This window comes from Hetaerina americana, unplaced genomic scaffold (assembly GCF_022747635.1).
Source record: "Hetaerina americana unplaced genomic scaffold, ioHetAmer1.1.p SCAF_6, whole genome shotgun sequence".
Classification (NCBI taxonomy): Eukaryota; Metazoa; Arthropoda; class Insecta; order Odonata; family Calopterygidae; genus Hetaerina; species Hetaerina americana.
In genome coordinates this window covers 90,559,633-90,631,721 of record NW_027287205.1, presented here as the reverse complement: position 1 = coordinate 90,631,721, position 72,089 = coordinate 90,559,633, and the positions used below count along the sequence as shown (strand labels likewise).

At 42.5% G+C, this 72,089-nt stretch overlaps 1 protein-coding gene across 1 annotated transcript; it reads left to right on the top strand.

Annotated features, from left to right (window-relative positions):
- The first annotated feature begins 25,148 nt into the window (after positions 1 to 25,148).
- Positions 25,149 to 71,482, top strand: LOC139695137 (dehydrogenase/reductase SDR family member 11-like). The gene is made up of 6 exons (XM_071593783.1): positions 25,149 to 25,354; positions 48,830 to 48,998; positions 52,732 to 52,861; positions 58,605 to 58,734; positions 64,771 to 64,935; positions 71,275 to 71,482. Exons 1-6 carry the CDS (start codon positions 25,223 to 25,225, stop codon positions 71,314 to 71,316), a joined length of 768 nt encoding a protein of 255 aa, XP_071449884.1. The 5' UTR covers positions 25,149 to 25,222; the 3' UTR covers positions 71,317 to 71,482.
- The last annotated feature ends 607 nt before the right edge of the window (positions 71,483 to 72,089 follow it).

Below are 72,089 nucleotides of genomic sequence, written 5' to 3'. Positions count from 1 at the left end.
CCAACCCCCCTCACCGCCATCCCCTCGCCTAAGCAACCGTCGTCTCCCGCTCAGCCCCCAGCCAGCTCGCTGACCTCCGCCTCCTCAATGTGCCTGCAGCGGCAGCTCAGTGGAGGGACCGCAGACACCCTAGGGGGCATTGCCGAGGAGGGCCCCAGCTATGAGAACACCAAGATTTGTCTCGGTGAGTGACCAACTGCTTTGCCACTCCACACGCATTTGCCAAGGGAACCAAACAGAAGCTATATTGTTTCCTGCCCAACAATACTCTGAAGCACTTGCACATTGCGATGTCCTGAGATAGAATGCAAAGCCCCAATTTGCCGGGCAAGCCCTCAGTTTGGGAATGAGTCGGAATTCACTTCATTTTTCTCTGAGAACTGAGGAAAAATTGGGCACATTTTTTTATTTAACAAGTCCAAGAGTATGATTAAGAGAATACTATTTCATTCAAGTTCGAGTCCATTTTGTGTTTGTCATAGGCCCTTGGGAATGCGCAGTATCAAAGGATGGTTTGCAGAAAAGCACTTCCGTTAGATTCCTGATGCTCTGGAGGGAATCAGGGAGAGAGTTTTGCAGTGGGAATCCACAAATGGTCTCAGTGCCATGCCCCTCATAATTCAAATGGTAAACTCATCTCCTGCCTGCATTCCAGCAAAATATTCCATTTGGTTTGGTGATTATCCCGATGCATATTGGTGTTGCATGTAGCCTTTGTTATCCTATGTGAAAACACCACTGCATTCATTGCAATCACTTAGAGTGTTGCTGACATTCATTAGCAGGAAGTGATATGCCCCAACCTTAACCTCTACCATGGAGGCTCTGACTCAAACTATTCCATTCTAAATTGCTGCTTATTCTCAAGTCTTGGTGCAGCTAGGACTCAAATGGAAAATGAGACCTACAAGAACCGCTTATTTTGTGCCTCTGAATGTGTTGAAAATTATTTGTTGTTGTAATCAATATCTTAGAATATAATATTATCACATTTGTTGGTGTGTGTTTGTGCATATTTATGAATGTATGTATGTAAGCATTTTTTGTATGAGGAATTCACAGAGCTAGATTTCATCTGTTGATATGTTAATTTAGGGGTGACTTCAGGATTGCTAATTTTTGGGAAAATGGCCGTGGGAATAATGAAAAATTTCAATGTAGAACTGTTTCCTTTCAATCAATTCAGTATAAAATAATTGAGCTCTGACAGTGGGATATGAGCCTAAATTTAGCCAAAGAATTAATCCTTGTTCTGTCCATGCTCTGGTAGACTGCGCATCAACAATTGAAAAACTCCTTTTGGAATGTTAATTTTTTTTGCTTTTATTGGCTTATTGTGCATTGTACCCATGGCTAAATCATAGTTGCCAGTGACGTTTATCCTGGCCCATAAAACGCACTTTCTTTACTCCAAAATGTGTCCTTAATGATTTGATTCCAATGGGCCAGTGGGCATATAACAGGGTATAACTTATGACCTATGAGACGTAAGTGAATTTGCTGGAAAAAACACATATTATTATTAATGCATCTCGCATCAGACGTAGGAAAATGGTTGGTCTCAATGCAAAATTCGATAATACGAGGGTCATCCGGAAAGTAGTACCCGTTCGTGAAATAAAGACACAAAAGTAAATATTAACAAACATAAAAAATTTTATTTGAAAGAGGATACTTTAAACTACTTCTCAACATAATCTCCAAGCAAATTAAGGCATTTGTCATAACGTGTGACAAGTTTCTGTATTCCTGCTGCATAGTCCTTCGCCGCCAGCTCATTGAGATACGCGAGGGACCCATCTTGCACAAATTTTTGCATAATGCAGATGGTGTTTAACAATTTCATGAACAATTGTTCGAGAAACATTGGGAAAATGCTCACAGATGTCATCAATTGTGACGCGCCGATCGTTCCTCACGAATTCGTCAACTGAGCTCACCAGTTGGTCTGTAATGACAGACGGTCTCCCCGAACGCTCATCGTCGTGTGTGTTCCCCCTCCCCATGTTGAAGTTGCGACACCACCGCCGAACAGACGACTCGTCCATTACATTGTCTCCATACACCTCCTTTAATTGGCGATGAATATCACATGGGCGAACGTTTCTTGCATTGAGGAATTTAATCACTGCCCTCACTTCACAACTGGCGGCGTTCTCAATTTTTTTAAACATTGTAAACAATCACAGAAACAACACAGGCAATGCTAGCGTCACGCAACTTGGCTCAGAGAAGGCAGACAAGCCACTGAAGCTATCTGACCTCGTCCAGCGGCTACTCGCGTCGTCAGCACTTCATGCGGCACGAACGGGTACTACTTTCCGGATGACCCTCGTATATCACAACGTCAACACATAGTTAAAGATTCACGATTCTAACTCACAACCACTTTATTAGTCGGGACGCAGATATCTTAGTTACGTTCGTGGTAAAAAATTAATTGTTATTCACTTTATACATTCCACGATATTAGCACGTTTATGTGCGATTTTTTTGACGATTCTTTGACCGAAGGATTACATCTTCAGTTGAATAATGCATCACTAAACACTCTGAAAATATTAAATACGTAATATTGACGCAACACACCAGCAATGGGAAGCACGAGTGCCATGAATTTCATTGAATTATTTTGACTCAGCAATGTTCGTATCGTACGGTACAACGTGACACCCTAAACTACGATAAACTGATCTTTAATTCCCCATACATTCTATCTACATTAATTCCGTAAAACATGCCAAACTTTTTCCTACCCATTCTTTGCTTGCCCCATGTCCTCCCCTTTATCACAGTGTTCAACATCCTATCGCCAATCGAAATGCCCTGAATCAATCTTTTTTGCTTCCTTTTGACTTCTCCCAAAAATCTTCTCTCCTACCCCGCCATGCCTAGCACTCTGTTTGTTTTCGTTACAGTCCAATTCACCTTTTCTATCCTTCTCCACGTTTACATTTCAAAAGCCTCCAATCCATGCCTATCATCCTGCCGTATATAACCACGTGCCACATCAAAGTTTTACGAGTCTTTTCTTAACATCCTCACACAACGTCCCTGTCATCAATTCCCTTCACCTTGTGAAATCGTTTTGGTGTAACGCAATTTTCCTCCTTATGTCCCTACTACTTTGACTATTTTGGCCTGAAACGCTCCCGAGATACGTAAACTGTTCCACCTGCTCTAGTTTTTACCCTCCAAAGTTAAAGTTTAACTTAGTCTTTCTCTTTCTGTATTTGTGCATTAACTTTTTTATATTTACATTTATTCTCATCCCATATATACCGCACTGAATTTTTCAATTCACTCAGCAATGTTCGCAACCCCTTGGCAGACTGACAAGCTAAAGCTTGGTCACCAGCAAACCTAACTGATTTTATGAATTCCCCGCCGACCTTCAATTATATTTCCAGTTCTTCCTGTGCCTCTTTTATTATTTGCTCTGCATATATGTTGAAGAGCGCAGGTGATAATGGACACCCCTGTCTTTCTCCACTTCCTATGACTGCTCAGTCGGCTGACATTTTTATCCATCACTCGCACCCAAGTAGTCAAAGACCCATACAGGTTTAGGATAAGTCGCCTATCCCTCCAAATTACTCCTATTTTCATATTCATTTATTCTACTCAATTTACTATATAGAATGCTCTCTGGAAATCTACTAAATAAACAAATATATCCTGATTATATACAATGCCGCTCGCTAATAGTGACCTGATGGTTACTATGGCATCTCGCATACCTCTCCCCTTTATGTACCCAAGCACATCTTCTCCAAAGTAATCATTTGCTCTCTCCTCCATCCTGTTATGATGATTATAATTATAATTTGGCTGCATGCAAAAACAAACTTATTCTTCTGCGTTACTCACATGTTTATCCCTTTTTTGCGATGGGAACGAACACTTGATTTTGTGAGATCTTCCGATCAAATACTCCCTCATAAATGCTACGAAGTAATCAATAAAAACTCTTCCTTCCAGGTTTTTTAAAGCCTCAAAGTATTCCACGGGAATGTTAACTACATTCACAGTCTTATTTGATTTCAATCCCCTTTCTATCTCCCCATCAAATATGACTGTATCAAAGCTAACGTCATCTACCTCTTTCTACGTCTAGCTTGCTGGCCTAAGCATAATTTTCTTGTCATTCTTCTATTCCATGTTCCCGTAGTTTTGTTTGCAGCTTTCGATGTTTAGTTTTTGATATGAGCTCACTTTCCTTCTATTGTACCAGCTTACTCATTAATTTGTCTACAGTTTGCTGGTATCCATTTCTTAATCGTTTCGGTTAATACTTCTACATTCCATGTCCTCAAACGTCTTCCCTGTTTTATCCTCTTGAATCTCATATTATGCTTCAATGGTAATAAATTATGATTTCCGCTCCTCGAAATTTGAATGAAATTATCACTGATTTCCAATCTGAATCCAACCATAATCGATTGAGTTTCTTAAAACCTGTGAATTTTTAATGCATACCTACGCCCATTGTAGTGTATAAACCGATGATATTCTTTACAATTAAACCCCGTCTCCTGCAGACCTCTATTGTTTTACTCTCTTGGTCATTCCTTATTCCCTAAACAGTATTCTCCCTCCCCTTTACCATCTCTCCCTTCACCTACTATCGTGTTTTAATCTCTCAAAGCTACAGAATATTTTCTTCTAAGAAGACTCGTAATTATTCCCTCTAATCGCTCGTGCACTCTGTCTCTCTCTTCCTTCCTATGATAATTTGGTGGCATGTATACCATAATGATGACCAATTCTTTGGTTTAGCCTCAATTTATACAAATAATATTATGTTATTTGCTCGGTGTAAGTTCACTGCTATGCTTCCTGCCTTTTTGCTCAATACCCTCGCTGTCAATCTTCCCCTCCGCTAAATATTACTCCACAACAAATTCCCGCTAACCATTTATTTCATACCGAAAAGCCCTAACATATCTACATTTCCTCTCAATCTCCCGCTTTATGTTTTCTCATTTTCCTGTCCTCAACATCTCTCTAACATTCCATGTCTCAATTTTATCTGGTTGAGTACTCGACATCTTTGCCGCTGATGTCGATTTCGCCTTGCAACGATTCCGTGAAATGACGACCGCAGTAGTCTCACCACTTCCGCTCCCGGGCATGGCACACGGCCCAGCAGGCCGAGTCCCGTAGTTGCCAAGACTTATACCATCTATGTCCATCATTTTAATGGACATATAACTGATGGGCTTTGTGATCTATCTTATTTCCGTTGTTTCCCGAATAATCTGATAGAGATAATCACTTTAGGGTGACTGAATTCCTCAGTAGTTGCTGGGTATTTTCTGGTCTTTTAGATATGTTTTCTGCTAATACGTATCGCTATCAAATGCTTTTTCACTGAATTGGCGCTGCAAATCATACACGTAAAGAATTCGAAGTTTTTATACCACAGTTGAGTAGAAACCAAGAAGTAAATATATTTCGCAGATACAATGCCTGGTGAGGTATCCTAAGCCCAATGAGAAACATAATTAATGGTTTCTGGTGTAACTTTATGGAACCGATTCATTATAAATAAATGAAAGGACTAACTTTGTAGTTCCACACGAAAACGATTTATTCACACGACCCAGGTTTCGAAGTAAAACCTGATGATGAAGTTTTACTTCGAAACCTGGGTCGTGTGAATAAATCGTTTTCGTGTGGAACTACAAAGTTAGTCCTTTCATTTATTTATAACCAATCAGAAACTATAATAATATTGCATAAAATGCTAAGCCGGCTTCGCTCGTAAATATATAGTATTCTGTGTTCTTTTTCAGGCTTAAATTTAAAAGTTGAGAGAACATCAGTTTACCTGGCGTTCTTTAACTACATTTTTTTTTAATTTGGGATATGTATTGACCTATTTTTTTGCATCCTCCATACCTTAACTCTGAAGATTTGAAGTAGTATAGCCGACAAGGCTTCTTCTGAGATTCATTTTTGACCAGATACCCACCCAAGAAATTACAAAAAAACTCCTTAGGGATTTGTTATGTATCATTGAACAGTAAAATTTGGAGTGTATAGATCCTTTCAATGAGTCAGATATAAGGCATAAGACGAGTATAAGGCATACATTATTTACTCAAAGTTTGTTGTAAGAAGAGTTTTTCCAGTCAAAGAGAAGTCTCAGCAGAAATGTTTGTGGAACAGGAACTCTAGATATTAATTTCCAAAATTTTATAATTTTTTTAATCAGATTCAGTTTTTTATTATCAATAATCAAAACGAGCATTTATTTTTTTCTTGGGGTATTCCCTGACATAATAGAACAAATGAATTCGTAAAGGCATCAGCGGGCATGATATTCCGAAGATCATTTGTGACTGAACTTTCTGGCAAAGCGGGGGACTGCTCCCTTGTTATCGGCTGAGAAACCGGTAAAACGTGACGCGGACGCATGTAGACGACGAAAATTCAAGTTATCACCCGATAAGTTATGGGAATGAAAACCCTTGATGACACCCAGAGAACCACTGCGTTCTACAGGCTAGGGTAAGGACGAGTGGGAATGTTTGCCACTGCGTGGGAAAGCAATAGGAAATACTGAATTGGGATAGAGGAGGGAAAGAGAGAGAGAGAGTGGGAGGACAGCAGGGAGTAGGTAGGTATAGTCCCACTTCACTCTCCATGCGCGACGCTGCCGGTCCCCGCCTCTGCCGCCCCTCCCCGCCACCCCTGACACCGCCGTGCGCCAACCCTGCCTCCCCGACTCTTCACGTACGAAGTTCCTTCCCGTGCCGCCGCAAGAACAGCGCCAAACGCTCTCATAAAATATAGACGCCATGTTTAAGAATGTATGGCGGCGGCGTCGGCGGCAGGGGTAGTCTTTACCATGCGGTTATAATGTTGACATAATAGCGTCGGGAAATGGCAGGTGGGGGTAGGAGGAGGATGAAGGAGGCGAATAAAAAGGAAGAGAAAAATATAAGGAAAAAGGGAGAAATAGGTCTAATAATTTGCATAGAATTATATTTTATATTCCTGTGAATGCATACCAAATCTACAATTGCACAAAAATAACCTCTTGAATAAGAAAGAAAGGTTATAGGACCCCAAATCATGATATCATGCTGATAGGAAGAATGGAATGCCAATTTTTAGTGTTTGCGTTTGGCTGAAAAAGTCATGGCAGAGAGTTCGATTATCGCAATGCCTTTTACGAAATTTGGATTTTTCCATGTGTTGAATGGAAGTGAAGATGATAGTGTGTATGAGGAAAGTGAAAATAACTGCTGAAATGATTTAGCAGCAGTGATGACAAATTTATGGGATTCTATGATGAGTACACATTGATACGATTGCTAATTTTTTAATGTAACAATCAGTTTTCTTTACCAATTGTTACAATTGTAATACACTCTGATTCTTTTCTGTCTGATCCAATTATTATTCATTATTTCTAACGTGAAAAATCGCAGTGCATCTAATGCCGCTTACTCCTATTACGCTAACTGTAATGGCCGGGGAAATGAGGTATTTTCTTAAAGTTTATTGTGGAACCTAAAATGCTTTCAGGTAAAAGTTATTTTTGCATATTTTGCTCCCTGCAAAGTATCATATCAATTACTGGGAAATTATTAGTGTATATGCAGGTATGAAATGATTAAATGTGAACAGTACTAGCTTAAAGCATTTTGATCTCCTTCATATTTTTCCACTCAGATGTTTTCATCATTTAATGAAAAATTGACAGATATGCCATCTTGTGATATGAATAATGTGTGTTCATGAATATAAATTTTTTCTTGGAATGAGAAACTTTGTATCTTAAGGTTTGTAGAAATGAGAAATGCGTTGAGGAATTGAGTCTCATCTTTGGAAAATGTAGGGAGAGGGTGAAAACGGATGTGGCAAAGGGCACTGGAGCAAACCCTTCAGCCTCTCCCATGTTTGATGGACATATTTATTGGCGTATTTGGCCCTCGAGTCATCAGGACGGCATTGCACATGTGTTGCAGTGACCCATGTCTAATAGCTCATCCAACTATCTGGATGCATAATGTAGCATCCTCAATGGAGAAAGTGTACGACCACCAGAAACTAATCTATAAACTGACTTCTAATGTGATAGCTGATTTCTCTTCAACCATTAGAATTACAAGTCTACTGTCACCGTGCTTGCATTCACAAAGAGAAAATTTTAGCAAAATGTGGAGTATGGCTGCGTAGGTTTTTGCGGTGGTGGTTTGAAAGATTTTGCATTCTCGGGTTTCACCACATCGCTGTTTGATGCTGACAACAGTTTTGCCGAAGTTGCATTCGGCGTCTTCAGGTCGAAGATGAGGGACTCGGATTTTTGCCACCCTTATTTAGGTTGTCCCGTCTAGTGGCTGCTCGCTGATTGGTCCGTTTCCGGAGAACTCTCTTCCACGCGTTGTGGAAGTGGTAGCCTTCATCTCTGCTAATGTTCTCTCGGTTTTTGGCGATCTCAATTGCTTCTCTAACTAATCGTGGGTAATATCTACTCTCCTTTGCTATGACGTTTGCTTCTTGGAATAAGATGTCGTGACCAGGTTCACTCCATTTGTGTTCGGAGATGGCCAACAGGTCAAACTGCTTATTTGTTGCTGCCTTCATCCGAACTTTCATTGATCGGCATGTTTCCCTGATGTAGGCTTTCCCACATGAACTAGATACTTGGTAGGCCTCTTCGTAAACGTCTTTCGGGATATTGTCCTTTGGTCTAGGAAGAGCATCTGCTATTTTCTTGGTGCAGTTAAATCTTGTCACCACGTCATGCTTTTTCAGGACTCTGGCTATCTTCTCGGATGTTCCCGATTCGTAGGGGATAGTAGCGTATGCCTTTGGGTCCGGTTCCATCTGCTTGATGGACTTGTCCCAATCCCGTCTTTGCCTTTCTTCCCTGGCGGTCATATTAAGGATCATATCGTTCCAGGCAGCAACAAATAAGCAGTTTGACCTGTTGGCCATCTCCGAACACAAATGGAGTGAACCTGGTCACGACATCTTATTCCAAGAAGCAAACGTCATAGCAAAGGAGAGTAGATCTTACCCACGACTCATTAGAGAAGCAATTGAGATCGCCAAAAACCGGAGAACATCAACAGAGATGAAGGCTACCACCTCCACAACACGTGGAAGAGAGTTCTCCGGAAACGGACCAATCAGCGAGCAGCCACTAGACGGGACCACCCATATAAGGGTGGCCAAAATCCGAGTCCCTCATCTTCGACCTGAAGATGCCAAATGCAACTTTGGCGATTCTGTCGTCAGCATCAAACAGCGATGTGGTGAAACCGAAGAATGCAGAATCCTTCAAATGAGGGGTATATTGCAAAATGCTCGAGTTGATGGGGTAGGATAAATGTTTTGCTTTCATTTGCATGAATTAAACTGATTTGTGCTCCTTAGCCTGAGATAATGTTAGACAGGCTACCATCTGCTTCACATGATGCTATGAGCGTGATGAATGAATTCAGATAGGGCTAATAAAATAGGAGTGTATTCCATGAAGCCCTCTGGCATTGTTGCAGTGTTGCATTGCCATCGTTAGTTCTGTAATGAGATTCAACTTCTCGCTGAGGTGGTGAAATCATTGTGCAATGACAAGAGAGGGTTCAATGTTGGGCAGATGCAGATCCTTGCTATGATGAGAGGGAGTTGCTGACATGCAAACTCCTGAGAATGATTCCGTTTGGAATGTGATTTCAGTCATCGCACCCTCCGCCTCATTCACTCCTCTGATTTCAGGCTCTGCTCCCCCACCCGTGAACCATTCGGTCAGCATGGCTAGTCTCATGGTCGACATTGACTCCCAGCCGTACTCCGCTGGCTCTCAACAATCGCTCCAGGTCCCCGCCAACGCCCACCCACCGTTCAGTGTGCCAAATCCCAGGTGAGGCCCCCTCTCACACGACTCGAGCCGAGAGAGCAATCCAAATGATGAGTGCATTCCGAGTAATGGTGCATCTTGTGCTGCCAGCAGTAACGTATGCTGCCATTTCTACCAAGTGTCATTGCGTTTCTGTGCTCAGCGGAAAATGATTGACTGTGGCTGCAGCAATTTCCGCGCAAGTTCTTCCAGCACTTAAATTCTGAAAGGTTCTTGATTTTTGGGTCCTAGTGATGCATTGGCCCACTCTTAATGTGATGATGTCTCATGGCTGTATATCTATTCTGATGAGAAACCAAAGTAGTAATTTCCTGGTTTAGAAATGTATTCTGTGATGTGTTTGAAATGTATTCACATCAGAAGTGGACCAATGCAACACTCAGAATCCCAGAAACTTCCTGAAGTGTTTGTAGCTCCAAGGGCAATTCTCATGGAATCAACCGAGCCAAACTAATTAAGTGCATTAAAGTAAGCCCTGATTGTTTTAAAATTCACCCAAAAACAACCATTGATTGCCCTTTGCATCTAATTTTCAAAATTTGGAAATAACTAAAAAAACAATTACAAGCCCTAGGTGGAGGAAAACCCGCCTAAGTGGGAATCGAACCCGTGACCTCTGGGTTGGCAGGCATCAATGAATTATAACAGATTGATTCTAGCTGATGTTTGGCTCTCTCAACTTTCAGATATCTTACTAAATATATTGTGTATTCATGTGTATTATTTCTGCTTGCATTTTAGAAATCCATTTATGGGGTTTCAGCTATCCCAAGGCCAAAATATGTGGACTAATGCCACTAATCCCACCAAAATTTATTCATCAGTCAGTGGTGGTTAATTTTGCAAGGCTTAAAAATCCTTGGGCATTTATGCTCTTTAATTTGGAGCTTAACAATACCAGATCAAATTGTAAGTTACAGTGGAACCTCGTTTAACGAGCACCTCAGGGAGCAAGTAATTCACATAGCGAGTAAAAATATTGTGTCCAAGAATAACTTGATTAGTGAGCAACATGTCTCTCATTTTGACTTGTTATTTGTGACTTTTATAGGACAGTTTATTAATATTGTATGAATAGTTTTAAAAATGTTCCCAAAGAAAAAGCCATAAGAAGATTGTCAAAAGAAACTATGAAAAACTTCGGAAATGGTAAGTGAAATTATTCAAAAACCAGAACAAGGTGTCAGCGCAGCTGATCTATGACATACAATCAGCCAATGTCAACGTTTTGTACTATCCTCAAGAAATAAAGGGGATAAATGCTTTAATAGGAGTGACTAGAATACTTAAGTAACGGTTAAGTATTCTGGACAATGTTGAAAGGTTGCTTCTCATACAGATCTCTCTCACCAAAAGAGAAAAACTTCATGGCAATTTCAGTAACAGGAACATTATTTGTGAGAAGATGAAAGTGATTTTTGTTGACCTCATTAAGAAGATTCCAGGGTTATAAATGGCCAAAAGAGCAGGATTTAAGGGGTGGTTTGAGGCCAAGGGGCCATGGGTGGTTTGAGAAGTTTGCGAAAAGAACCAGCGTTCACGGCATGGTGAGTCTTGGTGAAGCAGCGAGCCCAGACTCAAAGGCAGCGGAGGACTTCGTTGGTGACTTCAGGAAGCTTTTAGATTCTGAGGGTTACCTGCTGCGACAGGCCTTTAATTGTGACGAGTCTTCTGGAGAAAGATGTCGAAGCAAACCTATATAAAAGAAGAGGAGAACGCATTGTCCGGCCTCTAGGCAATGAAAGACCATCCCATTTTATGTTATTTTGTGCCAATGCTAGTGGCGATTTGAAAATTAAACCCATGCTTATTTACCGGTCAAAAATTCCTCGAGCTTCAAGAAGTGCAAAGTCCAAAAGAGCAGGCTAAATGTGACGTGGAGGTCCAACAACAAGGCATGGTTGACTTTTTTACTGACCAGATCAATGAAGTTTTTTGTCCGGTGAAAAAGTATTTGCTTGAGATTAATCTACCCCCCCATATCTTGCTTGTTATGATCGATTCTCCAGCTCATCCTCCCGGCCTACAAGATGACCTCCTGGAGGAATTCTCAAGATCCAGTTTCATCCCCAACTTTATAACTCTGAACAATGGACCAGCAGATTATTTCTAACCGTAAAAAGCTCTACACGGGAGCACTTTTGGAACATTGTTATGCGGTGACTGGAAGGGCAAATCTCAATCCGAGAGACTTTTGCAAATATCATTTCAACATCATTGACTGCCTTGAGATGATCGGAAAGGCGTGGGAAGGGATAACCAAGAGAACTTTCACTTATGCTTGAAGGAAGCTTTGGCCGGAGAGCATTGGCGAAATTCACTTGAAGGGATTTGAGACAGCAGATGTAGGGACTGTAGTGAACGAGATTTTGTCTTTGGCCAAGTTCCTGGGACTGCAAGGAGATGGCATTGATATCAATGATGTTGTGGAGGAGCAGAGCGGGGAGTTGGCTGAGCCAGCCAAGAGCTTATGGAGCTGCATTGTGTTTCACAGGGACAAGTCGTGGAGGAGAGTTTGTCTTAGGAGGAGGAGGTAACAGCAAAGCAGCAATCATCTGGCGTAATAAGAGAAATGCTGAAAGTAGGGGAAACTCTGCCATTGTACATTAAGATACACGACCCTAATATTGCTGTTGTTACGTGCGCCACGAATTGTCATCATGATGTGTATTTTCCTGTGTTGCATTTTTGCAACATTTTGAAGAGTGGACAAAAGCAAATGAATCTCAGCAGTCTTCTGTTAAAAAAGAATTAGGTATGTATCAAAATAGTAAACCAATTATTTTAATTTTTTTCCCCTGTAAATCTAATTTGTGTTCCAGGTTGGTTCGTTCCATGATGGAGGAAGAGATGAAGGCAAATTCTTAATTGCATCATATGGAGAGAAGCATCGCTCTATTAAAGACTGGCTGCGTGCGCTAAAAATTTACGTTGTGATAATGCTGTGTTGCATTTTCAAATAAATTTTTAGAGTCAGTAAAAACAAATGTCTTTCAACAAATTCATGTAAAAATAAATTATGAACGTATCATAAATAATGGATTTATTATTTCAAATCTTTTTTGTTTTCTATGAATGGAATTCGCATACCCGGTGGTTTCATTTCGCGATAGAAGAACAGGTGAACATGGACCGCAATCTTAAATGATGTCTGTATTATTTTCTTTGAATAAACCTTGCACAAAATTTATTTTTTTCTGCATGGAATGCATTATTGTGTTTTCAATCACTTTACATGGGAAAAAATGATTCACAAAATGAGTGTTTCGTTTTACAAGAAAAGTCCAGTAGGGATCATGCATTACGGGGTTCCACTGCGTCATATTTTTGAAAGCTGATTTTAGAGCGGAAATGGATCTAAAAGTACCAGCAAAATTTACATTGCACGTGTTTGACCGCAAATTGAATTGTTCTCTGGCCTTTCTGAAATGTTGGCCAAAATCCTTTATGTTAGTTACATACAAGAAAATCATCAAAAGTTGGTGACACAATCCACTGTGAAAATGAATGGCTTAAGAGTTATGAATGAGCTAATCTTGTCATAGCAGTTGTAAAATTTTCTCATCTTGTTGCATGCCCCATTTTGCCGGTCGTTCATTGGTGAGCTCTGCTGAAGGTGTAGACAAACAAATCCACTGTGGTGGAATATGTGGAGGATTGTGTGAATTGAACACAGGCCTCTGTAAAGGTACTTTGGTCGTTCAATAAGTCCTTAGGAAAAATAGAAAAACAGATTAGTTTGTGTAGACTGTTTATTAGGTATGATCTGGTTGATTGAGATTTTGGCCAAAATGGAGACCCTGACCCAGTGGAAGACGGGAAAGAACTTTATCAACTAGATTGTTTTTATTTTTCAAAGTAATCTACTTTTAGCCCCATACAATTTTCCCAGCATTTCTCTAACTTTTTCAACCATCCAAAAAGTAGTATCCTGTGAGGTCCTCAGAATAAACATCAGTGTTGGCGATGACCTCGTCGTTCAACGTGAATTGTTTACTACTGAGCCTTTTTTCAAGCTTGGAAATTAAAAAAGATTATGAGGGTGAAATCTGGTGAAGAGGGTTGATGTAATAATTTGTAATTTTAATTCCATTATTTTTGTCATTGAAACTGCAGGTGTGCACCCTTGGTTTGTCTCAATGGAAGAGATTTTTTCTCTGCCAAATGAGGACTTTATTCTTGATTTTTCGACTCAATCGGTAGCAGTGATGGCCCATAGTACTCTTCATTAATCATTTGCCCTATTTGCAAGTAATCAATGTAGGTTATTCTGCCTGCTTCCCAAAAAACGGTGGCCATCGCTTTGCGACCGATTTCACCATCCTATCCTTCTTCAAAGCCAGATCCCCTTTAGAAACCCTTTGTTTTTATTGTTCCTTTGTCTTTGGAGTGTGCTTAGTAGTGCACCCATGCTTGATCCACAGTTGCGTATTGACTCAGAAGCTCATCAAGATTGTGTTGGAAAGGCGGCCAGCCAGCTTCCAAATCAACCACGCCATTGCGTTTATTCTCCACTGAGAGCAAACATGGCACCCATCTTCCTGAGATTATTCTCGCAAAGTTGAAAGCACTTTACCTCGTGATATGCCTTTGGCATGAACTAATTTGCAAACTTTGATTTGTTAATCACTCCAAACCATATTGTGGATTTTGTCAATCATTTTGGAGGAAGTCCCTTCCACTGGATGTCCCGTAAGATGTTCGTCATTTTTGGATGTGCGACCACACTTAAACTCATTACCGAATTGTAAACAGTTGAAAAGACAGGAGCAGATGTGACATGAACTTCATCCATCTTTGTTCTCGCTTGGTGTTAAGACTTCTAAATAGAAGTGTTTGATCTCTGTATGAAACTAATATTTTTCCTTTTTTCTAAAGAAACAAAACTCTTGGATTTTCCAAGGAATCATTGAACAGCCCATGTATTCCTTATGTGAAAAGGCAATTTGTAAATATAAGCCTTTTGTTCATTTTAAATGAGATGATAGCAATTAGAACAAAACATTCACATTATATGAGATGTGTTCAAAAAGTAAGGTGACTACATTGTTATGAAAAAATGTTTATATATTCTTCAATATTCAAGTTTTCCCCTTCAAAGTAATCCCCCCAGATATAATGCACTTGTGCCAATGCTTTTTTCAATCCTCAAAGTAATTCTGATGAGCACTTTTTGGTATAGCATCGAGCTCTTCCTGCGATGCTGTCTTTATGTCCTAAATCGTTTCAAATCTCCATCCTGTCACAGGTCTCTTCAGTTTCGGGAACAGGAAAAAGTCGCTGGGGGCCAAACCTGATAAATATGGTGGCTTCTTCAAACTTTGCATGCTTTTTTCAGTCTTGGCTCTCCTGGGTTCTTCCCTTGAGACAACTGGGTCTTGGTTTCGACTTCATAACCATATACCCATAATTCATCACAGTTATGATCCTTTGAAGCAGATCAGGGTCATCATTGACATCATTCAACAGCTTGCTTATGCGATGGTTCTTCTGGTCAAAATTAAGCTGTTTCAAAACAAACTTTGCTGACACGCATCTCATGCCTAGACCATTCGGAAAAATTATATGGCACAAGCCAACCAGTATGCAAACATCCTCAGCAACTTCTCTGATAGTAATTTGACAATTTTTTAAAACAATTTTCTTCACTGCTTCAATGTTTTCATCTGTTGTTCACGTGCTGGGGTGATATCCAGAGCGATATTGGTCATTGGCATCTTCTTTGCCGTCTTGGAAGAGCTTGTACCACATTTAAACATATTTTACTGAAAGCAGTCTCACCATATGCCATTGTCAACATTTCAAGTGTTTTGGAACACTTAATTCCATATTTTACACAAAATTCGATGCAAATTTTATTTATTTATTTATTTATTTATTTATTCAGTATTAGTCCGAAAACAGCGCATTTTGGCCTTTACATCGAACTGTTAACAACGATAACAATGGTCACATTTACAAACACCCAAGCCCTAGATGGAGGGAAACTCACCCAGGCGGGAATCGAACCCGCGACCCTTGGAATGGCAGACGAGGACGTTACCCCGCCGCCACCGGGGTCGGCAAATTCTTTCATCCATTGTTTATTGTTGCAGAAAATCGCCGATCACACCAAACCATGTCTAAAATTTGTACCTGTCAATTACAAACTTAATATGTTATATTATTGAAACTGTAAAGAAATGTTTGGGACATGTGTGCCAACTCAACAAAATCAAAAATCGAATGTATTTTGCCCGCAAAATTTGAAAAGTCACCTTACTTTTTGAGCACACCTCGTAGAACCCAGAATGTTACTTTTTGATTGAAAACCCTTCAATTGACTCTTAACATAATGAGAGAATCTTTTTGAGGAAAATTTGAATGCTTCTCTATGAGAAGGAGTGTCAGTGGTGAGTTACTCCTATATGGGTTCCCATCGTTCATTATCGTAGCTGCTGGTCATTATTGCAGTGTATGGTCGGTCGATTACCATTCTGTCAGTGTTATCATCTCCACAATGTGTCCACTCATACACATTGTTTCCCAGCAATGCCTGCCATTATTTTCCTCATGTGGTGGGCCATCCTCACAGTCATCAGGCTCTCTAGGAATCTTGTATGACCAAGGTTGCCCATGGGCATGAATCAAAAAGCGGACATTACCTTATTGACCATTTTGGTGCTCTCCACAGCAACTTGCGGTCACCCAGCCAGCAGCAGCAGAGGCACCAAAGCACCCCCCCTAAGCATGTGACAATGCTGGTGGTGGACCTCAGCCAGCAGCGAACGGACCCGGGAGGAGGCGGGAGCTCCAGGAGCCCTCTGGACAATCGGATAGTGGTGGCTTCACCCCTGTGCAAGGGGGCGGAGGAGGGGGCCCCCCCGGACCACCGGGTGGACTTTGGAGGGGCCACGAGGGGGTCAGGGGGTGATGGGGGTGAGTCATCATCGCCCAACTGCAGCATGGGCAACGGCAGTGACGAAGCCGAGGAGGAAGATGACCCCCAGTCATCGTCGGCCATCCCCCCTTATGAAAACCTCAACATGGAGTACATTGCGAGGTTGACGTCGGAGGGCTATGCACAGGATGAGGTCATCCGGGCACTAGGCATCACACGCAACAATGTCGGGATGGCGTGGGACATCCTCCATGAGTTTGCCACAAAGCGGACTGCGTGAGGCTGTGTTTCGGAATCTCACGTGGCTTTTCTATCGGGGCAAGTGTGTTCTTGTTGTAATCTCAAGCCTCAGTGGAGTCGAACTGGGGCGCCATTGTTATTGCATTAAAAAAATCGTCATTCCATGAGGGGACGTTGTCAATGAGAATAGTTCTTGGTGGTCTCATCGTCCGTTTCATCTCGTCTCTGGCGAATGTCCATCGTTCCGAAGGGCGGTGGACCCTGGGGGATTGGCCCTGAGCCAGCTGGAGAGTGTTGGTGCATTTCTGAAATGAAGAGAAGAGTGCCGAGAGGGTGGTTGGAGGCACCCAGTCCGGTACTCACCCGAGGGCATCTCTCCTCGGAATTGTGGTTGAGGAGTTGTGATACTAGAGGAGAATATTTTATTGTAACACCATGATTGTGTGTCTGGAGGAGGTTCAAAATACTCTTGCGTATGGTTTGATTGGTGGGTGCAATCAGTTTGCCATTTGACTTGAAGTTAACAACTCTAAAACTAACATTTGAAGTGATTGGTACTCCTTACTGAATAACTTAACTTTAAATTTTTCTATATTTGTATCCGCTAAATAACGAACCTGCCTTTCGAAAGGGAATTTTCCAAAGTCCTAAAAATGAGGGTAAATTGTTTGTAAATCAAAGTGTGATTGCATCTCTCACAGTCAAACCATCGAGTGAATTTCAATGTCACCACAATGCCAGTGCACAAAAGTAGCCAATGTGCAAGTCACCGTTATGGGCCATTTTTTTAAATCCAATGCACATAATATTCAAATTTAAATGGAGATAAGTTGGTGACTCATCATAACTTCCGCCTTCTAAACCTTTTTCAAGAATATCCACAGCCCATGTGAACACTATTTTTGCTTTTTTCCCCAATTGCTAGTCAAGCAAAGCAGTCGAGCGGAAAAGTAAGTTTTGTGGAGCGATGTGAAATGATTTTATTTTCACCACAAGTCACAAAGACTGCTGATGAGCATCAGTGTTGGCACAACACGCAATGAAAAGGTGCAAGCACTCTTTGTGATGCTCTACTTGAACGTGGCATCTTCATTTGCTCATAAGGGTACAGTATTACTTTGTCAACTAGGTAAACTTCACTCTCTGTGTGCGAGTGGTGGCATTTGTACGTACTGCATCAATCAGATGGCGGAGGAGTTGGCATTTTCGTCTGGGGTTTACGTCTTAAATCTTTGCTGTGAGTGTGTATAAATTGTTGAGACAAGAGTGTGGAAGTTTCATGAGATAAGAGAAAGAATTTTTATTCCAAAAATGTGATGGTTTGCGAATGAAATAGTGCGCCCAGAGATTGACTCCAATGTGTGAATGTTGAGTAATTATTGGAGCGCGGTTCTTTAATACGACATATCCAAATACCTGTTAACCTTATCATTAGCCGTGGACTGTGTAGGAGGGAGAGGGTTTTTTGTCAAAATAAATTTGAACTTGAAAAATGCAGCAATTCTGTTCCACTGCATTGTTGTCGGTGGATCAAAATAGAAATGGTCCCCTATCTTATAGGCTTCAAAATATCATTATAATAAGGGCACATGTGCACTGACTGACAATCAGCCTTGATTTTTTTAATCAGTGATTCATTCCCCTCTAATAAAAACTTTATTTTCTTCCTGAAAATATGACGAGTTCCATCACACCTCCATGTCGTACATTTATTTTATACGGTCACCAACAAATAAAATTGAGCAATATTTTGAAGGACCTGTAGGAGTTGATTTCCCTGTCGCAGTTTCTAAGTATTTAGTTCCACTCACAACCTCTCCGGCATACTGAGTCAATCGATTTGTTTAAACTTCTATCTCTTTCTTTCAAGCTGCTCCTCTCGTAGCTTCATTTTGCTGAGCTAACTAATCTTTTCAACTACTACAATAAGATTCAAGAATTTTATATGGACATGATCACTAGCAAAGGGACATAATCTCTTCAAAGTCATATTTTAAACCAATCAGCCAGTTTTGTACCTGCCCATGTTTTGAATAGGGTAACCAAAAATTTCTATGAATTTAAACTTGATTTATGTATATGTTACTGTGTTGAGTAGCAACATCTCTTTTTGTGCATTTTTCTGCAGTAAGAGGCAGTCAATTGACGAATTTTGGTGTGTCTTGCAGTATGGAATTCTCAGTCTATTGTAGCATACTAAGCACCAGGAGTAATTTTGTTGTCACAGTTCACCGATCAGGTTGAGTGGTGAGTGCTTGTACCAGGTGCGTGTAATATGTGAAGCAAGAGTGTGTTCAAGTGGAATTGATGCCAGCCACCGCTGACTTGTGCTGTAATTTTGACCCTGTGTACCTGCGTATACCAGTAATTTAAGTGTCCAAAGTGAACATTACCCCCTATCCCACTCCCCCCCCCCCCCCAAATTGCATGTGTGGTGTAAATACATGTGTTGGTGTGTGCTAGCAAGAGGGTGAACGTGGAAACAAATTCCTAAAAAAAGAGCTATATTTTGAAGACAAGTGCTTTTAAAGTCCTCGGTATGGTTTTCTCCCATATAGATTGGCAGCTTTATCAGATGGAAAAATTTACTTTTTCCTCGCCAAAATGCTTAAACTAAGAACAAATTCTAAAATATTTTGTTGCTCAAGTTTCCTTGTCAGATTTTTAAAAAAATCTCTAATTTGGAAGTTTGGTGCAACAATTGTATGTTGGTATTTTCCAGCATTTCTCCCTTTATATGAACATTACGGCTTTCATAAAGTCATTGAATTAACTCCTTAAGCAATATCAGCACCAAGTTTTATAGCAAGAATTTGAGCATTCACAGTATGTAAATTTTTAAGTGATGAAGTTTTAAAGTGTATTGAAGAAGTATGATTTCCATGCGACATCATTTGTTTCCCTAATTGGCATGTTAAGAACGCAGAAAAGTTGTGTACTGGTTCCAGCTAAAATTTTGAAAGGTCTGACATCTGAGTCGATATAATTTCATACCAATAGCTGTGGTGTAACACACATGGAATGAACTCCTATTTACAATATGAAAGAAGTGTGCTTCCTAATCCCATTCTAAATGAACTTTTCACATCAAGTTTCAGTGCATAAAAAGAATGTGATAAATGCAGAAATGCTGTGCTTCTTGTGGGTCAGTATTATAACCAAAGAAGATGACATTCGTTCTAGGAAAATACTAAAATCCCTGAATTGTTGGAGTTTTAAGGGATTTTCTGCTTATCCTTGCTATTTTCCTGACATGCAGTCCATTGTTTGAATGTTCAGGACAATTGCACATGGTGAATTGCATGGATGGATTCTTGTCATGAAAATTAATCGCAGGAAAGGGTAAAGATTATGCATTATCAAATGAAATAAAACATTTATGAACACAATCCTGGCTCTGTGGAGCCTTTAATTATTTTGAACCTAAATTTCAGCTTTGTATGAAAGAAATCCAATGTAAAATAAAATATTACGTAACAAAAAGAGGTGGTGTTCGGCCAAATATGAGTGTGATATTCATTCCTTATTCAGTGCCATTGGGAGTTGAAGACCTTATTTCCTTCTGCAGTACACGGAATTCTTCAGTCTTCTGGGCACTTAGTGGAAAACCTGTCAAATTCTGAGGGGAATATGTTGGTAATCAGCATGTATGCAGTAAATCTGTGTACAGGTTGCTTGCAGCGTGGTCCAGAAGTGTTCCCAAGGATGTGCGGCCGGGAGTCTGGGGTCTTAGATTGTGAAACATGGAGAGGAGGAAGTCTGGTGGTATGTTTCCATTTGTTAATTTTGCTTTAATCTTGGCCGTGCACTAGAGGGAAATATGAATCTTTGATTCGTATACAGGGGGTACCCAAGAATAACTGGAATTATTTTTTTAAAGCTGTGTTAAATTTTTTTACAAAACAGTCTTTATTACCTTCAATGTACTCTCCATCATACTTTTGTCCAGTCTGTGATTCTTTTCCTGGGAACAGTTTTCAAACTCATCTGTTTTGATGGCCGACGCCACTGCTGCCTCGTTTTCTTTTCTTTAATGCTTCCATCTCATCAAAACCTTGTCCTTTCATGTCCCCCTTCATTCCAGGAAACGAGGAGAAATGGCACCGAGCAAGGTCAGTGAGCAAGGGACTTGGGTGTGAGTCATGTTGAAATGGCGGCGTGAGCCAGTGCAGTGCCATGGTGGAATAGCGTCCTTTCTCTCCCACAAACCGTGCCATTTTTGTTGCACACTGGCATGCAATCTTTTTAAAGCCTCCAAGTAGAAAGTCTGACCTGACGGTGCACATTCGGGATGCATCACCCCTCTCACATAAAAATGAGCATCGTCATGAGGTTTTTATTTCACCGAACGAGCTTTCTTTGGGCAAGGTGATGACGGAGTTTTCCACTGGCTTGATTGTTGTTGACAGGCATCCTGAACAAGGTTCGTCATCAAGCGGCTCTTCACCTTCTTTGAAACAAGAAAACCAGTGGTGGTACATTTGAGTTTTTCCCATGGCACAATCCTTGTAAGCTGTTTTTGACGTGACAACAGTTTATGCAGTGTTTTGCCCCGAGCGGCAAGGAAAATTTCACAATGGTGCACTTTTGACTTAAATTCACCGTGATTAAAATGAGGAGCAAGTGAAACTGCTTTTACAAAACAAATTATTGTGACTGAATGCAACATTCCCTGATGACAACAATACTTGTATAGGACTCGGAACGATTTCCGCTTTGCTCACCTGGCGGAGAAAATACGTACTTCTTTAAGCTCCGCCAACTGCACCACTATTCCAGTTATTTTTGGGCATGAATTTTGGGTTCCAGCCTCATCGGGTGATTTTGACCGCATGTGCTGACCCTGCAAACTGGTGGTAAAACATCTCGAATGGCAAGAGTCGGCTATTAATTCCCACCTGCTGTAACGTTGTCATGTCTCTGGAAGACCAGCCTTCCCTTTCATGATCAGATTGCTGTTCAATTGAATTGTACATATTTATACTAGGAGCTCGGTTGAAACTTATGTACTCTTGAGGCAAAGAGTTCAAAACATCAGCTGACATTTGTCTGGAAGCTTACAGGACATTAGCTGGAAGACCTTTTGAGATCTGTGTCAGTTCCCTAGTAAGGGAAAGGCAGCCATATGTCAGGATTATAGAAATAGATTAAGTTTGAGTGGTTAATTTATTTATTAATTGATTAATTATTTAATAATATATATATATATATATATATATTTATTTATTTATTTATTTATATGTAATTATACATATAATTACTGTATTTATTGCTTTATTAATGTGAGCTTGTGTGGTACTTCATCTAACATTAATTTAAAAAAATAAACACAGTAATCAACCCGAAGGTCGGTTTGGTAGGTGATGGTAGAGTTCACCCAATGCTAAGCCCAACGGCGTGTGAATATCCACACATCAGGGTAGGGGGGCCAGTTCCTTTCCCTGTGCTGGTTATGGTTTTCCAGGAGGATCTGGTACCCAAAAAATCACAGAGCTTGGGTGGAGCTGCAGGTGCCCAGAGTGGCTTGTCCAGGAATCGAACCCAGGACCCTCCGGTCAGTAGTCCAACGCTCAACCCCTTGGACTACCATGGCCCACCTAATATTAATTAATCATCTTTATTCAGGCAAGATTGAAACTTGGTAGTCCCTTCCTCCACCCAACCCACCCTGGTTGACATGGATCAATGATTAACAAGAGGGTGGGGAGCAAGGCATATTAGCACCTAGGGGATGATCAGTTTGGGAGGGGCACAGGTGATGTCATTGTATTATTGAAATCACTAATGAAGGGGAATATTAGCCACAAACTGTACATGTCTCAGACTGCTCAGGTATGAGTGGGGGAAGGAGAGTCTAGATGGGGAGTGTTAGGAAGAAGAGAGGGCAGGGCTGTTCATCATCACCAGTGCTGTTCAACATTAAGTGGAGGAAATGATGGACGAGGCCTGGGAAGAACTGGAGAGAGCAATGAAAGTTGTAGGGGAATTCATAAAATCAATTAGGGGTAACTGATGACCAAGCTTTAATGAAGGATTCTAGGTTTAGCTTTTCGCACCAAGCTTTAGTTTATCAGTCAGCCAAGGGGCTGCTAACATTGCTGAAAGAATTGGTAATTCAGTGCGATAGATATGGGATGAGAATCAATATGAATAAAACAATGGTTATGCCATTTTCCAGGGAAATGAAACTTAAATATGTGAAAATCTTAAAATGGGAGATCATAAATTAGAGCGAGTGTAATAGTTCACCTGTCTCAGAAATAGTTCAGACCAAATGGTGGCAAGTAGTTAGGTAGGGATGAAAGAAGGAGAATTTTGTTAGGTAAAGAAACTTTCACAACAAAGAGAGAATTGGTAACATGGATGTTAAGAAAAGACTCTTTAAAACAAACTTTGCTATGGAGCTTAGATATGTACAGCATGGACACATGGTCACTGAAGTAGGATGATAGGCATAGATTGGAGGATTTTAAACTGTAGGTGAGGAGAAGGATGGAAAAGGTTGAGTGGGAAAGGAAAACAAATGAGGAAGTGCTGGGCATTGTGGGCGAGGAGGGAGGAATATTTGGGAGAAATCATGAGAAATGATTAATGTAGAGCGTTTTGATTGGTGATGGTATGTTGAAGGTTTTGATATATAGAGGATGACTTTGGGGGAGCGAGGAATGGGAAGGAAAAAGATAGGGATGTTGGATGTAATGAAGGGAGGAAGGCAGTGAGCAGAATTGGGGAAGGGTTTATTGTATTGTTCAGTTTCAGGTTGTGTCTTGTTATACAAGGCTAAGGCATGTGTGATTATCAGTCTGTATGCATCCAAAATTTAGATTGATTGGATTACTACCAAAATTAAAGAATCCATAAAATGATTGATGTGGACACTATTTTCGCATGGATCTGAAATATGATTGCTGAAGCAAAAGCTAAAATGCAATGCTGATTGGTGGCATTTTTATGTCATTTATGTGTATATATGCTTATGCTTCCTATTTTTTTCCTTTAGAAGTCATTATGGTAATGGAATATCACGATGCTTCGGTTGCACCTGGAGAAAGTATTTTAATATTCCCAAAGAGTTCTTGAAAATACCATCACAAGGGAGGCAGCATGAGACGCAACAATAAAAATTTGATTCTTCCCTGAAACTTGTTATGATTGCAAGTGACTGCCAACTTTCTGGGAGAAGCTAGATGGGCAGAGAGGTAATTGGAAATAAGCAAGACGCAAGGAGGAAGGAGAGAGAACAGGGAGGCTGACCATGGAATGAAGGGAGGTGGTCAAGGATCGTGTGCAGTTGAAGAATGGTGCGTATATGCTGACGTGAGAGGGGGGTGCGTTGAAAGGGTATTTGGTGCCAAGTTAGGCGGGGCTAAGGAGCGTGCGACAGTTCTTGGTCAGTCTGGATCCATCAAAAACCCTTCTTCACCGGTAAATACTCCCAATGAATAAAACGAATTTCGATCGGCTGTGAGTTTGTAGTCGACCAACTCCGGCGAAGCCACAGCTACCGCCAGGCCAGGATGTTAGTTGCTTAAGCTACGAGTCAGTGAGCAAGTCCTAATGATTAGGGCACAAGGAAGACTGCTTAGGGAAAAAGTGACGCAGCACTTGTTACTTGCCAACAATAAGTGCGCGAAATGGATAGTTTTACGTCGCATTAAACATTTTATAGAGTGCTTGTCATTTGAGAAACAGGCGCACCTGGTCTTCGTAAGGAGTACCGTCTGCCTACTTGTAATTATCGATTAAAACCCAGTTAATCGGTTCTCTTCAAATCGGCACGGCTTCCTGCACGTATCACCGCGATTGAGGAAACATCGCACGGATAATTATAATGTTTTGTTTAATCCCTGCTTCACTTGGATGATTGAAATTGCTGATACAGCATCAAAATGCACACGTCTTGCATCAATATTTCGAGAAATAATCTCAAACGATCTCTGTCGTTCGCAAAAGATATCCTCGACGGTCATTGACTCCCGCGAGAGGAGATTGTGGAGAGGGGCGGCCTCTCTTTGGAGGGAGCAACTGGTCTCGATCGTCCGGCGGGGCAATTGGGGCCGACCGCGGTCGCTGCTTCCGATCACCTGCTGCCATCTGAGGTCCAGTAAGTGGCACTACCTCCGGAGGCTAATACAAGGCCGACTCGGTCCGCTCGAGCTCATTCGAGTGACGATCGTCCTGAATTGAAGACAAAGCTGTCCCAAGCCGAAATAGAGGGGGACGACATGGATCGCTGGAACGGAAGGGTTGCCCTGGTGACAGGTGCCAGCATGGGCATTGGCGCCGGTTTCTGCGAGGAACTGGTGAAGCACGGGATGAAGGTTGTCGCGTGCGCCAGGACCAAGTCCAAGTTGGAGGTAAGGCGATGGAGGGGCCTCTTCAATCACCCCTTCGCCATTCACACCTCCCGCTCCCCCTTAGTATGCCATGGTTCATGAGCTGGCGCCGTTATTTTGTGCCTCATAGGTTGGATGAAGGCCACACTACCGACTAGCTGTGTTTGTTGACCTTTTATGATGCTGTAGGCATTAATCCTAAAAGGCTCACGAAAGCATCGCCTACACGTATGAATGCAGGCATCACCTCTCCCCCCTTCGCATGAGTGCATTCGTTCCCCTCGGCGATTGCCCCCATGCACTTTTGAACTATGAAATGTCAAGACCTAGCAGAAGGAATTAAACACCAGCGACTTGAATAATTAAATCTCAAACGTATACCGCAGTGATGCCCCTTCTCGCCATTGTGATCAATTAAACCCGTGTTTCTCTTTCGTTCCTCTATCCTGTTTCGCGGTGGTTCATTCTTACTTTCCAAGTGACGTGATCTAAATTAAAAGTTGCATTCCAAATAATACGCACCATGTATTGATTCCAGTCCGAGATGCCAATCAACTTCATTGGATGTTGAAGAATAATTTAAGAACTTGTTGTGATTAATTTTAAATAGTTCACTCGCAGATAGATGCCTCTCCGAGGGTTTGGAATGGGGATTTTGTCAGTTGATCGTCTTCCAGTGAAAGAGGCAATCGACGATGAATCTGCATCAATTGTTTGTGCGGTCGCATTCGCCGGCGACGGTCGAAGGGCATGTTGCGTCTTCGATGATGGTATCTGTTTTGATGAAGATATTTGTGCTCCTGCCATCTGGCGGAAGGATTTGCGTGCGAGCGTGAATGCGCAACCACGCCCGTCGTTAGGAATTTTAATACCGAGTTTTTTCATCATCGGGCGGTCATGAGGTTTCTTATGCATTAAGACTCGTTTTCCGTTTTTTTCATGTACCCTCCCTGGGCTAGTTTTCTTTCACCTCCTCCTTGGCAGGGTATGGACTGGTTATCTTTCACCTCCTCCTTGGCAGGGTATGGACTGGTTATCTTTCACCTCCTCGGCCTATGACCAATCCCCATCGGTGCCGTTCTAATGGCATCCTTGGCCACCGCTGGACATGGCAAACGCCACATTACACGTTATATACCGACCACTGACACTCGTTACCTCATAAATTAAAACAGACCTTCCGTGGACATCTTCAGACGAGGAGCTTTTCCATTCGTTCATTTTTGATTGAAAAAGATGAATACGTTGGTGTCAGATTCCGCACCCGATCGGCAGTGACAGTAGGAGCAGATCCGTGCACACGGTCTTCGTACAAGGTCCGTCTCTAAAGTAGTATGACTTATTTTTTCCCGGATTGACCGATGGACGGGCGGTGGTTTCGCTGCCTGGGTTCGAGGGAGGGCAGTCTCGGGAAAGGTTGGAGGCCGGAGGCAGTTGGCTCCCAGCCTTTGCGGAGTGCGGATCGTTCGTTTGCGAAACCTTTATAAGGTGACCTCGTTACGCTCCGACACGAACCAGCTATTAAAACAGCGCTACTTCATCAGATTTGACGTGCAATTGGGCAAAATCCGGGAAAGAGACAACTAGAATGCTCAAGGAAGCTTAAGGTAATAAAAGAATGGGTAGATGGGGTGTATTTGAGTGGCACAAGTTGTTTCGGGAGAGTAGAGAAGATTTTGAAGACGCCGAACGTTCAGGACGCCCTTCGACCTCAAAAAGAGCAGAAAATCTTGCAAGAGTGAAGGCATATTAGAACAGGGATCGCGGATTGTGTTCGCATGATTTCTGATAAACTTGGCATGCCTAAAAGTGATGTGCATCGACATTTGACCAAAAACATGGGCATGAGAAAGGCGTGTGGGAAGTTGGTGCCGCGAGTGTTCTCGGGCAAAGAACAAGAGGAAACTCGCACGCGGATCTGGCGAAAGAGCTTCTCGACCATATTAGGAGTGAGGATCCAAATATTTTACACAATACCCCACCTGACTTCTTCCTCCTCCCTCGCCTCTAATCCATGCTGAAAGGACGTCACCACGGCTCGGTGGGAGTGTTACTACGGGCCGTGATGAGGGATCTATAACAGTATCCCGGGCGCCGCTTCAGCAGAATTCGTACGAGGCGTGGCTAAACCCGCTGGTGTGTGGAAGCACAAGGGTGCTAAGTGGAAGACATTTCAGTGAATGTATTAATTCTGGCAATAATTTTATTTAACTGACACACTTCTGCTACTTTTGGGAAATGCCGTGTATTACGAGGTACATTGTACTACCATGGATACGATGGAAGAGCAACACCATTGGACACTATTTCACATGATGTCTATCGAACGAATTGTGGACGCCGGACGCTGTAATGAGAGCAACTATTCGGTTTCTTAAATGACCGTGCCTCGTCTAACTGAAGACACTAGTGGAGAGGGCGAAACGTCAAAGCCAGAAACGGGATTCGGACCTCCGGGCTGATCGCGGAGTGCCTCACCTGATCGCCAGATCGGAAGGTGGGGGGGGCTGCGTTTGCCCCGGGCGTTGTCCCGATGCTGACCTGGGGTTCTGTATGTGAGGAGGGCACTTGGAGTGAGCACGCCGTCCGTCGGATGGGACGTTGAAATTGTGAGCCTCCCCTTTGGCGCTCTCCCTTATTGACGGCAGATTAATTCCGACGCAAGGCTTCTCTCCGCCCTATTCCCTGCGCATTCTACCCCTGCCAATTAACCCCACCCATCCCTAACGGGGCAAATGACCCCTTAAGCCGTCGGTCGTCTCACCCCTAATGACCGCTACCCAAAACGAAAGTCTGCCAATCAGCAGTGTATAGAGGTTTCTTTCGCGAGGACCATGCATGGCGAAAAATTTCACAGAATCAAAAGGGTGATATTATTTTGAAATGCCGGTGAAGTATTTGGAGCCAAAGCGTAAATCCTATTTCAAAACAATGGTACTTCCACTTAATGCAAGCAACTGCTGACTGAGTGACACGACAACATTAATAGATTTTGTGCAACATTTTTGACTAAATTTTCCAAGTAACCTCAGATTAATATTTTGCGAAATATAATTATATTATTACTTATTCCGTACTTTATTTTCAAGGTAATCCTAAAAGGAATCAATTATCTGCATGCGCTAAAAAATCAAATTGGAACAATATGCTGCATTGGCATTTGAGAAACAGAAATATTTTCGGTTAATTCAACAATTATGCTTTCTATTTGACTTCTATAGATAAACTTAAATATTGCTTGTTGAGTAGTTTTAAGTTCTCCGCTGTTTATCCGTGTATTGAAGCGAATACCTGACGTAGTGTTTGAGTATGCTTCGAATCCGTGTTGACGTTCGATTGCATTGGATTCCCCAGGAACGTGTGGATGTCCGAGTGTCAATCGCTAAGTTGGCCGGGGGAATCACGGTGGCCGAGTTTTCGCCCGATTAGTCATTCATCCAAGCACCTCTTTTTATTATTATATTGTTTTCCGAGGGATTCACACATCCGTTCGGGCACTCGTATGCCATGTCATGAGGAATGCATTGGTCACTCTCCTTCGTGCATCTATCGGTCGGCCACGGTGCGACAACATGGATGGAGGGCGCCCGTCTGAAGAGCGCTGGTTCATCTCGAGTTCCCGTCGTGCAGAATCACCATGGACCGACGATAGGGGAATCGGGATGGTGAGGGAGCTAACGTACCAAGCTACTTACCGTGAGGGCCCGGGTTCGAATCCCGGAGGCGGTAGATTTTTTTCAGTGGTATCCCGAACCCCACATGAGGATCTTTGTGGAGGGCACTTTGAGGGAATATGCCGTCCGTCGGATGGGATGTTAAACTGTGTGTGACCCCCGTTCGACAAGAGCAGGCTAATGCCAACGCCGGGTTTCTCTCCACCCTTCATCCTTTCCCGTCCATCCCTAACGCCGCAAATGACCTTAGGTAGCCTCCCCTAAAACTACTTCTACTACCGACGGAATGAAGGCCGCGTTGTGCACCGGGGGGTCGCGTGGGGCCGATTGCTTTCGCGCGGAGCGGAGTCTCCCGGCTCCGATTGAATCCTCGCCGGCCGTGAGTGCGGAGGTCTCTCCGGGTTTCGACTCTCATCCTCTCGACTCGTCTCCGTTTCCCGGGAAGGAAACAGCCCGGAGAGTGTCCGTTTTCGCAAAGTCCGAGATTTTTGGTTTTTGAAACCGGGTGTATTCCACCAATTTCCTTCTCGCCTTTGGCACTCCTTTCGCCTCCGTGGCGCTCTGTTTCCGCATTGCTCAATGTATCTCGCCCGACACTCCAAATGCGCATTCCTTCTTTCGTCTCTTTTATTACCACACTCGCGCCCTCCCTCACTCTCTGGCCGCTTTAAATTTACCTTCTATCAAACTAAGATACACGTTTCCTTGGCGATTTGACTCTCATCCATTCTCTCCCTCGACATTGGCCAAACCAGAGCGGAAGTCCACGCCTTTGCTCCCCTCTCACTATCCGTTACTATCGTCACCGTTGCAATCAGGCTCCATTCTTCCATTCCACCTCACCCTCTTTCATTCTCCCTTTTTCTCAATTTTTACATTCCTTAGTGGGCTCATTTGGTGACGTGCGACCAGGAACATGAATTGCCTCAAGTAATTCTGCGTCAGTAATTGCCAAATCCACGTTTTTAATTGCAGTGAAAACTAACTAAAGCCAGAAATAATTTGCGTACATGTAATGTATAGTAATTACTCTGAAAGCAATCAATAACACTGGGGATAAACTGCAGAGAGCTTGAATTTGCGTTTTCGGATTGAGGTGCTCTCTCCAGGGGCGTTTCTTGTCTCCACGTTGAATCTGTGCATTCCTTACCCTGTAATGCTAAATATTAGAGCAGGATTTACCCAGTTAAGAGTGGTATATATGTTTATGATAAATACATTTTATCTTTTCAAATTCCGATGACCCATAGAGCTGTGCTGGCGGGAGTAATAATAATTGCTCCTGGTAGGGCCAACCGTGTCAGATAGGTCGAAGGTTAGGAGCCAGACGAAAAGTTGTCCATGCAGCGTCTGTTCCTCAATGAGGCGGCCATTGAGTGCTGATGTCACGTTAAATACAGTATTGAGGAATGCAAGGGGAAATCCACTCCAATTATCATTCCTAAGAGCAAAATGATGGACAGTATAGAGGATATGAGTCCTGGCGGGACGGGACTCGGCCCAGTCAGCCGTGTGTCGTGCCCGGCATTGTTCCGCACTCTTTATCTCACGATACCCTTGCAAAACGAAAGAGAGAGTGGAGGCACAAAAGAAGACCGAGGAATAGGAACTTGGAACTTTAGGACAGGAAAATTGGAAAATATAAAGGGAGAGATAGAGAGAAAATATATTTTTTTGTATAGAATATCTGCGTAGTAAAGATCTTAGGCCAAAAAGTTAAGCATAGAAAGAGAACATGACGTAGAAGGAAATAGTTTAGGTCCAGGCATACTCGATGATAAGGTAGAAAGGGCATATAGGGAGATGATATCAAATAAGAGAGTGGGAGTAGACAACAAATATTCCTGTGGAACTACCAAAAGGTTAAGGAAAATATGGGAGAAAGAGCCAATATGGACTGATTCGTAGCATCTACAGTATGAGGAAAGAATCTTGCCGGATGAATTTGTGAGATCAGTGTTAGTCCCTATTCCGAAAAAGGTAAAGGCTCTATCATGTGAGGGCTACAGAACAATAAGTTTGATATCCCACGCAGCTAAAGTTGTTCTCAGGATCATATACATGAAGATGGAGAGCATGGCAAATGATTAATTAGCGGATGATGGGTTTGGGTTTATAAAGGGGAGAGGTACGCACGATGCCATTGCAGTAATGAGATCACTATTAAAGAGAAGCTAACAGAGAGAAATCAAAATATTATTGTATATTTTGTAGTTTTTGAGGTCCTCGATGAGGTGAATTGGGAGAAACTAATGTCCATATTGCAGAAAATAGGAATAGATTGGAGGGACAGGAGGTCAATCCGCAACCTGTACATGTCTCGGGCTGCTCGGGTGCGGGTGGGGAACGGGGAGTGTTCGGAGGAGGTGTAAGGCAGGGTTGCCCATTATCAACGGTGCTGTTCAACGTATATGAGAAGAAAACGATTAAAGAGGCATGGGAAGAACTGGAGGTAGAAATGAAGGTGGGCGGGGAATTCATAAAATCCAAGCTCTAAGCTGTCAGCAAATCAAGGGGTTGCAGGCATTTCTAAATAATTTTAATTTCAGTGTGTTAGAAATGGGAGAGAATAGCGATAAATAAAACAAAGGTTATGCGGTTTTATTAGAAAGAGAAAGGCTATATTACACGTTAAAACATGAGGGCAAAAACTAGAGCAGGTAGAGCAGGAATCTCAAAATACATGTATTTATTTAGTGAAACAGTTTCCGACGTCACTTGGTGGAAAATCTTCATATTGAAATTAAACCAGTTTTCTTTTCCGTATGGAAACATTTTTTATTTACTACCAAGGTTTCGTTATGGCATATACCTGTAGGTGTGGACGGAGGGGAAGAGGAGGAAAGTAAGGATTGGTTGAGGTAGGAAGATAGGAGAAGTAGGAGGAGGATTGGCAACATCGATAAATTAGCAGGCTGGGAGGAGGGGTTAATACAATTTTGAAAAAGGTTTGCTTGCATTTTGCCTGATGATATTATACCATAACGAAACCTAGGTAGTAAAGAAAAATCTGTGTGGAAAAGCCAAGTGGTTGAATTTCAATTTCAATATGTATTTATTTGGTAGTTGTGTCCATCCACAATCTTCCTTAACCAGTAGATTGCTAAATCAGGCTAATAATACTTGCTTTATGACAGTGCGAGTTGTTATGAATGGATGGCGAGGATTAGTGGAGTGGTAGAGTAATATACTATATAGTGACAGACAGCATTTCTTTTTGACTTTTTCATCACATGTACCCCGTTCTCTTCTAATAAATCCAAATAACAGTCGATGGAGAGGCCTCGAAGCACTTTCCAGGCAACTAGTTTCACTCAACGATACTTCAACGCTGCTTCCTTTTAAAATACTCTCTGGCTAATGAAGAATTTGGAATGTCTTCCCAGACGCTATGTCCCCTTGAACTCCCCTTCCAAGTTCCCCAGTCAAGTAAACGCGTAAACATTTACAATAACTGCTGCCTGGGATTCTACAGGGTTCGTCCGGAAAATAAGTGTACTGAGCTCAGGAAAAAAAATTTATTACACTTTTACATATCTTAAGCTAATATTCCTCAAAATAGGACCCTTGTGAGTCGATACACTTGTTCCAGCGGCGTTCCCATTCCTGGAACGCTCCCGCGAAGGCATCATCGGGAACCTCTCGAAGACTCGTCGTCGACCTCTTCTCTGCCCTCCACGAACATCTTGTGCCACCGAAAGATCATGTTTCTGGACATGGCTGACTCCCCGTAAGCCTGGTTAATCATACCGACAGTTTCGGTAGACGATTTCCCAAGCTTTACCGCAAATTTGATGGAATAACGCTGCTTCGGCATCGCGTTCCGTGACGTGGGTCGAGCGTGGAGGTTCGCGTTAACAGAGCTCCTCACTACACCACAGCTCAGAGCCGACTGCCTTTTTCAGCGTCGCTTGCCAACATACCCCCCTCCAATCGCAGCCCGTCAGAGCGGTGCTGGGCGCGCCTGGAGCGGCGGGAAAAAATCAGTACACTTATTTTCCGGACGAACCCTGTATATACATATTTTGTAACATATATGTGCTTGCGTTGATAATATAACTCTGATGGGGATGGCTGAGGTCGAAGTTAACTTGCTTCGAAGCAATCGAAATCGCTCTGAGACATGCTTCGCATAAATTCGTCACTGTAGTTTAAATCAGTATTATTGCTTGTGTATCAGTGTGCTATGATTGTGCATACAACTCGATGTACACTGCGTGTAATTATGTCTAATTGACGTCCCGGATGTAGTGTGTTTCGGGTCGGTGGCGCCCTCGCTGTGGCCTCGGGAGCCTACATTCACCGAATTGAATGGCGAATTGACTTGGCCGCCATCATCGCCAGCAGCAGCACCACCGCTCACTCGCGTTCCCTCCCACGTGACCTCCAGCGGCATCTGGCTTCGTTGCATAACGGGCGTCGAAGCTGCGACCTTGCGCCTCTCTCAATTAGCTCGAATGAAAAAAATAGAAAAAAAGTGGTCTTAATTTCGTAAAGGATAGATAATTCAAGTGATGACCTGTCGTGGTTTCCGTAGTAATCTCTAACGTGTTGCCCAAGTCTTCCATCCGCGCGTTCGCTGTAGTCGGCCGAGGCTGCTTCCGACGGGAATCGTTCGCTTATTTCACTTTTCTTTGATTTCGTCACTTCCTGCTCCTCTTGTACTTCTTTGATAAGGTTCCTTCGCCTCGTCAGGAGAGAGAGGGAGGGATTCCCTTTCGGGAGTCAAGTCCTTTGGATGGGGTCGTGTCATTGTGCTGTGTCAGCGCCCTTGAACTCATATTCTGTTGGCATCGTAGGCTACTCTACTGGAATCGATAGATACGGTATTTCGATCCGGAGATCGGTGTCGACTGCTGCGTACCTCTCCCCTTTATATTGCTCGTGAAATCACCAAAGGGTGAACTTGCGACATTTTTATTTTCCTGTGAGTTACTGAAGAAATGGTACCGCAATGTATCGTGTCAAAATGGACTTTTTTTATTTTTCCTGCATACCTGAACTATCTGCGAGTCATTCTAGGAAGAGGAAAGCGCTGGATTTTGGCGTCCGCGGGAGTCACGAATTTTTTTTAACTGTAATATCCATTTAAAATATAAATTTGATTCTTCTTATTGAAATAATTAGTCAATGTAGTTTTTTAACGGTATTAAAAATGAATGAAAATGAATTCTCCTATTTTATACTTCGAAACTGTGGATTCCTGAAATAAACAAACTAAATAACTATGTATACTTTACATTTTCAGGCTTTATTTTGTGGAATTGTTTGATGTCCATATTAAATGGTTTCGTAATTTTCCACAGACTTTATTTCAGGGTACAACGCTATTCACCGAGTACTTGATGGTGTCGCAAGCCGGTGAAACGCAATGTACTGTGAAATATAGCCTGTAGAAAATTACAAACTCATTTAATATGGACAACTAATGACGTTTTTTACGATTTACAGGTACGATATACCATGCATGCGTATACACTTTTTAATGCTGAGCTTTTTATATTCCGTTAGGGTGATTTTTTGCAATAATGTTAATTCAAGTACAGTGCGGTTTATGGTTATTGGTGGTCCAGTGGGTAGAACGTTCGACTACCGACCTGATTGACCTTGGTTCGATCCCATCTTCATGCCGCCTCTCTGAACCCTCATCTTCACCTAAGCCGAGTGTCTTCCTGGGAAACTATAGGCGACACAGCAGCTAATAAGGAACGGAACGCCTTAATTACCCTGCTAATGAGTGACTTTCACATGCCGTTGGGCTGAGCACATGTTGAAGCTGTTCTCGCACCTATCAAACCAACCTCCGGATTGATTATTTTGGTTTTTATGGTAATTCACTCCCAAAAAGTCATGAGAGGTACCTACTAGGTATAAAATGGTCACTAAAACAGGATGGTAGACGTAAATATGACGCTTTTGAAACATGGGTGTGGAGAAGGATGGAGAAGGTGAAATTTACAGAAAGGAAACAAATGAGGAAGTACTTGGTACGGTGGGCGAAGAGAGGGGTTTGTTGGGAGCAATCCTATGGAGGCAGGAAAAGTGGATGAAGGGGGTGTTGACCGGCAGTGGGATGTTGAAGACTGTAATTGAGGGGAGAATGTTAGGCAAATGAGGAAAGGGCAGGAATAGGGAGATGTTGGATGGGATGAAGGAAGGAAGGAAGTATATGCGGAATTGAAGTGCGTTTTGTTTTAATGTTTGATATTAAAATTGTGTGCTGTTAGGCGAGGCTGAAAATATAGGAATGTACATAATCTTCGTCCAAAACCCACCTCAATCGGCACACTACTAATTACAATTATGATAACTTAATACTGCGATAATTGACTATTGGTGTTTACGTCATTTTACTGTTTTTTTTCATTGCTGACGATATATACGTATGCTCTGGTTTCAAATGACGCAAATCCAACGTTGAATGTTCTTTCCAAAGAAACTGATCCCATTAAAGGCGAATGATTTTTACACTCTGAAAATGCTGCTTTGAATGTTCTTAATTGAATTTGGCGCGAACAATAATGCCATTCCAAATCTCGTCGCATTACACTGTAGAGTTTTTGCACTATTTTTTCGCATGTGAGAATGCAGATTAAAATTCTTTTCGGGCGAGGCTGCAGGCCTGAATGCGAGGAGAACTTCCTCCGTTCTTGTCGCCGTTGTGTCTGGCCATACTTTCACAGTCCTGTTTCTGTTTAACCCGCTCCTTTTATATTATTTTTTGCAAAATACCTCACAGCGGAGTTACGTTTTATTAGTGGACTGGAGATTTTGCTGGAGGGAGAAGGTATGAAATATTTCATTAGGTTTACATTAGAAAACTTAACTGATCCCGCTGGCACGACGTTAAGGGGATTGTCTTCCGCTGTATTACCGTGACGAGTATAGCAAATAATGGGTTGGGCCATCGCGCGGCAGGGTGACGGTCAAATCGTTTGGAGCGTCATTACTCCAGTCGAATAGGACTGAAATGGAACAACGAGAGTGTTCCAGGGGTAAAGTGTTCGGGTGTATCGATTAGGAGCCGTGACGCCGTGGTAATCACAAAATGGAGTCGGACGCATCGCGGCTACGGCGCAATTAATGGACCTGCAACACATGTCACGGCATTGACAGTCACGCGCCGATTGGACCGACCTCCAGCCAGCCACGCTCACTCTCGCGGGGAAATGGGGCTCACCCCGAGGCGTGCCGTGATTCACGGAGCACCGTGCACCGTGTCTTGTGCACGAGTCAAGGCGACTCACTCCTTGCCTTTTTGTCGAGGCCGATCGAGCGACACTCCGATGTCGTCGGCTGATGATCGACACGGCCGCAGAAGAAGGAAAAATGAATAGCTGACCACCGTTTGGCCTTGACGGGAAGGGGAATTACCACATACGGACGATGGGACGGCGTCGGGTGTGGTGTGGTCCTGGCTTGGAGACCCGTCGGATGGTGTGGGCGCGCTGGAGCTGGCTCGCCCCCTGATCCACTTTTATCGAATGGAATCCTTCAAGCATCAAAGGGCCACCAAGGAATTTTCTGGCGACCACGCGACATTCGTTTCAACCGGTATTCTGGAAAGAATGGCGCGCAGCCGAAATTTTCCGCGGTCATCCAGTACTCCCGAGGTCACTCACGTCTTCGATAACCCGTTCACGCCATTTTCACTCTATCGCCTAATCTATTCACGTGTCCTCTCATTTCCGTGATCCTTGTCGACCGCAATTAACGTGCTCCGTGCATCTCGTGAGCCCATCGCGAAAAAGATGGGCGTCACTTCCTCCAAGTCGTGGAAACATCGCCGCAGTCACTGTGCACCACCGCCAAACACGCTCCATTGCGCGGGTGCGAGTTATTTCGCGAAACGGATATTATTTACGAATGGCTTTTCCCGCTGAAGGATTATTCGCTCCAGTGATTGCGTCGGTTGGTGTTTCCGCGGCATTTCCTTCGCCATTCTCTGGAATTTGCCCTCGGGAAATGCATTGTTGCGTACTTAAACGTTCTCGTCATTGCCGTGGAATGTGGCGCTGTTCGCACCGTACGTAATGTTTAGGTCGTGATATCTTATGTAAGTATGGAAATTTGTCGAAGCGATATATTACTCCATTAATAAGCTCCTAAAATGAACTGTGAAAGGGGGCGCCTCTGAAGTTTACACGCTCGTCAAGAGCAATCGTCAAGAAATCCGAGGGCTATCCGAGCCCAGTTAGTCCTAGCGAATGCCTTTTTCGCTGCGAAATTTCTCGCACTGGGAGGCCTTGATTTGGCGGCTATTGAAAGAAAGCAAGACAGGCAGCTCGTTCATTTCCATGCAGTGACGCCGATATGAATGCCGCGGTTAACCAGATACGTACGTATTGGACACTTGTGAATACAGTCAAAACTGGCACGCCTCCAAATGAAGAATGGGAAAGAAAGAGAACCTTCGGTTCGAGGACTTGCGAAATATTGCGTCAGTATTTATATTTCAATATCTTATTTCGTTCACTAAATATATAGTCGCTGAAAATGTCGCTTATAATGACTTTCTATCATAAAGATGTTTAGTTGAAGGAATTAAATATACATGCCTCAAAGTATCGTGACAACTGTGCCCATTTCTGTCAATTATCGATAAATCTTGTTACATTTAATGTCTTCCTCTTTATGATTTCGTGTTCACACGATCCAACTCTCATTCAAAACTATTTCTAAATGAGGGAACTCTTCTATCTGTTCCTTATTTCCGTTCCCATATTTAAATGTTTTTATTAGTCTTCCTATTTCACGAGAATCTCATTACCTTCGTTTTTTAAACATTTATTCCATGCATTTCTCTCTGATTCTGCAATGCGCTCCGTAGCCCCATTGGCAAACTAGCAAACAAGCCCTTGAACATCTGCAAATCCCTCGATCTATCTACAGGGTACCCTGTGAAGCCACTGTGTCGATAGATAGGAAAACTATCGCTATGCAATCAATGCACTATCAATGATTAGTTTTTGCTTAAATTTCAGTCTTCCGATGTTGGTGCATGCATGGCGAATAACATCCACGTACTGAATGCAGACACATCCGACCAATCTGCTCCCATCCTCGGCGAAATGTTAATTGAGTTTACCTTGGTTGAATCACAAGTACAACTCGCCAATATAAAGCAGGAGTAATAAAGTTGGCGCCCGATTTGCGCTCGGGCGAGAAATGTCGGAAGCCAATCCGAGCCATGTCCACTAGTGAGGCTTCGACAGCGGCTGCCATCGCCTGGGACCTTAATCCCTCGTCGCCACAATCGACGTGTAGCCCACGAGATCGTCCCGCGACTCAACGCCTTCGACCACGAGATAGCGCACCCCAACTCGGCTACTGCATTCCGCCATCTCGGCCGACTAAACTTTGTCACCCAAACGTGGGCGGAAAGGAACCAAACGCAGGCCTGTTCGCGAAAAGAAAGGGAAGCATGTTTGGATGCATTGCAAGAAGGGGGAAGGGTGGATGGAGAGGGGAGGCATCGTGGAATATTAATTTATTGGAATGTGATGTGATAATGGAAGAAGGGGTGAAATGTTAAAGGGGGTTGGACATCGAGGGCGTAAATGAGGCGGATAGAGAGAAGAATCCTTGGGACATGGGTGAATAGAAGGTGGAAGGGGGGGGGGGAACTTTGGGATGAATGTTTGATGTTAAAATGTGCGTGTTGCTTGGAGCATATTTGCAGTCATTCGCGATAGGCGGCGCCTTGGGAAGCATGGCAGTGCAATGTCCCCCTGGATCTTTCGAAACTAACCTTTGATCCGTAGATTAGTGTCTGATGGTGAAGACACGTAAAATATTGAAGTTTCTTAAATAACTCGCTCGGGATTTTTCGGCGGTGGCCAGAGAGCAGGAGGGATACGTCGTTGACAGGTGAGGGCGGTGTCGAAACGTCAGTCGCCGAAACGCGCGGCGCGACCGCGTGGTGTTGCGGTTGCGTGGAGTTTCGTTCCCCCCTTCCAACCGTCCCCCTGCCCCCCCCCCCCCCGGCTACCCCCCGGCCGACCACCTCGGAGACGGCCGAGCGCGAATAAGCGCACTTGAAAATATGACCACAAAAAAGGGATCGTCTGTCATGGAGCCCGGCCCCGCGGAGCTCTTTGGGGGCGATCCCCGTCTCTTGGCTCTGAGCTCAGCAACATAACATGCCCGTACGTGTGGTGTGATTTGGTCGCTTGGTGATTTGGTTCCCTGATGTGCTCGTTCGCAAACTTTTGTATCTTCTATCGTTGGATTGAGGAAATCTCCGTAGAGCTGGCGCTCATAGCGAGTATATTGCGGAGGCTGGAGAAGCACAATGGCTCTGCATTCCAATTTCAATTGCATCAAGTTCAATTACTCCTGATAATCGAACATTTTCACCAAAGCATCTCGACAAAAAGTTTTGTGTGACAGGAACAGCTGCGCTTCATACGCGTCGGATTTCCCGCTATTCGTTTAATAAGGATATCTCACACGGTCTCTTGTGGACGATGCTCGTGTCCCCATAAGAATATGTATTATATTGAGGCAAACCGCAGCTTTTAAACTAAGATTTAGCGCAATGGTCTATTGGATTGTTTTTGCCTTGTCGAAGAAACACTCGTGCGCGTACCTGCAAGCCCTCCGTCGAGGGTGCGTCTGCGCACTCGACACTCCGGTTCCTTTTCTCCCCTCGTATACGAGAGAACAACTCGGACGACAGTGCCAACATTTTGCCTCGAACACTTTCGGCACCTGTTTATGCCTTGCTCAACTTAGGGTCATGGTTACTTGTTCATCACTATTAAGTTCCCTAGGAACCAACTTGTTTATTTTCATATGTAAATAGTTTATGGGTTATATTTTCAATACTGAGATATGAACCATTTGAATTAAATATAATTCGGCATTTTTTCAAGCAATTACGGCTTTCTTCCAAAACTATTAGTTGTCACCGTATTTAGCATCGGTGAGCCCGTTCGGACAACACGCCATTGATTTGATTGGATTTTCTAAATTTATGTCTTAGTTTCATGCTCGCAGCAATGTGATTGTGGTTGAAGTAAATAAACTATTTTTTCCAAGCCCTTATAAACAATTTATATTTGAAGCCCCAAAGCCGGTTATATTTCAGTAAGATAAAATATAGTGTTGACATTGGTAATCTACGGTTTCAGGTAGATTTTGGGTGGAAAAGACTATTTCTTGCTAAATATTGAGGCCTAGCATAATTAGGCGCAACCCATCATCCTACTCTCTATCAGGTCCCTCTTCATCTCTGAGTACTTTCTTCCTCCCTTCATCCCGTCCAACATCCCTATCCTGTTCCTTCCCTCTCCTCTTTTGCCCAACATTCTACCCTCTATCACAGTCTTCAACATCCCACTGCCAGTCAATACCGACTTCATCCACGTTTCCTGCCTCCATAGGATTGCTCCCAACAAACCCCTCTCTTCGCCCACCTTACCAAGTACTTCCTCGTTTGTTTTCTTCTCAGTCCATTTCACCTTCTCCATTCTTCTCCACACCCACATTTCAAAAGCCTCCAGTCTACGTCTATCCTCCTGCTTCAATGACCACGTTTCCGCACCGTACATAGCTACGCTCCATATCAACGTTTTTATGACTCTTTTCTTAACATCCTTACTAAACGTCCCTCTCGTCAACTCCCTCCTCCTTGTGAAAGCCTCTTTGCCTAGCGCAATTTTTCTCCTTACCTCCCCACTACTTTGACCGTGTTGGTCCAAAACACTACCGAGATACGTAAACTGTTTCACTTGTTGTAGTTTATTATCTCTATTTTGGGGGTTTCACTTAGCCCTTATCGTTCTGGAGAACTGCATAACCTTTGTTTAATATGAATGTATTCTCATCTTATACCTATTACACTTAACATTTAAATGCCTTGAGCAATCCTTACAAACCCTTAAATAACTAGCAAACTAAAGATTGATCATCAGCAAACCAAGCTTGCTTTATGAATTCCTCGCTGACTTTCATGTCCATCTCCAATTCTTCTCAAGTTTCCGCGAGGGAAATGATGTCCACAGGGGAAAGGCCATGGAGAAATCGCAGATCGAAACGTTGTTTATTGTACGAAAAATGTTTCCAGGGGCCTCCATCCGGGTCTCTCCCCCTCCCCCAGCCTCACATCTTCATTCCTCCTTCGAGGTCATCCGCCATTTTATCCTCTTTTTTTCCAACGTTTTCTTCTCTTTGCAATTCCTTAAGCTCCACATTCTAGCGCACTAGCCCAAAGTAGATGTTTCCTCCTAAATTACTCTTTCAATCTATTTTAATTTAGTGTTCTGGGTGTAATGGCTCATTCAATTCTCAAGCATTATTCCCTAAATCCACATCCCAAAACTCTCCCGCTCCATCTCCCATACATATTTCCTGGTGATCACGTGCCAGCAGGAAGGGGGGTTCGCCACCCCCCTTCCCTCCATTGCCTCCGCATGGTAAGACCCCTGATTTTCTACTCAGAAGCCTACACCATTTCACGCCTCGCCGTTGCATCTTCCTTGCAGCCGCCGTGAACACTGCGCTTTCATTCGATTCATCTTTTCTCGAAATCTTAATTCCTCCGGCCGATCTGGCATTTCCCTTAATTATCCCGCTGTTGTTTTCCCCTGCAAGGGTTTCGTGGGATGACGACCGCGGAAGCCTTGCCTCCCCCTCTGCCGGGCACGACACACGGCCGATTGGGCCGAGCCCCGTGGTTGCCAGGACTCAAAATATCTCTATTGTCCATCATATTTTTCTTGGGAATGATAATTGAGGTGGTTTCCCGTTGCCTTCCTCAATAGTGTTTTTAACGTGACACCATCCCTTATTGGTCACCCCTCTGGGGTCAGACGCCATTGCAGCCGCCTCACTGAGGAAAAGACGCTGCGTGGACTACCTTTCGTCTGGCTCCTAACCTTTGACCTATCTGTCATGGGTGACCCTACCAGGAGCAATTATTATTACTCTCTCCAGCACAGCTCTAGGGGTCATCGGAACGCACAAGCCCTTCCACCACGTCAAGGTTGTAGTCCTGGGGGGGGGGGACCAGCAGGAGCAGGACAGAAGACGCAGAAGAAGAAGACCAAATTAGTTAGAAAAGGAACGTGGAATGTTAGGACAATGATGAGGACAGGGAAATTGGAGAATGTTAAGCGAGAGATGGAAAGGGGAAATATAGATATTTTAGGTCTAGGCGAGGTGAGATGGAAAGATAGCGGGGATTACTGGAGTGATAAGTATAGAATAATATACAGCGGCGGGGGCGAGAGCCAACGAGGGGTTGCCATAGTATTAAATGAAGAGGTAGGAAGAAGCGTAGTCAACATAGAGCAGGTAACGGATAGAATACTACTAATAAAGATAAAAGCAGAACCGACGAACTTAGTTATTATTCAGGTATACATGCCACCGAGCAACCATAAAGAAGAAGAGGTCGATAGGATAAACGACCAGTTAGAGGACATAATCGCGTGTGTTCCTGCAGGGAAACATTTGATAGTGATGGGGGATTGGAATGCGACGGTAGGCGAAAGAAGAGATGGTGACGAGGTCGGGGACTACGGTTTAGGCATGAGGAATGACCGCGGGGAGAAAGCAGTTGAGTTCTGCAGGAGACAGGGGTTAGTCATCACCAACACTTGGTTTAGACACCACGAAAGATATAAGTGTACATGGAAAATGCCAGGTGACTCAGAAAGGTATCAGCTAGATTATATCCTGGTTAGACACAGGTTTAGGAACAGTGTGATAAATTCGCACAGCTTCTCGGGAGCGGATGCGGACTCAGACCACAATATAGTTGTTGTAAAGTGTAGCGTCCCTTTCAAAAAGATAAGGCAGGGGCGGCGAGTTAGAAAATGAAAATGTAGAAGCATTAAATGGTTTTAAAAGGAGATAATACAAACAGGCGGTAGAGGAAATCATGGAGGATGGTAAAGAGCTAAGTACTATCGAAGAAAAATGGGAAAGTTTCAAGAAAGGGTTGTCTAAAGCCGCAAAAGACACAATTGAAACTGTTGACGCTAAAAGGACTAGGAAACCATGGATCACGGATGAGCTGATTACAAAGATGGATTAGCGGCGAAAATGGAAGAATGTAAATACAGAATTAGGCGAAATGAAGTACAAAGAATTAAACACTAAATTGAGGCGGGCGACAAATGAAGCAAAGGAAGCATGGTGGAAGACGCAATGCGAGGATATGGAGAGTCTGCAGAGGAAGGGTGAAATCGGTGCGCTGTACAGCAAAGTTAAATCTTTATCGGGAAGTAAGAAAGGGAGATCAGCGATAGCAGTTAGAGATAAGGCGGGTAAGCAGTAGACAGGGGTTAGTCATCACCAACACTTGGTTTAGACACCACGAAAGATGCAAGTGTACATGGAAAATGCCAGGTGACTCAGAAAGGTATCAGCTAGATTATATCATCACGCGTTGGCGCAGGAAAGATCCAAGAGAGATGGAAGGAATATTGAGAGGAAATGTATAGTAAAGAGCTTAGACCAACAAAGTTAAACATAGAAAAGAAAGATGACGTAGAGGAAGATAGATTAGGTCCAAGAATACTAGACAATGAGATAGAAATGGCATTAAGGGGGATGAAACTAAGTAGTAGTTTTGAGGGGAGGCGACCGACAGCTAAGGTCATTTGCGCCATAGGGGAAGGACAGGAAAGGATGAAGGGTGGAGAGAAACCCGGCGTCGGCATTAGCCTACTCTTTACGAAAGGCGCCAAGGGGTCCACGGCTTAACGTCCCATCCGACGGACGGCGTACTCACTCAAAGTGCCCTCCACAAAGCACCTCAAGTAGGGATCGAGATACCTCTGAAAAATATTCAACACCGCCGGGATTTGAACCCGCGCCCTCAGGGTGGGAAGCCAGCTGGGATGAAACTAAATAAGGCTGTTGGGGTTGATAACATTCCCGCGGAACTTTTAAAATGCTTAGGGAAATATGGGAGGAAGAGGCTATATGGGCTGATCCGTAGTATTTATGAGGAGGGAATCTGGCCGGAAGACTGTGAAATCAGTTTTAGTTCCTATTCCGAAAAAGGTAAAGGCCACGTCATGTGAGGACTACAGGACAATTAGTTTGATATTCCACGCAGCTAAAGTTGTTCTCAGAATCATAAACAAAAGGAAAGAGAGTAGGGCAAATGATTACTTAGGGGATGATCAGTTTGGGTTTAGGAAGGGGAGAGGGACGAGTGATGCCATTGCAGTACTGACATTAGTAATCAAGAGGAATATAGAACACAACCAGGAGGTATTTGTCTGTTTCCTAGATTTCGAAAGAGCGTTTGATAGGGGGAATTGGGAAAAACTAATTAATATATTGCAGAAAATAGGAATAGATTGGAGGGAAAGGAGACTAATCCGCAACATGTACATGTCTCAGACTGCTCAGGTGCGAGTGGGGAACGGGGAGTCCGGTTGGGCAGTGTTAGGAAGAGGCAGGGTTGCCCATTATCACCATTGCTGTTCAACCTGTATGCAGAGGAAATGATTAAAGAGGCATGGGAAAAACTGGAGTTAGGAATGAAAGCGGGCGGGGAATTCCTAAAATCAGTTAGGTTTGCTGATGACCAAGCTTTAGTTTATCAGTCAGCCAAGGGGTTGCAAGCATTACTTAGTGAATTGGAAATTCAGTGCGACAGGTATGGGATGAGAATCAATATTAATAAAACAAAGGTTATGCGATTTTCTAGAAAGAAAAAGGCTAAGCTTAACTTTAAAATATGAGGGCAAAAACTAGAGCAGGTAGAACAGTTAACGTATCTCGGTAGTGTTTAGGACCAACACGGTCAAAGTAGTAGGGACGTAAGGAGAAGAATTGCGCTAGGCAAAGAGGCTTTCACAAGGAGGAGGGAGTTGATGACGGGGACTTTGTGTAAGGATGTTAAGAAAGGACTCGTAAAAACTTTGATATGGAGCGTAGCTATGTACGGCGCGGAAACGTGGTCATTGAAGCAGGAGGATAGACGTAGACTGGAGGGTTTTGAAATGTGGGTGTGGAGAAGAATGGAGGTGAAATGGACAGAGAAGAAAACAAATGAGGAGGTACTTGGTATGGTGGGCGAAGAGAGGGGTTTGTTGGGAGCAATCCTATGGAGGCAGGAAAAGTGGCTCAAGGGGATATTGACCGGCAGCGGGATGTTGAAGACTGTAATGGAGGGGAGAATGTTTGGCAAACGAGGAAAGGGAAGGAAGAGGATAGGGATGTTGGCCGGGATGAAGGGAGAAAGAAAGTACTCAGAGATGAAGAGGGACCTGATGTAAAGTAGGATGTTGTGTTTTGCTAGGGGTCACAAATTATATAATTAGTCCATCCAAAAACCTACCTCAACTGGTAGATTACCTAATAATAATAATAATCCCGCTGTTGCTGCGAACGCGAGCCCGATGCATTTTCCTCCAACTCTTGGCATCGGCGGGAGAGTTTATTTATTTTTGGCAAGCCAAGCCTGGTCCACGGCAGTGCCCGCATGATGTAGGGCCCCACGCTGGCCCCTTCCCGGCCCCGGATCGACACTCCCGGGGGAGGGCGGCCAGGGTTTAGCTGCGACAGTCCTCAACCGCCACCCCCACCCCCCTTTCCGCCTCGTCACTCCGTTGTTTTATCTCGAATTTCCGTCCGAGGGCTTTGCGGTTGCTTCGGTGGGGCGACTCGACCGAGACCGCAGGAGGCTGCGCCCGGCGTCGTCCATCTTGAGCGTGGAAGGATTGAGAGGGCGAGAGGGAAAACAACTCCGCAGCGAGGCGAGTCCTCGCCGTGGGCGGCCCTCCCTGTCGCCATGGCATGGAAAGAGAGAAATGACGGTCGCAATGCACGCATGCGTAATACGGTTCCGGATAAATGCATGATACATAAATGTTTGTATAGTTTGTATAAAAAGTATGCGGAAAAATTTCGGAAAAATAGATTTATTGCCTATATTGCCACGACAATGCCTTTCAAAATTCTTCAATTAGGATATCCCTTGAGCGTCGACACACTTTTGCCAGAGCGGCTTTTCCATGACTCCTGGTGGGCGGATTCCAGAAGGCCCTGAAGGGTACTGTGCGCGCAAGCTTCTTTGACGGCACTCAAGATCCCATGATGGTATTCTTTGTAGGAGGATTTCGCTTTTGGGAATAGCAATAATAGTCTGCTGGTGCCAAGTAAGGACTGTATTGGGGTTGGGGAATCGTTGTGATGACGTTGCAGGAGGTCTTCGCAAGCAGACATTGGACTCTGCTCCTTTGGTCGCCCTTGGTCACTGTCTTATCAATCGATCGATGCACGATCTGCGATCACGCGGACACTTGACCGACGGTCTGAATTTAGCACTTCACGCACACACCAGGTAAACGTTGTTGCCGATATATTTTATGCAAACCTTGTGTGATAGCTGTGCCGTAATTTCAAAATAAATAATGCCTAATTAAAAGGTAATTACTGTATCTTACTTCAGTTCTGAAAAATAGTTGATAAAATAAATTATTCCATTTTACGTGTGCAACAATCATCGTCTTTCAGTTTCTCTCCTTCTTTTCAACCAACATGTCGCCCATGGCAACGACGCGAAAACAAGCGTTTCGGGGTCACGACACCTGCGTTTCATGATCAATCAAGGCACATCTATTGACGCGTAGTATAACCCTGATCTATCTACTTAAACATGTATGCATCAGCAACAATCTATGTACTTGTCTGAGGTGCGATTCGATGCACCGCAAGGGGACCAAGGACTGCCATCGCACAGCCACGATATCACTTCCCTCCGAAGCACACGCATTGCAATGACAACCAGTTCTTCATCTTCGCCCCCTCCTACCTTCTTCCCCCTCCTCCCCATGTCTCACCTGCCTCATTTGCTCGCTTCTCCCCCCCCATGCCGGTTATTGTTTTCCACCATCCATCCTACTCACGTTCCGAAATCCTCAAATCTACGCTCACTTTTAATAGCGCTTCTGACTTTTAGAACGATATTGGAAATCCGAGTTTCCGTGCGACACCGAGGGAATTGTGTTGGCCTCTGTTAATCTCACCGAGGCAAAATAAGAGAGGAAGAGAGAGAGGCGCCGTCACGGACAGATTCCAGGTATTCGTTCTGTCCTGCCACACCGAGGGAATCATATCTAAATTGAACCCAAGCACCCGAATTTATTCAACTTAAAACCAACATGCATTGATTCTATCAAAAATACCAAATTTTGCATTAAGTACATATTTAGGCGTATATCTGTAATCGCATATGTATGTATGCATAACACACAGATACATGTATATATATAATATATATATAATATATATATAATATATATATAATATATATATAATATATATATATATATATAATATATATATATATATATATATATATATATATATAGAAACAGATATAAGGAAAAGGGATAGGAACACACATAAAGGACGAACACAGGAGAGGTGGGGAAGGCGGAATCAAGCAGATCACGAGAGTAAAAATATATCCTAGACCGGGATTTGAACTCCGGATCTTTCCACTTGTCGGACGGAGGCTCTTAGCCACTTGAGCTCTCCAGGAAACGTAATTTAAACTGAGATCTGCGATGCTTTACACAAGCAAGTGCCCCGATTCTTTGGCCAAGAGATGGCGTTAGGGAGCTGTTTCGCCCACAAAAGGAGAAATAGACAAGACACTCAAGAGGAAAGGATAGTAGTATAGCAATCATACAACATCATAAAGGATAAGAACAGTCGTTTCGTGGCACGCATAGCCAGAAGAAGAGACGAGCCACATTGTCCTAATACACATTCAAACACGAAATCCCGCCAAACGGCGAACAAATACTCATTTATATAGAAACAGACATAAGGAAAAGGGATAGGAACACACATAAAGGACACTTTTTGAAATTCCCACGGACGTGAATAATAATGTATAACACTTAGCACTGGTGGACAAAGACAAAAACACAGAAACACACAAAAAAGAGACTCGATATTTTCGAATTTTCGGTGGTCGTGGCCACCTTTATCAAGGAAGAGAGGGACAGAACTGAAGGGAGTACGAGGGCTGGAGCGATGGATGGAAGGGGAAGGTTTGGAGGGGCAGCTTTAGAAGGGTGGGGAAAATGTAGAAGGTGATGGGGGGTGAAGTTACTTTCAAACGCCCCGCCAACCTATCCGATCTCCTCAAATCAACTAATCCACCCCTTAAATCCCCAACCCGTCCCAAAACCACTCCCACGCCATGCAATAAACCTAGATGCAAAACATGCTCTATTTTCAAAACCAAAATCCCATCCCTCTCCCACCAATTCCCTCCTCTACTAGCACATCTAGCAATGTAGTGTACCTTCTTAAGTGCCAACTTTGCCCTGTCTATTATATTGGGCAGTGTACCACACCCCTTAATATCAGAATCAATAACCACCGAGCCTCATGCAAAAACTCTTCCTTAATTGATATGCTCCCTATCCCCAAACACGCCTCCGAACACAACACTCCCTTTGATAAATGCTACAGTGTATCCATCTTAGCATCCCTCCCACCCTCTGATCCTCCACTGAAACTCAAGACATCAGAGCAATCCTTCATTAATTACCCTGCTCCAAACATTTTTTCATCCCCCCTCCACCCCATCACCTTCTACATTTTCCCCTGGGACATGTACCCTACATGGGACACTCCCTTGCTCCTCCCTAACACGTCCCAGCAGGCGGGAAACCGCGTTTGGGAGAGGGAGCATTGCGTGGAGAGTCTTGGTAATGTGTGTCCAGAAGGTGGTGATCGCTGGCCGCCTTCAGGCGCGTGGTGTTTCCTCGGGCGGTCGGAAGGCCACCCTTGCCCTTCCTTTGCTCTGACGGCCCCCTCTCGATGGTCTCCACAGGCGCTGAAGGAGCAGTTGTCTGGTGCCAAGGGCGAACTGCACCCCTTCGTGATGGACGTGTCGAACGACGAGCAGGTGCTAGCGGCCTTCGAGTGGGCCAAGACGACGCTGGGTGGAGTGGACCTGTGCGTCGCCAACGCCGGGATAGCCATCGGCGGGACCATCCTCGGTGAGTGGGCCCCTGCGAGGGCCAGCGTCAGTGGAAAACGGTGTCAGTGCCATGGCAATTATCCTCTTAATCGGTGCATCTGGGGCAAAATGTATCTTTATCGGCACATCGTGGCAAGTAATTAGAGTAATAGTCCTAGGCATCGTTATCGGAAACGTAGGCCTAAGTCCTTTGCATAGGTGCCTCGGACCCAGTTACTGTAGCAATGCTTCTACTCTACTAGTACGGTCACATTATTTAGCTAGCTGATGAAATATTTGCATGCAATAAATCGGGAGTCGAATGTAGTAAATATGGTTTCTACATTACCGTGATTTTGTAACATTCAAGAATCGAGAACGGGATATCCCGACAATTCTCGAGAATTCCCGAAATAAGCTTTTTTATTTCATTTTCCTTTATCTTCTGTAATAATGACTGTAACTATAAATTTTAATAAATAGAAAGCCGTAGGGAAGGTGGGGCAGCTGGGTTTCTGGCCGCCAGCGCAGTCTTTCAGAGGTGTCTAGACAATCCTATATGCCACAGGTCCTATACGCAAAGCTTGAGTAGGTAAAATTTCGAAAATGGACGTCGAAGGGAATTTCATGACTAGTGCATCATTTGCCCAGATTGCTAAAAAGGAGTCACTATGATAGCATTTTGACTAGGTTTCTCAAAATAGAAACAACGTAATTAATGCAAACTATATTTGACCAAACCATATAGTATTCAGTGAGTTTTACATGCATCAAACAACGTATTAATTGACTGGTATTGCTTTCGTCTATTTACACTGCAGATCAGATACTGATTTAATGTCAGAGCTCTCTCTAAATACTTCCTTTATTTCTTTTTGTGGAACATTTGCTGTAAATGTACTTTCAAAAAGTCTTTCCATTGAGGACTTCGCCAATCGTGCAATATTATTATTACTGGACGGGGTAAAAATTTAATTCTCTTCCATTTCACATGACAAATAACGTTCCCCAAGTAGTTTGTGAGTGATACAATATCTCCATTTCTACGCTTAAAAATTCAAATTTTATTTCCTTTAAAAGCTTATGGTTCATTGGAGAATTATTTTTTTCTAAATTACCGAGCAGGAACTTTATAATGCTTTCGTTTAAAAGAATATTAGCTCCTCTATTGCTTAAGGCTTCTACTGCTAATGTAAATATAAAATGAACGTGCCTACGGTCGTGAAGAAATGAAAACGAGATAGCCGAGACCGAACACTTTAAATGTACTAGGTTTGTAAAGGGGGTAAAACAAAGTTACAAGTGAGGGGAAAGATGGGGAACACACAAGAGGTCCTTTGGGTGTGTTGGGGAAACAGTTACCCACATATACTCAATCACACACATAAAGGCAAAATTAATAAAAAATAAAACAACTTTGCAACCACTCGATCACGAGGGTATGTGAAGGGATAACAGTCACTCTCCTGAATCGCATTCCCACCCACACTCAGGGTTTACAAGGATATATCCTATGCTAGGGATCCGTTGTACTCACACAGGAATAAAAAACAATAAAAACCAAAAAGGAAAGGCCCAGGTTCACGTTCGCGATCACTCGGATGTATTAGACCTTTGTGAATCGCATTCACACACACACCCAAGGTTTACAAGTATCCCTCCTATGCCAGTGACCCGTCAATCACACAGATGAATACAAAATTATAAAACGGATGTGTCCACGCTTTCGCTCATTCACTCTATCACTCGGGTGTGTTCAAAAACAGAGACCCTTGTACTCACTTGTACTCACTTGTTCAGGGTTTACAAGGATACCTCCTATGCCATGGACCCGTCAATCATACACAAACAAATAAACGGATGGACACAAGCTCTCGCTCATTCATTCAATCACTCGGGTGTGTTCAGAAACAGGAACCTTTGCGAATCACACGTGCTCACACTTACTGGGCTTACAAGGATTTCTCCTTTGCTATTGAATCGTCAAACACAGAAATAACAAATCGAAACAGAAAGGACTTACGTAAATGGGCAATCACTCGGGTGTTTAGACCTTTGTGAATCGCACACACTCACTCATTCAGGGTTTACAAGGATTCCTCTTATGCCACGGACCCATCAATCACAGAAATACCAAAGATAAACAAGGAAATAAGTAGCGGGAGTAGGTCTAGGGGGTAGGCCTAGAGAAAACCTGACACCAGGTGAGTCGCCTGCCAAGCAGGCCTCTTCAGAGGAGAATGGAATAACCCCGTTACTTGTAACTTGGTTTTTACCCCCCCCTTTACAAAAATAGTGCCAATCAAGTTTATGGTCTCTTTTCAACTGCTAATATTACAGGTTGTAATCAATTCCACATACCTCTCAATATTTCATAATACTCTTCTTGCCATAAGTGATCGAGCTTCAAACTCTCGTGAAACAGTCTTAATCAGATTTATGATCTTTGAAAATCTATCATTTTCTCCATTGTGTTTCCGCGTGTTTAACAGTCCAAAATAACTTCTAGTTCCCTCTTTTCACTCCTGATTATTTCTTGCTGCAAAAGAGAATTTTTACGGGAGAATATTTAAATATTTTCACAATTGCCGGCCAACTTTTCTCGGGATTCGGTGGCGGGAAAGCGAGAAAACATTTCCCCTGAAAGACGGGAAGGAATTTCCGCCCGGAAACTCTAATGGTAAACCCATGTCTGGAAGGTCATCGCAAATGCAGGGAAATACACAGTTGCAAGAAGTCGTGGTTATATTCAGAGACCAAAACTGAAATTTGATGGTTTAATTCAAATACACAGATGATCAAAAAAACCTCGTCGTCGTAGCCATAAAAACGTTGTTTCTCCGTTGGTAAAAATTTGCAATGACCTTTGCGAGTAATTTCATCCGTTGGAGCGTTGGGGGTCATCCTGCGTCCCGTCGCGTAATTAATTGGATGAGCGCCCGTCCAAAGAGGACCGACCGCCCGCAGCCGGCCCTAGCAAGGATTCGTTTTTCTTCCGATTTTCTTTGCGTGAGTGATACCGTCGGAGGGAAGCCATTTCACTGTTTGGTGTGTTTTTGAAGCCGTTTGCGCCGGAAAAATAAACACATGCAAAATGAACCCCTCTCGAGTTTAAGGCCTAATTTGTAATGTTATTACTCTGAGCCTAATCCCTTCAGCTCTTAACTGCTAGGTCAAAGGAGGAGGTTTTAGCTACGCATGCTTGGAAAACTGACTCAGATTAGTTTAGAAAGACCTTCACGATATCGCGGAATTTTGTTCGCGGGCACCAGCCACCCACCGTTGGCAGTAGTAGTAGTTTTTAGGGGAGGCGACCGACAGCTAAGGTCATTTGCGCCATAGGGGATGGACAGGAAAGGATGAAGGGTGGAGAGAAACCCGGCGTCGGCATTAGCCTACTCTTTACGAAAGGCGCCAAGGGGTCCGCAGCTTAACGTCCCATCCGACGGACGGTATACTCACTCAAAGTGCCCTCCACAAAGCACCTCAAGTAGGGATCGAGATACCTCTGAAAAATATTCAACACCGCCGGGATTTCAACCCGCGCCCTCAGGGTGGGAAGCCAGTACGTTAGCCCCCACACCATCTCGATCCCCCCCACCGTTGGCTCTGTGTCAATGTGTCGACTTGGGTTTGAGTCCACCCAATGCCTGGAACATCTTCAAGTTGAGCTAAAATGGGATATTTTACGCGGTGTGCGCATATGAACCGGCGTGGCCTCCAAGTTGATCCGGCGCGTGCTTATCAATCCGCTCTTTCCTCGGTTTGCGCAGATGGGAAGCCGTCGGATTGGCGCTCGCAGCTGGACGTGAACCTGACAGGGACGCTGCACTGCGCCAAGGTGGCCATCAACGGGATGCTGGAGAGGGGCGTCAACGACGGTCACGTGGTGCTCGTGGGGAGGTAAGACGGAGCCGCCCCTTGCTTCGATTGCCCGTGGAAATGAATATTTAAAAGATATCAAGCCACATTTGGGTTGTCCTTTATAGTAATTATGAATATCAATAATGATCCATCCAAAATATTCAGCAGTCTAGCGATCAGTTGCATGTTTTAGATGGACCCGGTAAAAGCACTTCAAGTGGTGGTATTGCTGGATATTTACTACTACGCTTCGGAACCACGTCCAGTACTATTTACCATGGCTACTGGAACAAAACTATGAGTACTGCAAATCAGAAAAGGACAAGGAAATCGTAGATTTCTGCCGAGATCCATTTATAAGACAGGTAATGGAAGCGCACAAATAGGAAGCATTTGAACTCAAGAGTGAGGTAGGGGAAGCATAGAGAGTTGGATATTCACAGAGGCGCCGAAAGCAGTTACGTAGAAGACGCAGTGCTAGGAAATTGAAAGTTTACAAAGGAGAGATGAAATTGGTGTGCTATAGTGGACGGTGAAAGCTCTGTCAGAAAGTTAGAAAGGAGCCGAGCCGAACCGAGCAATCAAAGAGAAGTCAGGACAATTGTAAATTGAGCCAGGAGAGGCTAACGAGAGAGGGAATACAAAGGGTTGCTTGGTTATGAAGACAACAGGCCAACAAGTGTCTCCTTAGAAAGAAAATATGGAGTAGATGCTTAGATCGAAGGTTACTCGATGACGAGAAAGAAATAGCTTTAAGGGAATTGAATTCAAGTTTGGCCGCAGGCATGGATTAGATCCCCGCGGACTAATAAAGGGTCAGGTAAATTGAAAAGGAGAGTTTTTATGAGTTGATTTGTGATATTAATGAGGGAGAAACTTCAGGATGAGTTCGTCAGATCAGTGTTTGTTCCTATGCTAGAAAAGGGAAGGGCAGCCGTACATATGTGAGGACTGCAAAACAATGCTGTAGCAGTAATGAGGTCGCTAATAGAAAGGACCATAGAATAAGATTGTTGTCTTCTGTTTCGTTGATTTCGAGAAAGTATTTCATAGAGTGAATTTGATAAGATTAATCAACGTGTAAGAATATATGAGTAGATTGGAGGGATGTGAGATTTATCCGCAATCTGGACATGTCTCAGACTGTTCATGTCCGAGATGAAGAGTCGCTACGTGAAGTGTTAAGAAGAGACAGGAGAGTCTGTTATTTTCAATGTTCGTCGCAGGTGATGGCGAGGGAGGCACGAGGGAAAGAAGCTGTGGAAATCATTATATCAATGAGGTCGGAGGATGACCAAGCTCTGATTACTCAGTCATCCAAAGGGGTTGTAATCATTGCTGACCGCACGGGAAAGTCAGTATGGGATGAGAATAATTGTAAACAAAACCAATGATATACGGTTTTCGAGGAAAGCGAATGAAAAAATGTAAAACAGGAGAGCAAAAACTGGACCATGTATAACAGTTTGCATTTCTATGAAGGGTTTTGTACGGAAAGGTCAAAGTAGTAGGGATATAAGAAGGATTGCGTGATGTGACTAGGCATTCAGAAGAATTGGTTCAGGTTGGAGTCGACGAGCGAGAATGTTAAGATGAGATGCGCGGGTGAACTTTGGCACGTGCGGCGCGGAAACATGGCCACTGAAGCAGGATGTTCAGACTGAAGACTTCTGAAATGTGTGTGGGTGTGGAGAAGAATGGATGGGGGAGGTGGCGGATTGGTTGACGGAGACGGGAGGGTGAGGGAATGAAGAGGGTGGGCACTCCTGCAACATCGATAATTGTCGACCCTCGATGCATCGATCCCATCCACATCGTTGTATGATTCGTCGACATGGTGGCGATGCAATAATCGCCGTATCGTCCAGCGCCACCTGCAGTAGTTTAGAATTTCAATTGCTTACTGTGTCATCCTTTAAGCCAGGCAATCCGCACTGTGAGGTCGTTGGACTTGGTGCATAACACCGAAAATTTTCACCTCGTCATTAGGTAAATCCTTTCCGATTTAAAACGCCCAAAATTTTTGTGTGGTACATATTCAATCAGCTACACAGAATGTCAATATTTTTTATGCTGATGTATTCTTGACGCTATTTTTCATCACATTTTGGACGGTGGAGCGTCGGATGTGTAGCTTAGTGATGATACTGGGAGAAGACGTTGGGTAATTTGCGAGAGCTGTCCAGCAAGTAACTTACGTTTTGAAATAAAATATGAACCCAGAGGCAGGACAGAGTTCTATTCTACACATTTGAAAGGCACATTCTTAAACTATTTTTCTACATAGTCGCCATTCAAATTGAGACATTTATCATAACGATACACCAGCTTTACAATTCCGTCTTTGAAGAAATCTGCCGCCCTACACCGATTAAACTGACCACTACTTCAGTCCTCGTTGTGAAGATTGTTGCTGTGGCCATTTTAATCCACTACTGCCTCACTCCACCTTCACTCATTATTTCCTCTCCATAGACTTGGCTGGCTTATGTTAGTTTTTTCCAGTAATAATTGAATCACAGATTACCCTTCATGACCTGCCGGATTTTCTATAGAGGTGCACATTTTACCAGTTTGCAATGAGTGCAAAGTAGAAGATGAACCACAGACCGCTCTCGCACTACCACCACAGCGGGATGCGTGGACTGAGTGTAGGGACTTTTAGACACCCAGAAGATGGTGGCTCTAGCCCCCCTACCCCCCTTGTGCCACACTTGGTCAGCATGTCAGTTACATTCTTGATAGTCCCCACACAACTGATGAACACAGGTGGGTGGAGTCTCTTTGGGATGTGATAGATCAACTCCTAACTAGAGCATTAATCTACTCGTTTGGCTCCAATATGCATGCTGCTAATTTAAAGTTACCTCTCAAGCATGAAACCTCCACAACTTAAGCAGAGTACTATGGACAGGAGTCTACATCTACACAATACCCCGCTATCCACCGCATGGGTGTGTGGCAGGGGGTCTTTCGTTGCAAGCCGTACTTGCAAAATCGCAATCATGCCACCTCTACACGCACATTAGTTCGATTATCAAAAAATTTTAATCGCACGAAAGGAAGTACGCAAGGGTGTCCTGGCATAAGAATCGGTGTAGGATAAAGTAATGCCATTGAATCATTCACTTTCTAATGCCACTTCCCTCAAACCCCCAGCTGTCTCGAAACATTCCTCAGTTTTGCCTCGTGTCATTTTTTTTTAAATCTTTCCCTAGGTAGTGCTGCTAGCAACACCCTACCATAGCTCCACATTGATGTCATAACAATAATAATTTATTTGTCCGAGGACCAGATACAATACAAAAGAAAAATTGCATGTTTAGTATAGAGCAAGTCTGGTGGGAATGATCAACATTGGCAACAAGAAAGGTATTCACCGGTGCTACAGAGAATTCTTTTCAGCGAAAGGCATTTCAGCTAACACTTGGAGGATGTAAGGCACGTTGAGGTTTTAAAATCAACTGGCAGTTTGTTGTACAAAATGAGACCCGTGCTATGGAGCCCTAGATGAGAACAGTTGGTATGTAAAAGAAACCATAAACACAGTAATCAACCCAAAGGTCGGTTTGGTACGTGATGTACATAAAACATATGCTAGATATGAATCATATGAGTGCTATACTTATGTGCATCAGTAGTGGCAGAAATAGGGTTGAATTCTTTTTTATCGACAAGTTACTGTTACATACATGGAAGAGGCAACAAATGGAACTTCCCAAAAAGGGGAGGACTTGGGGCATCATACCTGATGTTGGCTATCAAGTGTAAAATTGTCTTTAGTAGTTAAAACCCAGAAACAGCTTGAGGGAAAGAACCCCAGAACTGTATATGCATAGTAGGTACACTGTGTGAGTCATGAAGAACTTAATAGATTGAGAAGAGCGCATTCATTGTCTGAAAATGCGAAACAAATAGTTTGAATAAAAAACACCATGAGTTCATTCAGAAGAATGTCCATTTGAGAATCCAAATGAAGTTGACTTTTGAAATGAATTCTAAGAAATTTGACAGACTCAGCCTGAAGCAAAGTTTTTACATCTAAAGGAATATTTATCTCTAGCGTGGGTGTTCTTGTGAGCAAATACAGCTTTGGGTGAATCTGATGGTGCCCTGAGGCATACCCAGGAATCAAACCCAAGCCCGCAAGTCAGTAGTCCAATACCCTAGACATGTGACCACCACATCCGTATTTATCGCCATACATGGATCTCATGAATGATTTCTGCAGTGAAGACCTCAGCAGGGTATCCAGAACTTTCAGCGACATTAGCGTTCATGTGGTCAATCTTTATATCACTAATTTTCCACTCCAACCAAGGTGCAGATTCGCCGGCCTGTTCATCAAGTTTCCCTATTAGTTTCCTGAGGCAATTTTCCTTTCATTTAATGTTTCATTACCACACTTAAATTGTCCATCTTTTGGGCATCACTTGGTTTGTCCAGATGAAACAAATGCTAATTGCAGGGTAATCAAACAATGTGGGTTTATTACTTGACTTTGTGTGAGTTCCATCAAGGGATGCTGCCAACTGAAGATAACTTTGATGTTCAACCAGGGGTCCCTTCTCTCTGATCTTAAATGGGATTTTTGAACTTCACTCATTTAAAATATGGTGTCTTATTCTGGAGCTTAACACCTCAGTTATAAAAGTTATTTATTAGGCAAAATAAAGTGCTAAACATCATTTAGAACTTGGAAAAGTGTGTACCGTGGTGACCATTTTTTTATTGATCATGATCTTATAGATTTCTTAGATGAGATAACTCTCCCCTTCATCTTTAACTATGTATCTCAAGCTTTTGTCAAACAAAATATGCTTATGAACCAACATAATTAAGGCATCCATACCTATTCAACCAGAAGTGTGAACAATATTTATGGAAATATGCAAGGGTTAACTTTATGTCAGCCAAGCTGATAGTTTCATTCAAGCAAAATAAGAACACACTTTACCCTTAAAGAACCTCAAAAGAAATAATTATATAATGATTAAACTTTTCCACTCCATGGTAAAATGTCTTGAATAATATTCAATTGTTCCCGGCTCAACCTTGTGGAAATTCATTTTAATAAAATTAAGAATACAAAGTATCTTTCCACTGTCCTTTATTTGCATACAAACGGTTTCAACACTCAAGCGTCATCATCAGGTACATAAAGATAAAGGACAGTGGAAATATACTTTGTATTCTTAATTTTATTGTCTTGAATAACATTTATTACTTGGAAAGATTATCCATGGCATTGCACTGTCATTTGAATTATTATTGCTTATTTGCAAAATTTATATTAGGCAAGTTTTGTTCATAGGCTGCTTAAAGTGACGAGCTATGTGCTGGCATATAGCCGACCCCACGGCATAAAGTGTCATTATTGACATGCAGCCTTGGCAATTCCAAGGACTTCCTGAGTGGGCCATTTGAGACAAAAGGGAAATGCCGTTCAGGAGCCGCAGGATTAGCAGCAACCAATCACTGTGTTTCCTGAAGTCATCCTCTTGATCATTGAGAGATAAGGGCACTGTCATCAAATGCACCCAATGTAGCTTGCCCTGTGGTGGTTGTCAAACTTCATCTGTCACAATCTGGCCTTTGGAGTCATATTTACCGTATCTGCTTGGTCCACAGGGCGAGTGTGGCACAGTAAGTACAGCCACATCTCATTACTGTAAAAAGAGGGTGGCCCATATTTCAAATAGGTATCACCCTATTCTCTCTGAGACAGTTTCATTGCTGGCCTTCTTGTTGATTTGAAAACTTTGTTCTAATTTCAATCTAGTGCCCTTGGCTACCAGGTGGCTCGCCACCCTCAACTTCACTTCTATGCCATCACAAAGCATGCTCTGAGAGTGTCTGCCACAGCTTTGAGGCGGGAGCTACTGGAGAAGAAATCTAGGATCAGGGTGTCGGTAAGTAGGATGCTCAGAGTGACAAAATTCAAATATAGAGTACAGAAAAATTAAACAAATGGTGATTACATAATGTTGCATTAAAGACTTATTATATTATATTAATAAGACTTTCGTGGTTTCTCCAAATAAGTGTAAATCGGATGCAATGAGAATTAAGAAATTATTAGTTATTCCTACCCTTTGTGGTTCTTTGAAAATCTATTAATATATGGTGCAATCATATTTTTTGTAGTATTTATGATTTATTCTTCACAATAATATTTTCAATGTTAGCAGTGGACTACACAAAGATAATTTCAGCATAAAGAGTTGGAATGATATGTGTACTAGGTATTTTGCAATCTGTTTATGATTATTGATACACAAGCTAACAAAGGGTACATTGACAATTCCCTTGCTCTCGCAGCAAAACAGAACCCAAAATACCACTCTACAACAAGTTCTTCTTCATCTCCGAGTACTTTCTTCCTCCCTTCATCCCGTCCAACATCCCTATCCTGTTCCTTCCCTTTCCTCATTTGCCCAATATTCTCCCCTCAATTACAGTCTTCAACATCCGATGCCGATCAATACTCCCTTCATCCATTTTTCCTGTCTCCTTAGGATTTCTCCCAACAATCCCCTCTCCTTGTCCACCATTCCCAGCACTCCCTCGTTTGTTTTCCTAACGGTCCATTTCACCTTTTCCATTCTTCTTTAAAACCACATTTCAAAAGCCTCCAACCTATGTCTATCCTCCTGCTTCAATGACCACGTTTCCACGCCATGCATAGCTACGCTCCATGTCAAAGTTTTGGTGAGCTTATAAATGGTGCTTATTTATGGCAATTCACCTGATGACATTGAGTGTCCTTTGATACTATTCTCTAAATTGCCCAAGTGTGTTGATCACTCCATGACTGTTTCCCACCAAATACAACACTCAGGAAGCAGGAAATAGCATTCCTTTCCTCACATCAACTTTGTTCTTTTGCACAGTTTTTCATTGAAATGTTTTTTATGGGCTGACTCTGCTGGCATTGATCCCTACTTGAAAGAGATTCAGCAAAGGCACAATTCTCAGCCTCATCTATTAATTTCTATGTTCTTATCCAAAATCCTAGTTGAAAAAGGACTTCAAAAATTTCATCATTATTATGTACCACCTTACAGGTCAATGCCTACAAAAACAAAATGCAGCTATTCAAACAAAACATGTAAGGCAATATGCCATGCTGTAAAAATGTTCAGGACAATATTTTAGTGCAGAAACTGAATAAATTTTGGGTCAAAATTCAAAACAAGCCCTCCCATGGACTACAACCTTGATGTTGTGGAAGGGATTGTGCTTTCCGATGACCCCTTGAGTTATGCTGGCGGTATCAATGACCATTGCTCCTGGTAGGGTCTCCCATGCCTGATAGGTCAAAGGTTAGGAGCCAGACAAAAGGTAGTGGCTGTTCCTCAGTGAGACGGCTGCAAAGGCATCTGACCCCCATAGGGCGGACATTGAGTGATTGTGTCACGTTAAAAACACTATTGTGGAAGGCAACAAAAACCCACCTCAATTATAATTCACAAGACTTTTATGATAGACAGTTTAGAAAGAATGAGTCCTGGCTCTGGGGTCTGGGACTGGACTGGAGTCGGCCCAATCAGTTGTTTGTCATGACCGGCAGCAGGAATTACAAGGCCTCCATGAAATCTACGAAAGCCTTGCAAAGCAAAACTAGTAGCAGCAGCTCAGAAGATGCAGGAGAAGAAGATCACATTAGTTAGATTAGGAACTTGGTATGTTAGGGCAATGTCTAGGATGGGAATATAAGAGAATATAAACCAAGAGATGGAAAAAGGAAACAGACATTTTAGGTCTAGGCGAGTTAAGATGGAAGGATAGAGGGTAGAGATAGATTTAGAGTATTATACAGCAGAGGGAACAAGAGTCAGCTAGGAGTTGCTATAATATTGATTAAAGAGGAAGGAAGAAGCATCATCAACACTTGATTTAGACACGACAAAAGGCACAGGTATACAAGAAAATACCAAATGGCTCTGAAAGGTATCAGCTAAATTATACAGTGGTTAGGACTAGGATTAGGAAGTGTGATCAATTCACACTGTTTCCCTGGAGGGGATGTAGACTCCAATCACAATTTAGTAGTAATGAAGTATAGCATTTATTTCAAAAAGAGGTTAGCCAATGGAATGTAGAATTATTAACTGGATTGAGGAGGAAGGTACAAGGAAGGACAAAAAAATATAGGAACCATTAATGTGAAAGGACAAGGAAACCATGGATCATGGATGACAGGGTTAGAAAGATGAATGGTAGAAGGAAATGGAAGAATGTAAGTACCGAGTTAGGTAGAGAACGTAGTACAAAGAGTTAAATAATTAATTGAGATAGGTAACAAATTAAGCAAAAGAAGCATAGTGGAAGACACAGTGAGAGGATATGGAAAGTTTGCAGAGGAAGGGTGAAATTAGTGCACTCTACAGAAAGGTTAAAAATACAATCAGGAAGTAAGAAAGGAGGATCTATGCCAAGAGTTAGAGATAAGGTGGTTAAGAAATAGTTGACACAGGTAAGATCCAAGAGAGATGGAAGGAATATATAGAAATGCTGTACTACCTTGATCAAAAATTTCCCGGAATTTATTCAGAAAATTAAAAATACAAGTTTATTCATCTAAATCTATATTGTCCCCTTCAAAGTAATCCCCATCGACTGCAACACACTTATGCCAGCGCTTGATCCAATCCTCGAAACATTTTTTATATTCGGTTTTCGGTATGTCCATCAGTGCTTCCTGCGATTTTTCCATTACTTCCTCTCGGCTGCTAAAACGCGTTCCCCGTAATGGTTTTTTAACTCGATTGAACCGAAAGAAGTCACAGGGAGCCAAATCAGGTGAATTCGGTGGCTGTTGGATGGTATTTGTTGCATTTTTCGTCAAAAAATTACGAATAATGATAGCACTGTGCGACGGTGCGTTATCATGGTGCAAAATCCACGAGTTTTCTGCCCACATTTCTGGTCTCTTTCGGCGAATTGCTTCACGCAAACGTCTCATAACGCCCAAATAATACTCTTTGTTTACTGTCTGGCCTTCTGGCAAAAATTCATGATGCACTACACCGTTGTAATCCATGAAAACCGTCAGCATTGCCTTCTTTTTTGACTGAAAACGACGTGGTTTTTTTGGTCTCGGCTCATTTGGTGAACGCCATTCACTTGCCTGATGTCTGGATTGCGTGTCGTACTCATAAACCCACGTCTCGTCTCCAGTAATGATCCTTTTGATGAATGTGGGATCGGATTCAGCCTCGCAAATCATGTCTTTTGCGACGTCAACACGGTCTCTTTTTTGCATGAAATTGAGGTCTTTTGGCACCAACTTTGCTGCTACACGACGGAAACCCAAATCATTAACCACAATGTCTTGGGCGGATCCATTGGCAATGTTCAAGTCCTCCGCTATTTCTCTGATGGTTAATTTGCGGTTATTGACCAACATTTCTTTTACTTTATCAATTTTTTCACCGACTTTCGATGTCGATGGTCTGCCACTGCGTTCATCATCTTCGATTGACTCACGACCACTTCTGAACCGCTCGTGCCACTGGTAAACGACCGTTTTTTTTAGAGAATCGTTGCCGAAACACTTTTCCAACATTTCCAACGTCCGTGCGCCACTAAATCCGTTTTTTACGCAAAATTTAATACAAGTTCGTTGTTGCAAATTTAAATCCATTTCTGCAATTGTAAAAAATCGCCAACACACACAGAGATAGATGTACTCTTGGCTACGTAACTTTTGCAAATGTCAAGTTATGACACTAAGATTTAAAGGGAATATCAACAACAGATGTACCAATTTAACAAAAAAAACAGAACTCAAATCGGAACGATGGGAGCGCCACACGGTGGTTATTCCGGGAACTTTTTGATCAAGGTAGTATGGTAAGGAACTTAGGCCAACAAGCTTATACAAGGAAAGAGAACATGAGGTAGATGAACATAGCTTAGGTCCAGGCAATGGTAAGATAGAAATGTCATTAAGGGAGATGAAATCAAAGATGGCTGAGGGGGTCGACTATATTCTTTTGAAACTAGTTAGAGGTTTTAGGAAATAGTGGGAGGGATAGTGTTTATGGACTATTTTGTAGCATCTATGAGGAAGGAGTCTGGTGGGAAGACTGATTCCACAAATGGTAATTGATTTGGGGTATCTTTTTAATTGTGTAAATTGGCTCAAAAAAGAGGTGACATCTTTCTGCCACTGCAGGCAATAATAGTGTTGATACTTGAACATTGATTTCTCGGTTTTTTGCTTTTTAGAACGTGAGTTCCTATTCTGAAATAGGTAAAGGCTACATTATGTGAGAACTAAAGAGCAATAAATTTGATTTCCTAGGAAGCTTAAGTTGTTCTCAGAATGATCTAAAATAGGATAGAGAGCAGGGCATTTATGATTACTTAGGGGATGATCAGTTTGGGTTTAGGAAGGGGAGAGATGATGCCATTGTAGTAATGAGATTATTAATCGAGAGGAATATAGGACACAACCAGGAGGTATTTGCCTGTTTTGTAGATTTCAAAAAAGCATTTAATAGAGTGAATTGGGAAAAACTACTGAGTATATTGCAGAAAATAGGAATAGATTGGAGGGTAAGGAGGCTAATCCGCAACCTGTACATGTCTCAGACTGCTCAGGTGCGGGTGGGGAACGGGGAGTCAGGATGGGCAGTGTTAGGAAGAGGTGTAAGGCAGGGTTGCCCATTATCACCGTTGCTGTTCAACCTGTATGCAGAGGAAATGATTGATTGAGGCATGGGAAGAACAGGAGGTAGGAATGAAAGTAAGAGGGGTATTCGTGAAATCAGTTAGGTTTGCTAATGACCAAGCTATAGTTTGTCAGCAAGCCAAGGGGTTGCAAGCATTGCTGAGTGAATTGGAAATTCATTGTGTTAGATTTGAGATGACAATAAATATTAATAAGACAAAGGTTATGCAGTTTTCCAGAAATAGAATGGCCAATTTTAACGTTAGGAGGGCATAAAATAGAGTAGGTGGAACATTTTATATGTCTCAGAAATGCTTTGGACCGAAATGGTCATAGGAGAGACTTAAGGATAAGAATTGCATTGGGCAAAGAAGCTTTCACAATGAGGAAGAAATTGATGACAGGGAAGCTGACTATGGACATTAAGAAAAGGGTTAATAAAAATTTGATTTGGAGTGTAATCATATGCAATCATACTGGCAATGCATGGTCATTGAAGCAGGATTATAGAAGTAGACTGGAGACTTTTGAAATGTGGGTGTGGAGAAGGATGGAGAAAGTGAATTGGTGAGAGAGGAAAACAAATGAGGAAGTTCTGGGTACGGTGGGGGAGAAAATGGGATTGCTGGATGAAATCATAAGGACAGAGGGAAGGTAAATTCAGAGCATATTGATTGTCGATTGGATGTTGAAGACTGTTATTAAACAGAGGGAAGAATGTTGGGCAAATGAGGAAGGAGCAGAAATAGGTTGGGCATGTTGGATGGGATGAAGGGAGAAGATGAATAAGGGCTTGTTGTAGAGCAGAATGCTGTGATTTCTTTGGAGAGATAAGATATTTATTTATTTGGTGGTTGTATCCATTCTTAACCTACCTTAACTAGTAGATTACCTATAATAAAATCCAAAACAAGGGGTGAAGTCCAAGCACAATTGAAAATGAAATACAAAGCCCAATAAGAATATATAAAGGCCTCTGGGGTGAACTCTCTCTCTCAATGAAGTCTGTCTGATCAAGACAGTTTCTGGAAAGCATGAAATTTGCAGGCAGTACTTTGCCAATGGTGGGCACAGCTACGTGTTCATGTCCACAATTTTCCACAACTCATGCATTGTCCATACCCATTGATACAAATGGTAATTGATTTGGGGTGCTATCTTTTAAATTGTGTGAATTAGCTCAAAAAAGAGGTGACATCTTTCTGCCACTGCATGCAATAATAGTGTTGATACTTGAACATTGATTTCTCGGTTTTTTATTTTCTAGAACGTGAGTCCTGGATATGTCGACACAGGCTTTGCAAGCCGTGCAATGGGCATTCCTGATCAGGCAATGCAAGCAAAGCTAAAGGAGATATCAATGGAACCACTGCAGGTGTCAGATGTGATTGATGCTCTCATTCACACTATATCAACACCACCAAGGGTCGAGGTTAGTTACTATTCAAAGCTGCCATATTGGCAAAGGTTTTGATGAATTCAGTATTTGTGCAAATGAGCATTTTAAGTGCCTACATGTATAAATATTATAGGAAGCTTTAACAATGCATATTACAGTAAATGCATTACTGTATATTAATTATTGATTTTGGTTGATGCCATTGCACATGATTTTCCTAAGGTCTATCATCAATTTACAAACTTTAGAAACAGCAGAGTGTAGGAATGTGAAAGAGCTTCTCAATAGGATATGCATTAAAAGGGAGGCAGGGGGAGTTCAGGGAGTGAGGTGAGAATGTGTGGGGGGTGAGGGATGAATGAATGAAATGGGCTTGCAGGACAGCATGAGTGTGGACAGTAGGAATAAGACCACTCCCTAATTTCATGTGGCCCCGACTTAAAAGAGAACTAAGGGCCCACCATTCACTCAACTAATCACTTAGGCATTACAGATGAGAGGGATTTAATGTCTGCATAGCCAGTACAATGGTCTCAAAATAACATGTTAGTTCATCCATGAATTTTGTAGTATAGGGTAACTAAATGTGTGAATATGCATAGTAATAAAATGAATAATGAGCAGGATGGGAGGCTATGCCAAGCATAGTCAACAGTATTATATCTTCTGGTGAGGTCTCAGGCAAAATCTGAATGAATGTCTCAATTCTGAGAAATGACACAGCCTTGCACTTGAAGACTGAGAGGAGTGGAAGCATATAATCATAGAGAACCAAAATAATTAGACATTAGATATTCCCTTTTCAGTAAACGTCTTTCCAAGAATAGACACCCTAGCACTGTTTGCTTGAAGATTCAACCTTCTCAGGCTATATTTGCATTTACAGGGTGATTAGTAAAAGTCCCCCCCAAGGACTACAACCTTGACATGGTGGAAGGGCTTGTGCGTTCCGATGACCCCTAGAGCTGTGCTGGCGGGAGTAATAATAATTGCTCCTGGTAGGGTCACCCATGCCAGATAGGTCAAAGGTTAGAAGCCAGATGAAAGGTAGTCCACGCAGCGTCTGTTCCTCAGTGAGGCGGCTGCAATGGCGTCTGACCCCAGTGGGGCGGCCAATAAGTGATGGTGTCACGTTAAAAACACTATTGAGGAAGGCAACGGGAAACCACCTCAATTATCATTCCCAAGAAAAATATGATGGATTATACAGAGATTTTGAGTCCTGGCAACTACGGGGCTCGGCCCAATCAGCCGTGTGTCGTGCCCAGCAGCGGGGGAGGCAAGGCTTCTGCAGTCGTCATCCCACAAAACCCTTGCAAGGGAAAACCAGCAGCAGCAGGACAGAAGACACAGGAGAAGAAGACCAAATTAGTTAGAATAGGAACGTGGAATGTTAGGACAATGATGAGGAGAGGGAAATTGGAGAATGTTAGGCAAGAGATGGAAAGGGTAAATATAGATATTTTAGGTCTATGCGAGGTGAGATGGAAAGATGGCAAGGATTACTGGAGTGATAAGTACAGAATAATATACAGCGGTGGGGATGAGAGCCAACGAGGGGTTGCCATAGTATTAAATGAAGAGGTAGGAAGAAGCGTAGTCAACATAGAGCAGGTAACGGATAGAATACTACTTGTGGAGATAAAAGCAGAAACGACGAACTTGTTATTATTCAGGTATACATGCCACCGAGCAACCATAAGGAAGAAGAGGATATACGATCAGTTAGAGGACATAATCAAGTGTGTTCCTGCAGGAAAACATTTGATAGTGATGGGGGATTGTAATGCGACGGTAGGTGAAGGAAGAGATGGTGATGAGGTCTGGGACTACGGTTTAGGCACGAGGAATGACTGCGGGGAGAAAGCAGTTTAGTTCTGCAGGAGACAGGGGTTAGTCATCACCAACACTTGGTTTAGACACCACAAAAGACGCAGGTATACATGTACAATGCCAGGTGACTCAGAAAGGTATCAGCTAGATTATATCCTGGTTAGACACAGGTTTAGGAACAGTGTGATAAATTCGCACAGCTTCCCCGGAGAGGATGCGGACTCTGACCACAATTTAGTTGTTATGAAATGTAGCGTCCATTTCAAAAAGATAAGGCAGGGGCGGCGGGTTAGAAAATGGAATGTAGAAGCATTAAATGGTTTGAAAAGGAAGGAATACAAACAGGCGGTAGAGGAAATCATGGAGGATGGTAAACAGCTAAGTACTATTGAAGAATAATGTAAAAGTATCAAGAAAGGATTGTCTAAAGCCGCAAAAGACACTATTGGAACCGTTAATGCTAAATGGACTAGGAAACCATGGATCACGGATGAGATGATTACAAAGATTAGAGGAAGATTAAATGTAGGAAGATTAAATATAAGAATGTAAATACAGAGGTAGGCAAAATGAAGTACAAAGAATTAAACAATAAATTGAGACGGGCAACAAATAAAGCAAAAGAAGCATGGTGGAAGACGCAGTGCGAGGATATGGAAAGTCTGCAGAGGAAGGGTGAAATCGGTGCGCTGTACAGCAAAGTTAAATCTTTATCAGGAAGTAAGAAAGGGAGATCCATGCTAACAGTTAGAGATAAGGCAAGTAAGGTCATAGTTGATGCAGGAAAGATCCAAGAGAGATGGAAGGAATATATAGAAGAACTGTATAGTAAAGAGCTTAGACCAACAAAGCTCGACATTGAAAAGGAACATGACGTAGAGGTCCAGGTCTTAGCTTATCCATAGCTTAGGTCCAGGCATACTAGACAATGAGATAGAAAGGGCATTAAGGGAGATTAATATATATAAATATAGATAAGGGCATTAAGTAAAACTAAATAAGACCATGGAGGTGGATAACATTCCTGCGGAACTTTATTTATTTATTTTATTTATTCAGTATAAGTCACAGCACATTTTGGCCTTTACATCGAACTATTAACAACGATAATAATGTCACATTTACAAACACCCAAATAAGGCCGTGGAGGTGGATAACATTCCTGCGGAACTTTTAAAATGCTTAGGAAAATGTGGGAGGATGAGGCTATATGGGTTGATCCGTAGTATTTATGAGGAAGGAATCTGGCCGGAAGACTGTGAGATCAGTTTTAGTTCCTATTCCGAAAAAGGTAAAGGCTAGAGTGAATTGGGAAAAACTAATGAGTATATTGCAGAAAATAGGAATAGATTGGAGGGAAAGGAGGCTAATCCGCAACCTGTACATGTCTCAGACTGCTCAGGTGCGGGTGGGAAACGGGGAGTCAGGATGGGCAGTATTAAAAAGGGGTGTAAGGCAGGGTTGCCCATTATCACCGTTGCTGTTCAACCTGTATGCAGAGGAAATGATCAAAGAGGCATGGGAAGAACTTGAGGTAGGAATGAAGGTGGGTGGGGAATTCATAAAATCAGTTAGGTTTGCTGATGACCAAGCTTTAGTTTGTCGGTCAGCCAAGGGGCTGCAAGCATTGCATATTGTATTGGAAATTCAGTGTGACAGGTATGGGATGGGAATCAATATTAATAAAACAAAGGTTATGCGATTTTCTAGAAAGAAAAAGGCCAAGCTTAACATTAAAGTTGGAGTGCAAAAACTAGAGCAGGTAGAACAGTTTACGTATCTCGGTAGTGTTTTGGACCAACACGGTCAAAGTAGTAGGGATGTAAGGCGAAGAATTGCGCTAGGCAAAGAGGCTTTCACAAGGAGGAGGGAGTTAATGACATGGACGTTGAGTAAGGATGTTAAGAAAAGACCCGTAAAAACTTTGATATGGAGCGCAGCTACGTACGGCGCGGAAACGTGGTCATTGAAGCAGGAGGATAGACGTAGATTGAGGCTTTTGAAATGTGGGTGTGGAGAAGAATGGAGAAGGTGAAATGGACAGAGAAGAAAACAAACGAGGAAGTACTTGGTATGGTGGGCGAAGAGAGGGGTTTGTTGGGAGCAATCCTGTGGAGGCAGGAAAAGTGGATGAAGGGGGTGTTGACCGGCAGTGGGATGTTGAAGACTGTAATAGAGGGGAGAATGTTAGGCAAAAGAGGAAAGGGAAGGAACGGGATAGGGATGTTGGACGGGATGAAGGGAGGAAGAAAGTACTCAGAGCTGAAGCGGGACCTGATGTAATGTAGGACGTTGTGTTTTGCTAGGGATCACAAATTATTTAATTAGTAATTATGTCCATCCAAAAACCTACCTTAACCAGCAGATTACCTAATAATAATAATAGTAAAAGTCAGAGTTTGTGCTTGACTTCAGGTCTTGTAATTTTTAAGCATTTTTTTCCAATGGACATGTGGTCTAAATTTCCTTGGCATAGACTTATGAAAAAACAAATATTTCATTAAGTTGATCATGCTGGTACCATGAAAATGCATATTTTTGTGGGACATACATACATATTTTCTTAATGGAACAGAACTTACTAGCAAAATGTTTCTTTGTAAATGCTTAGCACTTTTCATCTACCAACCACCATTTTCAGTTTTTCTTTTGAAATTTGTTGGGAAATGTTTCTTGTAAGCGGTTATTGTTTGCCACAAGCCGTTTAATTCAAAAGATGCGAAAAAGAATTTTATGTAATTATCAGCATACTGTTTCATTTTCCATTTAAAAGTGGTCTTATTAATTCTCTGTCTCTATTTTTGGCAATAATTTGGGATAATTTATGATGTTCTCGAAAATCAGCATTTCAATTGAAAGTCAAACTTTTATCGGTAACAAGGAATTGAAGTACCAAAATCAGAGATGTAATGATATTTTTGAAGATTAGAACATAAAATTCCATTTTGATGGAGTATTGTGGCCTCAAGTTAACAGACAGTTAGTTCCTCCATAGGCTCATGGATATTGCATTAACTGAATGACTGTTTGGTTGAACTCTCTTCCTGCTCCAATCCTGCTTCCTAGATCACATGGTACTTTGAGGTTAGCCATAAAGTATTTTCTTCATTTATTGACCACAGCGTAATAAAAATAATGGGGGCTGTAATAACCAGAGTTGTCCCTAAAAGAAGTCAACATACACCTGGCAAGAAAGATTTTGATCAGTGTTTTTAAGGTGTGGCTTAATTGTTAGGTACTAGTTGAGAATCATTGTTTAAAACTCCACCTTAATGGATACATTTTGCCTCCTTAATTCATTTAAGACAAATAATTAGTCTCCTGCAGCCATTTCCAAGGAACATTGTAAGCTTTCTGAATGCTGCAGAGCAGCGAGTTCCGTTCCCTTGTCACTTCAACAAAATCTTGAAAAATTTGCCAGTCATGATGCTGCTGTTGTTGAGTGCCAATGGCTTGTACCTACCCACTGTGTTTTGAGTACATCAGATTTTATACTAAGTTTCCAAACATTTGATGACACCTGGGGCAAATCTCAGTGCTCACATATTGTGTGAGCATTGGGGTTCCCAAAGATATGCCTGAGCAACATAGTTGTGGTGGTCCAGTGTATCCCTCATGGAAGTATGCTAAGGATATCCATCCTCTCTGTGGAATAGAAATAATTTGTGACAGGTGGACTCCAAAATAATGATTCTCTATCTGAATCAAACAATACAAGCAAGCAATTATTGGAACCTTCTTCATAAAAGGTATATCCACTAAATTCATTGAAAAACATGCTAATGCGACCACATTATAAAACACAATTGCTACATTACAAAGAAAACACTTAAATCCCTACTTTTGTGAAATATGATGCTGGAGAGCAATATTGGAGCAGGAAGAAATTTATATTACAGAGCAATTGGCTTGAATCTATGCTGAAATACTCTGTTAACCTTAAGATAAAATTGCACCATAAAAATAAGATTTAATGTTCCAATCCTAAAAAATTCTGTTTATCCCTGAATTTGGTGTCTTATTCCCTCATTGTTGTTCAAATATCTCAATTAATGATATTAAATTGGTTTTAGTCTTTCATGCTGACACAAAATGGACCATATATTTGTACAAATGAAGGTTGAGAATTAATTTTCCACAATTAGGTATAACATTATATTTAAAAGTTAGGCTGGAATGGTATATTATATTGTATCTGTTAAATTGAAGAGTTTATGGTAAATAAAATTGTAAAAATTTACAGTGTCACACCTTTTGTGAATTCTTAAACAAGATTATTGTACAATTCTAGCGATATTTTCCACTGCAATTGAGCATTTTTATGACAAATTCGGGATTAGGCTGATGATATGCCTGCATTGCCTTAGCCTCAGTGAGGAGTTTATACCAAATAGGAACAAAAAATGCCTAAACTGCCCTGCCCAATCTTATTCTGAAATAGTGCACATCTTGTTGAATCCCCATGTATACTATTAACTATGTTATATTACATTATTGTATGCTGTATGGATAAAAATTTATGTATTGCTGTCTTTTTAGGTCCATGATCTCCTCTTCCTCCCAACTGATGAAGATTACTGATGAAGCATGGATTTCTGTATACATTTATGTGCAGTAGATTTTTTGCTATTATCATTAACAAGATGAATTTTATCAAAAGAAATATGTTTGTAGGAATGTGATACTACATCTCTCTGTTTTAATCTATAAAGTATTCCTGGTTTTAAATAAAGGGAGTTTCCTAGTAGTACAGTAGTATTAGTTATAAGGGGAGATTGAAAGCTGAGGTCATTTGGGAATGGAGGAAGGCTGGAGAGAAACCTCGCTTCAGCCTACTCTTAATGAAAGATCCCAAGGGATCGAACCCAGACCCTTCTGGGTAGGAAGCCAGTATGTAAGCCACTGCATCATCTTGATCCCTGGGAGTTTCCTTTCACTCTTGCCTCATTAGAGCACAAATTTGCTGTCAATCATAGAACTTCTATTTGAATGATACCCAGGTGAGGCTAAAATAAATCCTTGATTTGCTTCCAATGGGTGGTGTACACTTTTCTGTTAAAAATCAGAATGATCAACGGAAAGTTTGGCTGTCAGTAGATGAAGGTTGGGCTTGTAGACCATATGGGATATACACAGTATGAGAAAGGAAAGCAAAACCGGAAGATCTGGATGTACATTATTATTTATGACGAATTTAGATGAAATGGCTGTGAGGAATTAAATCCAGGCCTGCACATCAGTATCCAAGTTTTTATATACTAAGCTCTAATTGTACTTAGTTATAGTTATATACTAAGCTATACCTTTTCATAATGCTTGTGCTTAACTATAGAAATTAAATTAGAGCCACCCAT

What these genes read in the sequence shown, in the direction of transcription:
- LOC139695137 (XM_071593783.1), top strand. Translation starts at nt 25,223, where the DNA reads ATGGATCGCTGGAACGGAAGGGTTGCCCTGGTGACAGGTGCCAGCATG. An exon ending in CATCGGCGGGACCATCCTCG is followed by an intron (nt 48,999 to 52,731) that starts GTGAGTGGGCCC and finishes CGGTTTGCGCAG; the next exon opens with ATGGGAAGCCGTCGGATTGG. An exon ending in CAACACCACCAAGGGTCGAG is followed by an intron (nt 64,936 to 71,274) that starts GTTAGTTACTAT and finishes CTGTCTTTTTAG; the next exon opens with GTCCATGATCTCCTCTTCCT.